This window comes from Oncorhynchus kisutch, linkage group LG2 (assembly GCF_002021735.2).
Source record: "Oncorhynchus kisutch isolate 150728-3 linkage group LG2, Okis_V2, whole genome shotgun sequence".
In the NCBI taxonomy this organism is placed as follows: Eukaryota; Metazoa; Chordata; class Actinopteri; order Salmoniformes; family Salmonidae; genus Oncorhynchus; species Oncorhynchus kisutch.
The window spans coordinates 15,242,652-15,314,740 of NC_034175.2; the positions used below are offsets into that span (position 1 = coordinate 15,242,652).

At 43.3% G+C, this 72,089-nt stretch overlaps 2 protein-coding genes across 3 annotated transcripts in view; one reads left to right on the plus strand and one right to left on the minus strand.

Moving 5' to 3' along the window:
• The first annotated feature begins 7,272 nt into the window (after positions 1–7,272).
• LOC109901910 (metalloreductase STEAP4-like) lies at positions 7,273–26,845 on the plus strand. Of its 2 annotated transcripts, XM_020497921.2 has the most exons (10): positions 7,273–8,210; positions 8,355–8,462; positions 8,780–8,850; positions 8,936–9,023; positions 20,168–20,446; positions 20,545–20,639; positions 23,471–23,581; positions 23,693–23,735; positions 24,611–24,775; positions 26,106–26,845. In XM_020497921.2, exons 1-10 carry the CDS (start codon positions 7,989–7,991, stop codon positions 26,367–26,369), a joined length of 1,446 nt encoding a protein of 481 aa, XP_020353510.1. In that variant the 5' UTR covers positions 7,273–7,988; the 3' UTR covers positions 26,370–26,845. The 2 variants fall into 2 exon arrangements, with proteins under 2 accessions (XP_020353510.1, XP_031644315.1); XM_031788455.1 differs by having other exon boundaries at positions 23,471–23,735.
• A 34,439-nt stretch (positions 26,846–61,284) lies between these two features.
• Positions 61,285–72,089, minus strand: part of LOC109901698 (uncharacterized) — an 11,825-nt gene continuing 1,020 nt past the window's right edge. Inside the window, exons 3-5 of the mRNA XM_031794256.1 lie at positions 64,243–64,327; positions 61,761–61,931; positions 61,285–61,518 (exon numbers count right to left, since the gene is read on the minus strand). Of these exons, the coding sequence (XP_031650116.1) occupies positions 61,285–61,518; positions 61,761–61,931; positions 64,243–64,327 (490 nt within the window). The remainder of the gene's footprint in view (positions 61,519–61,760; positions 61,932–64,242; positions 64,328–72,089) is intronic.

A 72,089-nucleotide genomic window follows, 5' to 3' on the forward strand; every position in this document is an offset into this window, starting at 1 on the left:
CTATCAGAGAAGTAGTTGGTGAACCAGGCGAGGCAATCATTTGAGAAACCAAGGCGATCGAGTCTGCCGATGAGGATGTGGTGCTTGACAGAGTTGAAAGCCTTGGCCAGGTCAATGAACATGGCTGCACAGTATTGTTTCTTATCGATGGTGGTTAAGATATCGTTTAGGACCTTGAGCGTGGCTGAGGTGCACCCATGACCAGCTCTGAAACCAGATTGCATAGCGGAGAAGGTGTGGTGGGATTCGAAATGGTCGGTAATCTGTTTGTTGACTTGGCTTTCGAAGACCTTAGAAAGGCAGGGTAGGATAGATATAGGTCTGTAACAGTTTGGGTCAAGAGTGCCCCCCCCCCTTTGAAGAGGGGGATGACCGCAACTGCTTTCCAATCTTTGGGAATCTCAGATGACACGAGAGGTTGAACAGGCTAGTAATAGGGGTTGCAACAATTCAACAATTCAATAAGAGGTCCAGATTGTCTAGCCCGGCTGATTTGTAGGGGTCCAGATTTTGCAGCTCTTTCAGAACATCCGCTGACTGGATTTGGGAAAAGGAGAAAAGGGGAAGGCTTGGGCAAGTTCCTGTGGGGGGTACAGTGCTTTTGATCGGGGTAGGGGTAGCCAGGTGGAAAGCATGGCCAGCCGTAGAAAAATGCTTATTGAAATTCTCAATTATAGTGGATTTATCAGTGGTGACAGTGTTTCCTATCTTCAGTGCAGTGGGCAGCTGGGAGGAGGTGTTCTTATTCTCCATGGACTTTACAGTGTCCCAGAAGTTTGAGTTTGTGTTGCAGGAAGCACATTTCTGCTTGAAAAACCTAGCCTTGGCTCTTCTAACTGCCTGTGTATATTGGTTTCTAACTTCCCTGAAAAGTTGCATATCACAGGGGCTGTTCGATGCTAATGTAGAACGCCATAGGATCTTTTTGTGTTGGTTATGGGCAGTCAGGTCTGGAGAGAACCAAGGGCTATATCTGTTCCTGGTTCTAAATTTCTTTAATGGGGCATGCTTATTTAAGATGGTGAGGAAGGCATTTAAAAAAAAAAATCAGGCATCCTCTACTGACAGGATGAGGTCAATATCCTTCCACGACACCCGGGCCAGGTCGATTAGAAATTCCTGCTCGCTGAAGTGTTTCAGGGAGCTGACCCATTACAGATGCAGGCAATGCGACAGTGATCGCTGAGATCTTGGTTGAAAACAGCAGAGGTGTATTTAGAGGGCTAGTTGGTTAGGATGATATCTATGAGGGTGCCCGTGTTTACGGCTTTGGGGTGGTACCTGGTAGGCTCATTGATAAGCTGTGTGAGATTGAGGGTATCAAGGTCACCTAGCAGCACGAGCTCTGAAGATAGATGGGGGCAATCAGTTCACATATGGCGTCCAGAGCACAGCTGGGGGCAGAGGGTGGTCTATAGCAGGCGGCAACGGTGAGAGACTTGTTTTTAGAGAGGTGGATTTTTAAAAGTAGAAGTTCAAATTTTTGGGTACAGACCTGGATAGTAGGACATAACTCTGCAGGCTATCTCTGCAGTAGATTGCAACACTGCCCCCTTTGGCCATTCTATCTTGTCTGAAAATGTTGTAGTTAGGGATGGCGATTTCAGAGTTTTTGGTGGTCCTCCTAAGCCAGGATTCAGTCACGCCTAGGACATCCGTGTTGGCAGAGTGCTAAAGCAGTGAATAAAACAAACTTAGGGAGGAGGCTTCTATTGTTAACATGCATGAAACCAATGCTATTACGGTTACAGAAGTCATCAAAAGAGATCGCCTGGGGAATAGGAGTGGAGCTAGGCACTGCAGGGCCTGGATTCACCTCTACATTACCAGAGGAACAGAGGAGGACTGGGATAAGGGTACTGCTAAAAGCTATACGAATTGGTAATCTAGGATGTCCGGCACAGAGAGTAAAAGGAGGTTTCTGGGGGCGATTAAAATTGCTTCAAGGTACAATGTACAGACAAAGGTATGGTAGGATGAGAATACAGTGGAGGTAAACCTAGGCATTGAGGGATGATGAGAGAGACATTGTCTCTAGAAACATCATTGAAATCAGGTGATGTCATGGCATGTGTGAGTGGTGGAACTTAAAGGTTGGATAAGGTATAATGAGCAGGACTAGAGACTCTACAGTGAAATAAGCCAATAAACACTAACCAGAACAGCAATGGATAAGGCATATTGACATTAAGGAGAGGCATGCTTAGCCGAGTGATCATAAGGGTCCAGTGAGGTTGGCTGGTGTCACGGCGATTCAGACAGCTAGCCGGATCATGGGTAGCAAGCTGGCAGAGGATGGAGGTCTGTTTTTAGTCACCTCATGCGTTTTCCATCGGTAGATTAGTGGGGTTCCGTGTGGTAGAGGGGACCAATACAATTGGCAAAATAGTTATAGTGACCCAAGAAAATTGTCCGATAGACCTATTCAGATACCAGCCGATAAGACAGCTAACAATTAGCGGGCCGCAGATGGGCGTTCAGGTAACGTGACGACGGAGGGGCCAGTTGGATAACTCCCTCGGGCACATAACGTCAGTAGTCCAGTCGTGAAGGCCCGGTGGGGCTCCGCGTCGGCAGTAAAACGGGTCCGGATAGGTGATTGTGGGCCAGGAATGGCTGATGGAACTCTTCAGCTGGCTAGTTCCTGAATAATTGATGTTTGCTACGGGACCAACGTAAGCCAATAGTCACTCGGATAGCAGCTAGCTAGCTGCAAGATCCAGGTGTAAATGTCCAGAGCTTGGGGTAGAAATCCGGGGATATGGAGATAAAATAGGTCCGGTATGCTCTTGTCTGAGTCGCGTTGTACAAAACTGGCGATAGCTTTTCAAGCTAAAGGATAGCTGATGACCACCAACAGTGGTTAGCTGAATACTAACGTTAGCCGTTAAAAATAACATTTAATTGATATGCAGTTGTATTTCTTTTTGTATTACATTGTTGCATTTTAATGCATATATTTTCAACCATATGTCAACCAGACCAGTCAACCAGTTTTCCCTCTTACGTAAAGAGAATGGTGAAAGCTCTTTCTCTCTCATATCCTCTCTCTTCTTTGACTGATTGTACAGTTATCCCAAGATGAAACACAGGTTTCAGAGACGTGTAAAAGTTTTTCAATTTATGTTTTGTATCTGTCTGATACATCTCCGGGGGCAGGTCAGACTCATAAAAACACATCTATCAGTGTGATCCTCTCTGGAGCAGAGTTTTCCTCCAGAAAACAGACTCTCTGAAACCCAGCAACAGGCTTCCCTTTCATCACTAGATAGACAAAGTGGCCCACATTGTCTAATGTTATGGGGAACACTTCCTTTTGTGGTGGATATAGCTGGATGTTTGTGTAGATGCCAAATATCTAAATACATAGATGAACTTTTAGGTGCATGCAGAATGTAGAGACAAAGCGCAAAGACACACTCCCAGAAACCGCTTGTACCAACACTAAAAACACAGGAACAATGTGGAAACAGTGTTGATTCAACCAGAGTCTGACAAGTGGGATATTTTGGACTACTTGTATTTATTGCATCAATAAAATAAATGGGTATATATTTTCCTTCACTTACTTACTTAACCTCTCTAGGGTATGTGGGACGGTAGCGTCTCACCTCGTTAACAGCCAGTGAAACTGCAGGGCGCCAAATTCAAAACAACAGAAATCACATAATTAAAATTCCTCAAACATACATGTATTTTACACCATTTTAAAGATAACCTGGATTTACAACAAGTGTTTCATGCGAATATTCTAAAATACACACAAAAACAAAATGTGCATTTTCCCACCAGAGATGTTTCCATCAAATTGACTTGTGGGTAAAATGTTGTGCGTGATGTAGTCAACATAAAAATACATTCTGTGGATAAATTCCCATGTACCAAATAAAAAATAGAAGCTAAATCTGTTTGCATTCCATTTTCAACTCTGCCAATAGAACAGCTGGCAGATACAGTGCGGGTATAGAAGAGTATTTGTATTTCTCAAACAGCAGCCAAGCACATCAATCGTGATATTACCAGAAAAAGACCCTTAATATTTCTTGGAAAGGTGCATCAAGCTCATAACTGTGCACTTTCACCACTCTGTGAAGTTTGTCATAACTTATTTCATCTGTAGATTATTAAACTGCATGCTTTCCTGAGTCGTAATGGGAGGACCGCACACTATATCATCGTGTGACTCTATGTTTACTTCAATATGATGTTTATTATATCAATATTTGGCATTTCTCACATAATATATTTTAGACTCTCAAAAAGATCCCACCTTGTCTAGCATGTTTTGTCAAATTCAGAAGGTTTACCGACAAATGTGCTGTTTCTATCAGGCCTGTCATTACCTTTTTTTATCTGACAGTTTACTCACATAAAGGTTGGATGGAAACCTGGTTCATGAGGAAACTAAAAATGCACAGGTGAATAATGCAGGATGTTTAAAATGCACAATACTGTTTTAAATGTACCTTTTCATTTGTTTATGCTCAAATTTTCCACGTTTGAAATGTTCTGTTGATTTGTTTGTTTCCCTTTCTGTTGCTTTAAGCCTCATCTCCTTTTCTTTCATTGTATGTACTTGGTATAATGCTATTTTTATGAATGTGTGTTGTGAGTGTTTGTAAAGTACTACATTATCAATGTTATATCAACTTGTGACTGCTATTGTTCACCTGGATCAAATACATGTTTATAATGTTATGTTCTTCAATACATATCTACAGTATTAATGAAAACCCTGATGTAAAATTCCCGGTTTAGGAATCATTTCTTGACGAACTCAAAAAAAGAGATCCAAGATCTATTGAAGTTCAAGTTGTCTATTATGCTGATGTTTCCTCGTGTGATTTGAGTCAATATTTCTATAAGTAAGGGAACTGGTGAATAATAATACCTGTTTAGGTCAATAATGCCTGTCATGTTTGCATGATATACCTGTTTCCTTTTTGTGTCATAACTGCTGATGATAGAAATGAAACAAGTAGAAGATAAGTATTCAGCTCTCTCCCTCACACACACCAACAAGGCACTTTGACAACCCACAAGGTAAGTTAATGTATTTTACAAATTGATGTTAAACCGGTTGCAATGCTAATAACATCACCTTGTGTCACGCCATGACATTAGAGAGACGATCTATTTCTCTATTTGGTGAGGTCAAGGTGTGGTGTGGGGTGTTAGGCCGAGTGTGGTTCCCAATCAGAGGCAGCTGTCTATCGTTGTCTCTGATTGGGAATCATACTTAGGTAGCCTTTTTCCCCACCTATGTTGTGGGATCTTGTTTTTGTACAGCTCTTGTAGCCTACGGAACTGTACGGTCGTTTTGGTTTCACTTTGTTATTTTGTTGCTGGTTCTCATTCAAATAAATATGATGACCATAAATTACGCTGCGCCTTGGTCTCTTTCAAATAACGCACGTTACACCTTGAATCTAAATAAAATGGTCCACTTTTTAGCATACAGGGCAAATGTTTTCATCACAGCTATGATAAATGGTACATTACTGTTCTGCTCAGTAGCATAAAGGGCAGATGTTTTTCATATGCATTAAGAAAGTTAATCAAGACTATTTTTTTTTATTCTTACGAGATGGAGAAATCCCTAATAGTAATTGTGGTGATTACAACATGCTGTGCTGTACCTCAATGTAAGATAGTCACTGTGATAACTGCAATGAAATGTGACAGTAAATAGTAGATAGTAAAACTTATTCTGTTTAGATATGTTTAACGGTTTGTCTTTGCTCACTACTATTTAAACTTTTGGTAGTGTGCACAATGTGCACCTGTTAATTTTTCCAAGTCGAATGAAATGTAAGATGAAAAATGCACATAGTCTTTTCTGCTTGAAAATAAAGCATCCAACATTGAAAAGAACAAGAAAGCATTCCATTACAGAACACAACATGTTGTTTCCTATTTCAAGATCAGGATTTGTTCAGCGGGCGTTTCAACCAGCATTAGTCATTTGTTGGCCTACTGACAGACGTCCGCATTTGGGACTACGTGCTGTCTCCATGTGAGATCCAGAGGTACAGAAATCAGATGTAATTGACCACCAGCGACATGCTCAACAGGCCTTGCCTTCCAGACTAAAGGCAGAACAGACAATCAGACTGTAACCATTAACCCTCAAACAAATTACAACCAAGTATCTTTTATGCTATCTGGTAACTTTCCATAATTGTGTAAATTGAAAAGGCCATGACACTAGATGTCGTTCAGCTGATAGTATACCATAAGAAACTGACAATGTCAATAAACGGTGAGCTTACTGAGTATGTTGCGTGATTTAGCTGTCAGTGGTTCTATCATGCTAGGATAAATATAACCTTGTTACGAATGTCAGAGCTGCTCGAAGGCGTGAAATTAAACATTAATGCAAAGGCAGGATGTAAGCCCGTGTGTTTCACAATGTTGCTGGTGTCGTTACAACTTAATACCGTCCTGAAGATATGCACTGATATCTAATTTTGTAGATCAGTGTTCACCCATGCACTACACACACACACACACACAAATTAGAACCATTGACAGCCACATCTTATTTAGCTTACCTTGATTGGACTAAATTGTTTTTGGTGTCTTTTAGTTGTCACTGTTTTAGACTAATCAGAGGTGATTTGATGATGTTGAAGTTGAAATGGTGCTGGAATAGTGGAGGCAGCTCCTGTTTTCTTTGCAACTTGCGGTAGAATCACTCTCCGTGGTTGTAAATCAATGATTGTTTATTAGTCCGAAAACATTAAATTACTTGACCATGCTGTAGGTCATGTTACTGTTTGTTACATTTAATATGTTTTGTGGACTTCATTAGACAGAGGTTGCTTTCTGGTGTTGTGATGAAAAAAATGTGTGGTTGTATATTATTCTGCCACTGTGTCTTCATATTGTCTCTGACTTGTATATCACAGTCCCAAGGCAAATTAACTAACAGTTTAAATAACAAACAATGGAATTATTACAACACAGGTTGTAATTTGGCTATTTTTTTACTGGCTTAGCTTCCCCAGTGATTTTATCCACACGCTGGTTTAATGTGACTAAGAAAACGTTTAAAAAATATTTTTGCATCTGAGCTCCTAGAGCGTGCGGCTCTCCTTTATTTGGTTAAGTGTTCCACTCCGCTAGCCAGCACCTCGCCTAAATAGGTATGCATTTCTTTCGCCTCTAGATTACTGTAAACTAAGCCCAGTCTAAATCTTGGGTTCACTAATTCTACTGTGCTCTGACCCCACCTCAAGCATTTTGATTGTTCTTGCTTTCATGAAACCAGTGTTTCAAGACACTGTTCATGGTGATGACACAGTTCTTCTGGAATGTCACATTCTGTGCTTTTTGAAGATACAAGCTTATTGTTGCACACAATGGAATGTTGTCACATCTTTGAACAAAAGCCATTAGAGGTAAGGTAGTATTACAACAAACCAAAGTGCATCTGCTGTTGTGTTATTGTCATGAACTGTGGACCTGTGCTTGTGTGAACCCAGAAAGACCACAGTGATCTGGCATCTCTCCAGGTCTGGTATTCCACTATTATCTAACCTCCCTGCTTCCCAGAAACCACTGGCCTCTCCTAAGAGACAATGAAGAGTGAGTGCCATGGGTTTCCTTCCCACACACACACACACACACACACACACACACACACACACACACACACACACAGACACACACACATGCAAAAACACACCGCTCTTCTTCCAAAATAGTTTCCGGCTTGGCAGAGAGACTACTCCCTTCCCTCCTCCCTCCAGGAGCATGCCCAGACACAAATAAAGACTCAGTCTGTAGTGTCAGTCAGACTTTCATCTGGAAAACTCAGAGGAGCTGCTCCAACTCTGAAGATTATTGTTTGGGACATGTAATGCCGAAAACATTGAATGTCCTAGCATTTATTGCATTTATTGAGCATTTATTCTTTGGTCTTTCTGACACTTTCTGTTGACTATCTACGACTCGAGGAGATCTTTGCCTGTCTCTGTTCAGGCATGACGGGTCAGGAGAGGAGTGAGGAGAAGAGTGAATGTGTATCCCTGTCTCCGATGAGGGAGGCTGTGCCTGCCCCACCTGAGTGTGAGAGGGTGTGTGTGTTTGGGACGGGGGACCTGGGGCGCTCTCTGGGCCTGCGTCTGCTGCAGGCAGGGTACGGGGTGGTGTTTGGCAGCCGACGGCCCCACAGCAGCAGCAGCCTCATACCCCACGGATCACAGGTACAAAATAAAATAGATCTGGTGACATGTTTTTACTGTGTTGTAAATGTATTTCAATATATTTGTTTATGTTTGAAGGAGTATATGTGAATATACTGTATTTGTGTTTATGTGTGTATCAACATGTTGATGATGTATATGCAGGTCCTGGGTCATGCTGCAGCTGCTCAGTCAGGCCATCTGATCTTCATTGCAGTCCAGAGAGAACACTACGACTTCCTGGTACCACTGGCCAATCAGCTGAAGGGAAAGGTAGCATATATGTTTTATTACTTTTGCAATATGTATGAATGTCTGTTTTGTCAGCATGTAACTGTAAAGTTGCCGAATATAATGTATATCCAAGCGTATTTAGCCAGTATATGCTATGTCCCAGTGTATTTCAAATCAAATTTGTATTGGTCACATACACATGGTTAGCAGATGATATTGCGCGTCGAGCGAAATGCTTGTTTATTTAGCCAATGTAGTGTATGTACCAGTGCATTTAGCCAATATAATGTTAATTCCAGTGTTTTTGACAAATATAAAGTATGAATCAGTGTATTTGATTCCATATTGAATTGCAGGTGTTGGTGGACCTCAGTAACAACCTGAGGAAGAATCAGTACCCAGAGGCCAACGCAGAATACCTGCAAAGGTGAGCGCTATACAGTAAATGTTGTTATTATGTGTATGATTTGTGTGTTGATGTAATGTAAATGTGGTTATATGTACATGAACAGCCTGGTCCCTGGAGCTGAGGTGGTTAAAGGCTTCAATACCCTGTCTGCCTGGAGTCTGCAGAAAGGACCTTCAGATGCCAACAGACAGGTACACGCATCAAGGTTCAAGCCATGCCCATGAAACCAATTGGCTACTAGATTCAAGTCTATATACACTACATGTGTAGTGTGTACACTACATGTGTACAAAAGTATGTGGACACATGCTCGTCGAACATCTCATTCCAAAATTATGGGCATTAATATGGAGTTGGTCCCCCCTTTGCTGCTATTACAGCCCCCACTCTTCTGCGAAGGCTTTCCACTAACATTGTTGTGGGGACTGGCTTCCATTCAGCCACAAGAGCAGTAGTGAGGCTCTCTGTCAGTGTTCCAATTCTCTCAAAAGGTGTTCAACGGGGTTGAGGTCAGAGTTCTGTGCGGGCCAGTCAAGGTCTTCCAAACCGATATGACAAACCATTTCTGTATGTAGCTCGCTTTGTGCACAGGGGTATTGTCATGCTGAAACAGGAAAGGGCCCCAAAGTTGGAAGCACAGAATCGTCTAGAATGTCATTGTATGCTGTAGCGTTAAGATTTCCCTTCACTGGAACTAAGGGGCCTAGCCTGAACTGTGAAAAACAGCCCCAGACCATTATTCCTCTTTACAGTTGGCACTATGCAATGGGGCAGGTAGCATTCTATTGGCATCTGCCAAACTCAGATTAGTCCGTCGGACTGCCAGATGGTGAAGTGGGATTCATCACTCCAGAGAACGTGGAGCCCATTGGCGGTGAGCTTTACACCACTCCAGCCAATGCCTGGTATTGAGCTTGGTGATCTTAGGCTTGTGTGCAGCTGCTCGGCCATGGAAACCCATTTCATAAAGCTTCCTACGAACAGTTCTTGTGTTGATGTTGCTTCCAGAAGCAGTTTGGTGCTTCCAGAGGCAGTTTGGAACATTGTGAGTGTTGCAACCGAGGACAGATGATTTGTACTACGCTACGCACTTCAGGACTCAGCCACCCCGTTCTGTGAGCTTGTGTGGCCTACCTTATCACGGCTGAGCCGTTGTTAATCCTGGACATTTCCACTTCGCAATAACAGCACTTACAGGTGATGGAAAGATGGCATCCTGTGACGGTCCCATGTTGAAAGTCACTGAGCTCTTCAGTAAGGCCATTCTACTGTCAATGTTTGTCTATGGAGATTGCATGGCTGTGTGCAGATTTTATACGACTGTCAGCAACAGGTGTCGCTGGAATTTCAGAATTTCACTAATTTGAAGGGGTGTCCACATACTTTTGTATAAATAGTTCATCTACAGTGCCCTTCAGAAAGTATTCACATCCCTTTACATTTTGTTGAGTTACAGCCTGAATTTAATTTGATTACATTTAGACTTTCTTTAACTGGCCTACACATTTCCCCATAATGTCAAACTTCTACACTGTATCGGCAGCCTCTGGTAAGACAAGGGGTTGCGGTCTGCGTATATTTGTAAACAACAGCTGGTGCACGATATCTAATGAAGTCTCAAGGTTTTGCTCGCCTGAGGTAGAGTATCTCATGATAAGCTGTAGACCACACTATCTACCTAGAGAGTTTTCATCTGTAATTTTCGTAGCTGTCTATTTACCACCACAGACCAATACTGGCACTAAGACCACACTCAATGAGCTGTATACCACCATAAGCAAACAGGAACATGCTCTTCCAGAGGTGGCGCTCCTAGTGGCCGGGGACTTTAATGCAAGGAAACTTACATCCGTTTTACCTAATTTCTATCAGCATGTTAAATGTGGGGGAAAAACTGAGACCACCTTTACTCCACACTCAGAGAAGCATACAAAGCTCTCCCTCGCCCTCCATTCGGCAAATTTGACCATAATTCTATCATCCTGATTCCTGCTTACTAGAAAATATTTAACCAGGACGCACCAGTGACTCGATCAATAAAAAACGGTCAGATGAAGTAGATGCTAAGCTACAGGACTGTTTTGCAAGCACAGACTGGAATATGTTCTGGGATTCTTCTGATGGCATTGAGGAGTACATCACATCAGTCACTGGCTTGATTAACAAGTGCATCGATGACGTCATCCCCATAGTGACTGTACATACATACCCCAACTAGAAGCCATGGATTACAGGCAACATCCGCACTGAGCAAACGGGTAGAGATGCCGCTTTCAAGGAGCGGGACTCTAACCCGGAAGCTTATAAGAAATCCCGCTAGGCCCTCCAGCGAACCATCAAACAGGAAAAGCATCAATACAGGACTACGATCGAATCGCACCACACCAGCTCCGACACTTGTCGGATGTGGCAGGGCTTGCAAACTATTAGAGTCTACAAACGGAATCACATTCGAGAGCTGTCCAGTGACACAAGCCTCCTGTACGGGCTAATTACTTCTATGTTCGCTTCAAGTCAAGTAACACTGAAACATGCATGAGAGCATCAGCTGTTCCGGATTACTGTGTGATCACGCTCTCCGCAGCCGATGTGAGTAAGACCTTTAAACAGGTCAACATTGACAAGGCCGCGGGGCCAGACGGATTATCAGATTGTGTACTCCGAGCTTGCGCTGACCAACTGGCTAGTGTCTTCACTGACATTTTCAACCCCTCCCTGTCTCAGTCTGTAATATCAACATGTTTCAAGCAGACCACCATAGTCCCTGTGCTCAAGAACACTAAGGTAACCTACCTAAATGACTACCGACTCGTAGCACTCACGTCTGTAGCCATGAAGTGCTTTGGTCATGGCTCACATAAACACCATTATCCCAGAAACCCTAGATCTACTCCAATTTCCATACTGCCCCAACAGATCCACAGATGATGCAATCTCTATTGTACTCCACACTGCCCTTTCACACCTGAACAAAAAGAACACCTATGTGAGAATGCTTTTCATTGACTACAGCTCAGCATTCAACACCATAGTGCCCTCAAAGCTCATCACTAAGCTAAGGACCCTGGGACTAAACACCTCCCTCTGCAACTGGATCCTGGACTTCCTGACGGGCCACCCCCAGGTGGTAAGGGTAGGTAACAACACATCTGCCACGCTGATCCTCAACATGGGGAGCCCCTTAGGGGTGCGTGCTCAGTCCCATCCTGTCCCATCCTCCCTGTTCACTGATGACTGCGCGGCCAGGCACGACTCCAACACCATCATTAAGTTTTCCGATGACATAACAGCCTGATCACCGACCATGACGAGACAGCCTATAGGGAGGAGGTCAGAGACCTGGCCGTGTGGTGCAAGGACAACAACTTCTCCCTCAATGTGATCAAGACAAAGGAGGTGATTGTGGACTACAGGAAAAGGAGGACCGAGCACGCCCCGATTCTCATCGACAGGACTGTAATGGAGCAGGTTGAGAGCTTCAAGTTCCTTGGCGTCCAGATCACCACCAAACTAACATGGTCCAACCACACCAAGACAGTCTGGAAGAGGGCACGACAAAACCTATTCCCCCCTCAGGACACTGAAAAGATTTGGCATGGTTCCTCAGATCCTCAAAAGGTTCTACAGCTGCACCATCGAGAGCACCCTGACATGTTGCACCACTGCCTGGTATGGCAACTGCTTGGCCTCCAACCGCAAGGCACTGCAGAGGGTAGTACGTAAGGTCCATTACATCACCAGGGCCAAGCTTCCTGTCATCCAGGACCTCTATACCAGGCGGTGTCAGAGGAAGGCCCTAAAAATTGTCAAAGACTACAACCACCCTAGTCATAGACTGTTTTTTTTTTTTTTTACCTTAGAGGCTTCTAAACAGCTTCTAATCCCAAGCCATAAGACACCTGAACATATAATCAAATGGCTAACCAGACTATTTGCATTGCGCTGCTGCTACTCCCTGTTATTATCTATGCATAGTTACTTTAATAACTCTACCTTCAAGTACATATTACCTCAATTACCTTCACTAACCGGTGCCCCCTTTACATTGACTCTGTTCCGGTACCCCCTATAAATCTGCATCGTTGGTTAAGTGCTTATATACGGCGTGACAAATAAAATGTTATTTGATTTCCAATATCTCGCAAAGGGCACCTATTGACAGATGGGTAAAAAAAAGCAGATATTGAATATCCCTTTGATCATGGCCAAGTTGTTCATTACACTTTGTATGGTGTGTCAATATACCCAGTCAATACAAAGATAGTCTGTCTGTACAGGGTTTATGAGAAAACTGAGGATGGATCAACAACATTGTAGTTGAGTGAAAAGGAGAAAGCCTATACAGAATAAAAAATATTCCAAAACATGCATCCTGTTTGCAACAAGACACTAAAGTAATACTGCAAAAAATGTGGAAAAGTTATTCACTTTTTGTCCTGAATACCAAGTGTTATATTTTTGGGGCAAATCCAATGCAACACATTGCTGAGTACCACTCCATCTATGTTCAAGCATAGTGGTGGCTTCATCGTGTTATGAGTATGCTTGTAATCGTTAAGGACTGGGACATGTTTCAGGATAAACAATTAATGGATTAGAGCTAAGCATCACAACCTACTTCACTCAAACATACCCTCGTAAAACTGACTATCATATCAATCCTTGAATTTTGTCATTTACAAAATAGCCGCCAACACTTTACTCAGCAAATTGGATGTAGTCTATCACAGTGTCATCCGTTTTGTCACCAAAGCCCCATATACTACCCATCACTGCGATCTGTATGCTCTCTCTGGCTGACCCTCGCTACATATTCGCATATTCGTCGCCAAACCCACTGGGTCCAGGTCATCTATAAGTCTGTGCTAGGTAAAGCCCACTGATCACCATAGCAACACCCACCTGTAGCATGCGCTCCAGCAGGTATATTTCACTAGTCATCCCCAAAGCCAACACATCCTTTTGGCCGCCTTTCCTTCCAGTTCTCTGCTGCCAATGACTGGAACGAATTACAAAAATCACTGAAGCTGGAGTCTTATATCTCCCTCTCTAACTTTAAGCATCAGCTGTCAGTGCAGCTTACCGATCACTGTACCTGTACACAGCCAATCTGTAAATAGCACACCCAACTACTTCATACCCATATTGTTATTTATCTTCTTGCTCTTTTGCACCCCAATAACTCTACTTGCACATCATCATCTGCACATCTATCACTCCAGTGTTAATGCTAAATCTTGCAACTGAAAGGTTGTTAGAGCGTTGGGCTTGTAACTGAAAGGTTGCTAGATTGAATCCCGAGCTGACAAGGTAAAAATCTGTCGTTCTGCCCCTGAACAAGGCAGTTAACCCACTGTTCCTCAGCCGTCATTAATAATAATAAGAATTTGTTCTTAACTGACGTGCCTAGTTAAATAAAGGTAAAAATAGATAAACATAGATTTTTCTGCTGTGTTATTGACTGTACGTTTGTTTATGTGTAACTCTGTGTTGTTTTTGTCACACTGCTTTGCTTTATCTTGGCCAGGTCGCAGTTGTAAATGAGAACTTGTCCTCAACTGGCCTACCTGGTTAAATAAAGGTGAAATAAAAATACAATAAATAAAAGCATGAGCAAAATCCTACAGGAAAACCTGGTTCAGTCTGCTTTCCGCCAGCCACGGGTAGCTGAATTCACCTTTCAGCAGGACAATAACCTAAAACTCAAGACCAAATCTACACTGGAGTTGCTTACCTAGAAGACAGGGAATGTTCCTGAGTGGCTGAGTTATAGTTTTGACTTAAATCTGCTTCAAAATATATGGCAAGGCCTGAAAATGGTTGTCTTACTTTCTCTCCTCCGTGCTGAATAAGTACAGCTTCATTCTGGAGCTAGAAACCTGTATTGTGCATTGTGGGGGACAATTAACCAATTCTTTGTGGATTTGATTAGTGCTTGGGGTTATTGTCTTGCTGGAAATACACTTTCATCCGAGGAGTTCCGGCATCTTGATAGAGGCAAAGTTTTTTGTACAAAATCCAGGTACTAGGTAAAGTTAATGATGCCATTGACCTTAACAAGGACCAGTGTAAGCAAAATGTCGTCTCGATTCTGTCTTATGTAGCAACATTTGAAATTGTGTTTTTTTACATTTTACAAAGTAGAGGCTCAGAGCTAGAAAATAGTGTATCATACACTACAGTTGAGAAACGATGGGAAAGTAATTCTGCTTTGAAACCTCAGTTTTAAGAAAGAACACCCATTCAGAAACATTCACACCCTCTTAAGCCTTACCCCCACCCATCTCTTTTAGGGTTCACGCGAGGCCAAATATGTCAAGGCTAAAGGTTAGTTTAAACTAAGTCTATCGACAGTTGTTGCATTGACATCAGGAACATTCGTTAGGAAAAAGTATAAACACAAAAACGAAAGGCTGCATTAGCAGCTTGGTGGTCCAAAATAGCATAACTAATGTATTTAAATAACTTCTTAGGGCCTCTTTTTTTCTCAATTTCCACCTGAATGACATGCCCAAAGTAAACTGCCTGTTGCTCAGGCCCTGAAGCCAGGATATGCATATAATTGGTACCATTGGAAAGAAAACACTTTGAAGTTCGTAGAAATGTTATAGCAATGTAGGAGAATATAACACAAAAGATATGGTAGGAGAAAATCCTAGCCTAGCCCTTAACACCAATAAACCCACCCATTTAAAAATGTATTTAGTATACGTCAATCTAGCAAACCAGGCAACTAAAAGCAACTTTCCAAACAATGTTTTGACTTGTTTCTAGCTTGTTAGCTAGCTAACTAACTAATGTTAAGTTAGCTGGCTAGCCAGTTCAAATAATGACCATATCATGAAGCTGACAACACCTTAGCTTATTTGTCTTCATTATTACAGGAAAAGAAACTCACAACAAGATCGTTATTTACAAGTTGATGGCGAGCCAATTACAGAAAATAGCTTACGGTTGTGAGTGTAACGAAATAAAAGCAGGTCATTCTACCGTAGCATTTTAGTACTTGGACAATGTTTCGTTGGCCTAACATTATACCCTAATTTGACTTTGGTGCAGGTCATGTTCTTCACGTTACCATCTCTGTTAAAAACATACAATATCAATTCAAATCAAAGCTACTTGCATAGTGGAGTCTTCTGTTTAGACATGTAGTGAGCCAGCCAGCTAACGTTAGCTAAATAATTAACCATAATCCCAACTCATAATGTCACTACCCTTCATGAATCTGCAGGTAGCTAATCAACCAGGTTCAATATTATCTAGCTAGCTAATGTTAGGCTATAACTAGCAATGCAAATGGCTCAGAGATACAAATAATATTACTACACAGATCATACACGTAACGTTAGTAAGCTAGCCAGCCATGCAGCTAAAGTTAGCTAGCTAGCTAAATAAATGCTTTCATTTGAAATGAAAACAACTTTCTGACAAAATAGAAACATATAATATCTGAAAATGTAGCTAGCTAGACTATCTTACCTGGATAGATGGATAGACACTTCCCCCTCTCTGTCACGGATACCATGGTTGTCCTTACTTTTAAGATGCATTTTATGTGTTCTCTTTTCGACTCCCTCTGCATATTTGCAATCAAATGCCAGAATTTCCTCCATCTCCTTAGCTATCATAATCTAATTCCACTGGCATTCCACTGATTTCAAAACTCGGTCCTCCAGAAAGTGGTGAACAACACTTTTGCAGTTCTACATGTACTACGTGATATCTTTTAAAAAAGCCACATTCGAAAGGATTACCTACACAAACTGACCAGATCATGTTATAGACAGAAGCGTGCTACATGGCAACCAATCCGAATAATGGACGGGCATGTCCAGCCCATCCATTATCTCAGCCAATCATGGCTGGCGGGAAGGTTCCTGACTTTTCCATAAAGAAATCAACTAGGCAATTTTATTTGTATTTACTGATGGCATACACGTTTGTTATTAAGGCACATGAAAGTTCACATGTTCCAGAAGGCATTTCTGACTAAAAAAGCATTTGGAATTTTTTCATAAAAATTATATTCAAACGTCTCTCCTGTGAAGTAGTGACGTGCAACATCAAATCAAATCAAATTTTATTTGTCACATACACATGGTTAGCAGATGTTAATGCGAGTGTAGCGAAATGCTTGTGCTTCTAGTTCCGACAATGCAGTAATAACCAACAAGTAATCTAACTAACAATTCCAAAACTACTGTCTTATACACACAAGTGTAAGGGGATAAAGAATATGTACATAAAGATATATGATTGAGTGATGGTACAGAGCGGCATAGGCAAGATACAGTAGATGGTATCGAGTACAGTATATACATATGAGATGAGTATGTAAACAAAGTGGCATAGTTAAAGTGGCTAGTGATGCATGTAGTACATAAAGATGCGGTAGATGATATAGAGTACAGTGTATACGTATACATATGAGATGAATAATGTAGGGTATGTAAACATTATATTAGGTAGCATTGTTTAAAGTGGCTAGTGATATATTTTACATCATTTCCCATCAATTCCCATTATTAAAGTGGCTGGAGTTGAGTTAGTGTGTTGGCAGCAGCCACTCAATGTTAGTGGTGGCTGTTTAACAGTCTGATGGCCTTGAGATAGAAGCTGTTTTTCAGTCTCTCGGTCCCAGCTTTGATGCACCTGTACTGACCTCGCCTTCTGGATGATAGCGGGGTGAACAGGCAGTAGCTCGGGTGGTTGTTGTCCTTGATGATTTTTATGGCCTTCCTGTAACATCGGGTGGTGTAGGTGTCCTGGAGGTCATGTAGTTTGCCCCCGGTGATGCGTTGTGCAGACCTCACTACCCTCTGGAGAGCCTTACGGTTGTGGGCGGAGCAGTTGCCGTACCAGGCAGTGATACAGCCCGCCAGGATGCTCTCGATTGTGCATCTGTAGAAGTTTGTGAGTGCTTTTGGTGACAAGCCGAATTTCTTCAGCCTCCTGAGGTTGAAGAGGTGCTGATGCGCCTTCTTCACGATGCTGTCTGTGTGGGTGGACCAATTCAGTTGGTCTGTGATGTGTATGCCGAGGAACTTAAAACTTGCTACCCTCTCCACTACTGTTCCATCGATGTGGATAGGGGGGTGTTCCCTCTGCTGTTTCCTGAAGTCCACAATCATCTCCTTAGTTTTGTTGACATTGAGTGTGAGGTTATTTTCCTGACACCACACTCCGAGGGCCCTCACCTCCTCCCTGTAGGCCGTCTCGTCGTTGTTGGTAATCAAGCCTACCACTGTTGTGTCGTCCGCAAACTTGATGATTGAGTTGGAGGCGTGCGTGGCCACGCAGTCGTGGGTGAACAGGGAGTACAGGAGAGGGCTCAGAACGCACCCTTGTGGGGCCCCAGTGTTGAGGATCAGCGGGGTGGAGATGTTGTTGCCTACCCTCACCACCTGTGGATTGTCCGTCAGGAAGTCCAGTACCCAGTTGCACAGGGCGGGGTCGAGACCCAGGGTCTCGAGCTTGATGACGAGCTTGGAGGGTACTATGGTGTTAAATGCCGAGCTGTAGTCGATGAACAGCATTCTCACATAGGTATTCCTCTTGTCCAGATGGGTTAGGGCAGTGTGCAGTGTGGTTGAGATTGCATCGTCTGTGGAGCTATTTGGGCGGTAAGCAAACTGGAGTGGGTCTCGGGTGTCAGGTAGGGTGGAGGTGATATGGTCCTTGACTAGTCTCTCAAAGCACTTCATGATGATGGAAGTGAGTGCTACGGGGCGGTAGTCGTTTAGCTCAGTTACCTTAGCTTTCTTGGGAACAGGAACAATGGTGGCCCTCTTGAAGCATGTGGGAACAGCAGACTGGGATAGGGATTGATTGAATATGTCCGTAAACACACCAGCCAGCTGGTCTGCACATGCTCTGAGGGCGCGGCTGGGGATGCCGTCTGGGCCTGCAGCCTTGCGAGGGTTAACACGTGTCCTGAAATTAGTCAAATATTTAACAGTGGGTTTGAAGTACATTTCTGCATATGCTTGTGTTTTTCAATGCCAAATCCACAACTGGTGTGCTTAGCCTTGATTTGGTCTTATGTAGCAACATTTGAAATTGTGTTTTTTACATTGGATAAAAGCAGAGACACAGAGCTACACAATGGTATATTATATACTGCATTTGAGGAACAATGGGAAAGTACTTCTGCTTTGAAAGTTGATTAACTTGTAACCTCACTTTTGATGAATTGTTTTGGTACATACTGGAGAGCTCTAGTTGAGGTTTGCCTAGTTAAATAAAGGTAAAACAAATACTGGAGGACTCTTCTTTGTCTACGCCCATTCAGCACCTTTCACACCCTCTTAAGCTTTAGCTCCACCAATCTCTTTAAGGGTTGATCTGAGCATTCTGTCCAAACAACAGCAGTCAAGCACCCAAGCTAACTGGCTAACAGTTGTCACATTTCTATTAAAATGGACACTTGCATAGTGGAGTCTTTTGTTAAGACATCTAGCTAGCTAGCTAACCAACCAGGTTCAATGTTAGCTAGCTAACATTAGGCTATAACAAGCAAAGCAAATTGCTCTGAGATATTAATAATAAGATCATACATGTAATTTTAGCTAGCGATCCAGCCAGCTAACATTAGCTAGCTAGCTAACAGTATACTTTATGAAAAGACTTTATGTCAAAATTAGACACGTGTAATATCTGAAAATGTAGCTAGACTATCTTACCTATGGTCTAAAATCGGAGTAGATTGCCAGAGCAAATTTACCAGCTACTTCTATCAGCCGTTGTCGCAGTGACATTCTATTGAAATGGATACTTTCATAGTGGAGAATTTTGTCAAGGTTAGACTAGCTTACCCGTGTATACATTATGGTTGGATGCTTCTCCTTGTCATGGATGCTTAAAGATGTAATCCGGAGACAAGTGTTTTCTCCATCTCCTTAGCTATCATACTTCCACAGATTTCAAACTCATACTTCAGTTTTAGAAGCCACGTTAGACAGGATTACCTACACATACTAACCAGCTCAAGTAGACAGAAGCGTGCTATATGGTAGTCCAATCCGAACTCATCTCTCAGCATATCCAGCCCACTTGTTATCTGAGCCAATCATGGCTCAATGTCGTTAACCTCACAAAGTGAGGTATTGAAAACAGGGGTGTCGATACCTTTTTTAAAGAGTATTACTTGTTAAACAAAATATCTTTCACTAAGCACAAGTATTAGTATAAAATAATATAATTTCCCAAATTTTTGGAACATACATTATAGCTCAGTATTTGAATGATTTATTTTATGTAGGTATTTTTGTGCATATTTATAAAGGGTGCCAATAATATCAGACTCCACTGTATGTGCATAAATATATGTCAGGTGTATATCTGCGGGGAAAGTGTACAGGCCAAGCAGGCGGTGATGGCGGTAGCCACCAAGTTGGGTTTCAGTGCCCTGGACCGGGGCTTTCTCTCAGTGGCCAGGGAGCTGGAGGACTTCCCCCTGCAGCTGTTCCCCCAGTGGAGGCTCCCCCTGTACATCGCCACTGGCCTCAGTGCTGCCTTCTTCTTCTACCTGCTGATCAGAGACATCATCTATGCATACTTCACCCAGGGCAAAGACATCTCCTTCAGAATCATGGTCTCACTGGCTAACAAGGTACTGGCCACAGGCCCTCAATGTGTTTGTGTTTGTGTTTCTGTGTGTGTTATCAGCTGTTCAAGGTGTGTGTGTGTGTGTGTGTGTGTTCTCGCCAGGTGTGTCCCATCGTGTCTCTGATCATGCTGTCTCTCTGTTACCTGCCTGGTGTCCTGGCTTCCTTCCTGCAGCTCTACAGAGGCACCAAGTACAGGTCAGACCTCTGTGTGTATGTGAGTGTGTTTGCATACATGTATACAATACAATGTATGTATATGTGTGCATCTACACTACATGACCAAAAGTATGTGGAAACCAGCTTGACAAACAGTTCATTCCAAAATCATGGGCATTAATATGGAGTTGGTCCACCCTATGCTACTATAACAGCCTCAAATCTTCTGAGAAAGCTATCTATTCGATGTTGGAACATTGCTGCAGGGACTTGCTTCCATTCAGCCACAAGAGCATTAGTGAGGTCGGGCACTGATGTTGAGCGATTAGGCCTGGCTAGCAGTTGGTGTTCCAATTTATCCCAAGGGTGTTCCATGGGGTTAAGATCAGTGCTCTGTGCAGGCCAGTCAAGTTCTTCCACACCAATCTCGACAAACCATTTCTGAATGGACCTCGCTTTGTGCACGGGGCATTGTCATGCTGAAACAGGAAAGGGCCTTCCTCAAACTGTTGCCACAACATTGGAAGCACAGAATCATCTAGAATGTAATTGTATGCTGTAGCGTTAAGATGTCCCTTCACTGGAACTAAGGGGCCTAGTCCCAACCATGAAAACAGCCCCAGAAAATTATTCTTTCTCCATCAAACTTCACAGTTGGCACTATTCAGTCGGGCAGGTAGCGTTCTCATGGCATCCACCAAACCCAGATTCGTCGGTCGGACTGCCAGAGAACGCGTTTCCACCGTTCCAGAGTCCAATGGTGGAGAGCTTTACACCACTCCTGCCGACACTTGGCATTGCGCATGGTGATCTTAGGCTTTTGTGTGGCTGTTCGCTATGGAAACCCACCTCATGAAGCTCCAGACGAACAGTTATTGTGCTGACGTTGCTTTCAGAGGCAGTTTGGAACTCTGTAGTGAGTGTTGCAACCGAGGACAGACGATCTTTACGTGTCACACGCTTCAGCACTCGGCGGTCCTGATCTGTGAGCTTGTGTGGTCTACCACATCGAGGCTAAGCTGCTGTTGCTCCTAGACATTTCCACTTCACAATAACAGCGCTTAACTTTGACCGGGGCAGCTCTAGCAGGGCAGACATTTTAGGAACTGACTTGTTGGAAAAGTGGCATCCTATGACAGTGCCACCTTGAAAGTCACTGAGATCTTCAGTAAGGCCATTCTAATACCAATGTTTGTCTATGGAGATTGCATAGCTGTGTGCTCGATTTGATACACCTGTCAGCAAGGGTGTGTCTGAAATAGCCAAATCCACTCATTTGAAGGGATGTCCACATACAATACCAGTCAAAAGTTTTAGAACACCTACTCATTCAAGGGTTTTTTTATTTATTTTTTACTATTTTCTACATTGTAAAATAATAGTGAAGACATCAAAACTATGAAATAACACATCAGGAATCATGTAGTAATCCAGAAATTGTAACCCTAACCATCTCAATTTGGTAGAGGCCAGGTCATCTGATGCAGCACTCCATCACTCTCCTTCTTGGTGAAATAGCCCTTACACAGCCTGGAGGTGTGTTGGGTCACTGCCCTGTTGAAAAACAAATGATAGTCCCACTAAGCCCAAACCAGATGGGATGGCGTATCTCTGCAGAATGCTGTGGTAGCCATGCTGGTTAAGTTTTTCTAAATAAATCGCAGACAGTGTCACCAGAAAAACACCCCTAAACCATAACACCTCCTTCTCCATTCTTTACGGTGGGAAATATACATGCAGAGATCATCCGTTCAACCACACTGCGTCTCACAAAGATACAGCGATTGGAAACAAAAATCTCCAATTTGGACTCCAGACCAAAGGACACATTTCCACTGGTCTAATGTCCATTGCTTGTGTTTCTTGGCCCAATCAAGTCTCTTCTTATTATTGGTGTCCTTTAGTAGTGGTTTCTTTGCAGCAATTCAACCACGAAGGACTGATTCACGCAGTCTCCTCTGAACAGTTGATGTTGAGATGTGTCTGTTACTTGAACTGTTACTTGAACTGTTACTTGCAATTTCTGAGGCTGTTAACTCTAATGAATTTATCCTCTGTAGCAGATGTAACTCTGGGTCTTCCATTCCTGTGCGGTCCTTATGAGAGCCAGTTTCATCATAACACTTGATGGTTTTTGCGACTGCACTTGAAGAAGTTCTTCAAATTTTCTGTATTGACTGACCTTCATGTCTTAAAGTAATGATGGACTGTTGTTTCTCTTTGCTTATTTGAGCTTTTCTTGCCATAATATTGGTCTTGGTCTTTTACCAAATCAAATCAAATAAAATAAAATTGTATTAGTCACATGCGCAGGATACAACAGGTGTAGACCTTACAGTGAAATACTTACTTACTAGAACCTAACCAACAATGCAGTTAAAAAAAAAGAATAAGAAATAAAAGTAACAAGTCATTAAAGAGCAGCAGTAAAATAACAATAGCGAGACTATATACAGGGGGGCACCAGTACAGAGTCAATGTGTGGGGGCACCGGTTAGTTAATATGTACATGTGGGTAGAGTTATTAAAGTGACTATGCATAGATGATAACAACAGAGAGGAGCAGCGGTGTAAAAGAGGTGGGTGGGAGGGGGGGGACTCCGGTAGCACTTGCCATACGGTATCTGAAAGAACAGTCTATGACTAGGGTGGCTGGAGTTTTTGACAATTTTTAGGGCCTTGCTCTGACACTGCCTGGTATAGAGGTCCTGGATGGCAGGGAGCCGAAAGGTTCACAGCGATGTAGCAGTTGCAATACCAGGCAGTGAGTAGGTGTTCTAAAACTTTTGACCAGTAGTGTACTTTTGTATATATATATATATATATCGTATTTTTGTTGATTATAAGTGTTTATTTATGTTTAACATCAGGCGCTTCCCTGATTGGCTGGACCGCTGGATGCTGTGCAGGAAACAGCTGGGTCTTCTGGCACTGGGGTTCGCCTTTCTGCATGTGCTCTATACACTTATCATACCCATACGGTCGGTGGAACATTCACTCAAATGCACACGCATGCACGTGCACACACACACACACAGTGGAATGTGTCTTCCTTTGGATTTTAGTAAAGAAAGTATTGATTTTGTTCCCAGGTACTATGTGAGGTTCAAGGCCACTGAACGCACTGTCTCTGTGGTAAGAACACCTACACATTTTCAAACAGTGAACAATGGATAGACAAAATAGTGTACAGATTTAAGATCTTAATTTGATCACTCTGTTGTCGCTGAGATTTTTATGCGCCGCAGGGTTTACATAAATTCACACTAATACATTATATTAAAAAGATTCTCTGGAACTTTTTGTATACTTTTTGGCCAGTAGCTCTGAAAGTAGCACTCACGGGCCAAAAGTGGCAAAAACGAATAATTCGTGACACCACGTCATTGCTTTCTCTGTATCTGCTGTGGCCACTGAGTCGTTGGGCCAGCCCTGCAACCTCATTGGTTAAAGCTGGGCTGGCCTCTTGCTGTCACTCAAATGCGAGGGGCTGAAGCTCTTTGGGTAGAACTCAAATTGCTAGGGAGCTGGCCCACATGGGGGAAATGTAGGGAAAATGGCGATGCACAGCTTCAAGAAAACAGTCACTTTTCAAGTATTTTGTGGCTAATTAAGGTAAGAAAGAAATGTATGAACCACATATTGAGCCATTCAGCCCAACGCAGGAGGTTTAAAAAATCAAGTATTATCTTAGTCGCCAACGTACTCAAGCATGTCTTAACAGTATAGCACTTTTCATGTAGCCTAATATTGGTCAGCTAATAGCCTAACCACCAATCAAGTAACATTACATTGGTGGAAAATTGTGAACGGACAAAACGTTCAAATGCTGTTGCTGAAGGATTATTTCTTTGCTTTGACAACACTGGTCATATTAAGATCCTACATCTGTATATTGGACACACACCTACAGTATATAGCAGTATTCAGGCACTGGTTTTGATTATAAACACTGGTTTACACCTCTCTCTTGCTTGCTCTTTCTCTCTCTCTCGCTCTATCTCGCTCAGATCAGAGAGAACAGGACCACTGAGTTTGATACAACGACGGCCTGGAGTGGCGACTCCTACTTATCCCTGGGAATTCTGGGATTTAGCCTGTACGTCCTATTGGGAATCACATCTCTTCCCTCCGTCAGTAACGTTCTCAGCTGGAGGGAGTTCAGCTTCATACAGGTGGGATTACCAGAACGGAGCACACTGAATACTTAGACCAGACATTTTTACTAGCGTTGGTGAATAAATCGATAAATTTACATATCGCAATAATATTTTGTACAATATTATATTGATACTTTGACTCCAAGTATCGATTTGCCTAGCGCTAGTCAGCTGTGCCCCTGGTATTTTTCATCCTATAGCTTGTTCTACATCTTCTTTTTAAATAGTGAGCCAACATGTTTTCAGCACTTTTATTTCCATGACTGATAAAAAAAAACATTTTTCTCACCCTCTCTCGTCTTTCTGCAGCAGACATACCGTATCGCACCTAAGTATCGTGATAATGTCGCATTGAGGTCCCTGGCAATTCCCAACCCTAATTTGTACACTTATCTCCTTCAGTGTTTCCCCTATTGACGTATTCATGTGGGGTGCAGAGCCAACATCCAGGCCAGAATGCAATAAAACTCCAGGAAAGTAATCTGATTTTCAGCAGACAAGCCAGAGGTTATGTGCTGGGGATATGAAGCTGTATTACCATCGCTACAGGGAACACACACACTCATTCATAAATGCAACTGGGTCAGGAGAAACTCCGGCTCATTCTCTAATTCATTCATTTCCCTCAAATTGATGCAGTGATTTAAATGTTAAATTATTCATCAGATGTAATTTAGGAGGAATATATTACAACAGGCCAGAAGAATTCACCTAGAGATCGTGTGTGTGTGTGTGTGCGCGCGCAGGGGCGGAATGCACCCCAAAAAATCTGAGGGGCACAAGGTACGTGACGATAGCTGGGTGATGGCTAGGCCCCCCATCTGGAAGTTGTAGCATTTTGCGTTTGTCAAACACCTGAAGCAGCTTTTTCCTGTAATCTAGAGCCATAATCATTATGCTTAATTCCATGTATCCTGGTTCTTTTTTTAAAGAAACTAAATATTATTCTCTGCATCTCTGCTAAAATCTGGGTAAAAGCTTGAAAGGAATGTGAGTCTTATTCAGTACATTTAGTAACTGCTTGCTTTTTTGCCAGCAGGCATGCCAGCTAAGATGGTTATACAAGCTAGCTACTCTAACTTGAATTGATAGCCAAGAATGGCTTCTTGGCAGCTAGGGTGGGATAAGATAAAAACAATTATAAATTAACTAGTTAGATGGGAAATTCACTTAGATAACATTCAAGAAAATAGACACAAATTTACACAAAAAAGTTACATTTCTCATGGGATGGCAAAAGGGCAGGTGCTCAAGCTCCCTTAGACCTCTATCTGTGCACGTGCCTGGCATGTGTGTGTATGTGTGTGTGGTTCATGTGTTTATGTGTTCTTTTCTCCCCCACCAGTCCAAGCTGGGTCACCTGACTCTGCTGTTATGTACGGCTCACACCTACCTGTATGGCTGGAACAAGTTTCTGAGTTCCTCCACCTACAAGTGGTGCACCCCACCGGGCTACATGCTGTGTCTGGTGCTTCCCTCTGTTGTGCTGCTGCTCAAGCTACTCCTCATCACCCCCTGTGTGGACCGAACCATCACCCGCATACGACAGGGATGGGAGAGGAGGGCAGATCAGAGGAACCCTAAAAACAGCCAACCACTGATACCTTAGACACACACACACACACACACACAGACACACACACACAAAATAACACCCTCAGTGTGATGACAGCTTTGTCTTCAAGGCATGAACTCTTGTTTCTTTGCTATTGTACCCTCTGAGGTTGTCTACCATTCAACCATCGTTTGCAATGTTTCTGGGATTAAAAAAAAAACAGCAATAACATTTCATTGATGTGCAGTCATTTATTTTTGTATTACACTGTAAACATTGTTGCATTTTAATGCATATATTTTTAACCATACGTAAACCAGACACTAGCTTTCACTGGTAAAAGCTCTCTCTCTCTCTCGCTCTCTCGCTCTCTGTGTGTATCCTCTCTCTTCTTTGACTGATTGTACAGTTATCCCCAGATGAAACACAGGTTTCAGAGACATATAAAAGTGTTTCAATTTATATTTTGTGTCTGTCTGATACATCTCCAGTTGCAGGTCAGACACATAAAAACACATTTATCAGTGTGATCCTCTCTGGGGCTGAGTGTTTTATTTCCTCCAGAAAACAGACTCTCTGAAACACAGCAACAGGCTTCCCTTTCATCACTAGATAGACAAAGTGGCCCACAGTGTCTTCTGTTATAGGGAGCACTTCCTTTGTGGTGAATATAACTGGCTGTTTGTGTAGATGCCAAAGATCTACATACATAGACGAAGAGGCAAAGCACAAAGACACACTCCCATAAACAGCTTGAACCAACACTAAAAACACAGGAGCAATGTGAAAACAATGTTGATTCAACTGTGCCCAGTGAGATCTTTTAGACATGATTGAAGTGACAAGGTTAATTATTTGTATTGCATCAATAAAATAAATGGGTATATATTTTTCCTCACTTACTTACTTAATAAAGTACTACACACACAAAATATTAAGTGAAGTTCCATTAGCCTATTAGACTTTTGGAGAAATTTGTGATTTCTTCATGAAAGAACAGTTAGTGGCAAAAGTGACACACAATCAGTGGCAACCCATCATTCAGCCCCACCTGTTTATCTAAATAAATGTAATGTTTTTGTTGACTGTTTTGCATGTTATTTTAATAATAATAATGTAAAAAATATATATAATTGAGTTAATAAAGCTGCATACAAAAATCTTAGCTAGCAAGTTAGACAAGCAAGTTAGACAAGCAGTCATCGTCATGATTCCAGTCGATAATCTACTGGCTAATCCTTTTCAATCCTTGTCGTATGAAGAGAAATTCTAGATAAAATGTATCGGTGCTCATCGGCCATTGAACATACAGTTGAAATCGGAAGTTTGCATACACTTAGGTTGGAGTCATTAAAGCTAGTTTTTCAACCATTCCACAAATTTGTTGATAATAAACTATAGTTTTGGCAAGTCAGGTTAGGACATCTAATTTGTGCATGGCACAAGTAATTTTTCAAAAATGGTTTACAGACAGATTATTTCACTTATAATTCACTGTATCACAATTCCAGTGGGTCAGACGTTTACATACATTAAGTTAAATGTGCCTTTAAACAGCTTGGAAAATTCCAGAAAATGATGTCATCATTTGAGTCAATTGGAGGTGTATCTGTGGATGTATTTCAAGGCCTACCTTCAAACTCAGTGCCTCTTTGCTTGACATCATGGGAAAATCAAAATAAATCAGCCAAGACCTCAGAAAAACAATTGTAGACCTCCACAAGTCTGGTTCATACTTGGGAGCAATTTCCAAACACCTGAAGGTACCACGTTCATCTGTTCAAACAATAGTACACAAGTATAAACACCCTGGGACCACGCAGCAGTCATACCGCTCAAGAAGGAGATGCGTTCAGTCTCCTAAAGATAAATGTACTATGGTGCGAAAAGTGCAAATCAATCCCAGAACAACAGCAAAGGACGTTGTGAAGATGCTGGAGGAAACAGGAACAAACTTATCTATATCCACAGTAAAACGAGTCCTATATCAACATAACCAGAAAGGCCGATCAGCAAGGAGGAAGCCTGTCTCCTAGAGATGAATGTACTTTGGTGCAAAAAGTGAAAATCAATCCCAGAAGAACAGCAACGGACCTTGTGAAGATGCTGGAGGAAACAGGAACAAACGTATCTATATCAAGAGTAAAACGAGTCCTATATCAACATAACCTGAAAGGCCGATCAGCAAGGAGGAAGCCACTGCTCCAAAACCGCCATAAAAAAGTCTGACTATTGTTTGCAACTGCACATGGGGACAAAGATTGTACTTTTTGGAGAAATGTCCTCTGGTCTGATGAAACAAAAATAGAACTGTTTGGCTGTAATGGCCATCGTTATGTTTGGAGGAAAAAGGGGGAGTTTGCAAGCCGAAGAACACCATCCCAACCGTGAAGCACAGGGGTGGCAGCATCATGTTGTGGGGGTGCTTTGCTGCAGGAGAGAATGGTGCACTTCACAAAATAGATTCATCACGAGGAATGGAAAATTATGTGGATATATTGAAGCAACATCTCAAGACATCAGTCAGGAAGTTAAAGCTTGGTCGCAAATGGGTCTTCCAAATGGACAATTGTTAAGATATTTTATCAAGGTTTAAGATAAATTATTAAATAATTCTACCCAGAAACTTAACCATTAGGGATTAGAGTTTGTGTAGCATGAACAAAGAGTAATTAAAAATAATAAACACAGCTCCACCTACAGTGGGGAGAACAAGTATTTGATACACTTACAATTTTGCGGGTTTTCCTACTTTCAAAGCATGTAGAGGTCTGTAATTTTTATCATAGGTACACTTCAACTGTGAGAGACGGAGTCTAAAACAAAAATCCAGAAAATCACATTGTATGATTTTAAAGTAATTAATTTGTATTTTATTGCATGACATAAGTATTTGATACATCAGAAAAGCAAAACTTAATATTTGGTACAAAAACCTTTGTTTGCAATTACATAGATCATACGTTTCCTGTCGTTCTTGACCAGGTTTGCACACACTGCAGCAGGGATTTTGGCCCACTCCTCCATACAGACCTTCTCCAGATCCTTCAGGTTTCGGGGCTGTCGCTGGGCAATACAGACTGTCAGCTCCCTCCAAAGATTTTCTATTGGGTTCAGGTCTGGAGACTGGCTAGGCCACTCCAGGACCTTGAGATGCTTCTTACGGAGCCACTCTTTAGTTGCCCTGGCTGTGTGTTTTGGGGTCGTTGTCAGGCTGGAAGACCCAGACACTACCCATCTTCAATGCTCTTACTGAGGGAAGGAGGTTGTATCTCGCGATACATGGCCCCATCCATCCTCCCCTCAATACGGTGCAGTCATCCTGTCCCCTTTGCAGAAAAGCATCCCCAAAGAATGATGTTTCCACCTACATGCTTCACAGTTGGGATGGTGTTCTTGGGGTTGTACTCATCCTTCTTCTTCCTCCAAACACGGCGAGTGTAGTTTAGACCAAAAAGCTCTATTTTTGTCTCATCAGACCACATGACCTTCTCCCATTCCTCCTCTGGATCATCCAGATGGTCATTGGCAAACTTCAGACGGGCCTGGACATGCGCTGGCTTCAGCAGGGGGACCTTGCGTGCGCTGCAGGATTTTAATCCATTGCGGCGTAGTGTGTTACTAATGGTTTTCTTTGAGACTGTGGTCCCAGCTCTCTTCAGGTCATTGACCAGGTCCTGCCGTGTAGTTCTGGGCTGATCCCTCACCTTCCTCATGATCATTGATGCCCCACGAGGTGAGAACTTGCATGGAGCCCCAGACCGAGGGTGATTGACCGTCATCTTGACCTTCTTCCATTTTCAAATAATTGCGCCAACAGTTGTTGCCTTCTCACCAAGCTGCTTGCCTATTGTCCTGTAGCCCATCCCAGCCTTGTGCAGGTCTACAATTTTATCACTGATGTCCTTACACAGCTCTCTGGTCTTAGCCATTGTGGAGAGGTTGTAGTCTGTTTGATTGAGTGTGTGGACAGGTGTCTTTTATACAAGTAAAGAGTTCAAACAGGTGCAGTTAATACAGGGAATGAGTGGAGAACAGGAGGGCTTCTTAAAGAAAAACGAACAGGTCTGTGAGAGCTGGAATTCTCACTGGTTGGATTTTTGTTTTAGATTCCGTCTCTCACAGTTGAAGTGTACCTACGATAAAAATTACAGACCTCTACATGCTTTGTAAGTAGGAAAACCTGCAAAATCGGCAGTGTATCAAATACTTGTTCTCCCCACTGTAGGCTGGAGGGGGGAAGAGAGGAATGCATGTGTGTGCCTAACGAAAACAAAGAGGATCCTTAAGCAGTCCTCCATGACTGTTTCCAGGTATGGTCGTTTCAATTCGTGTTCAGTGGACATATTCCCCACAAAGTGGAGTGGTCGTTCGCAATGACGTGATGTGTCAATTCTGTTCAAGGTGGAAGCAGATCGACTTTTCGAAGCGTTTGTTGATGGTTGAAACACAAAGCCTGTGTTTGATGGTTGATTTTGGAGAGCGTTCACAATTTCGGCTGTTTTTTCGCTAATGGCATAATTAGGGTTGGTATCGCTGCTGAGGTCAGAGATCAATCCTTTTATGGATGGAGGTTCACTAATTAGCGGAGGAGTTGTGTCCACCTCCTTTGATAGCTTGCACATTATTAGAAAAATGTTGATGAAAAATGTTGGGAACATTCACAACTATGGTACACTCCTCCCTAAGGCCGAAGCCACATGGGATTCCCGCTGGTGCGGGACTTCTGTCAGTACTGGATAACTGAATTGGTTTTGCAAAAACCAAATTTGACTGATTGATCAATTTAATGATAAATCAAACCTGTATAGGCTATTTGGGAATTAAACTTTAATTAACCTGAGAAGTTGCTTCATCTAGGTTAGTTTGTAAAAAGTTTACAATGTCTTATTTAGAAAACTCATCAATTTGGATATTATTTAAAATATCTATTTAAGAATGTAAATCTGGCAATTTCACTTATTAGTTCAATTGAATAAGACATTGATATACGTCTGGAACGAACCACGAACTCCACCGTGGTCTACTCGCGTGGAAACACGAGAGAGACAGAGAGAATTATCGCTGGTCAAGCTAATATCTCCTGAATTTCAATCGTCTGGCTCTTTGTCCTCGCTCGAGAAATTAATAATGACCAAGCCTACACGCGTCTGAAACACGAGAGGCAGAAATAGCCCTGCGTTTGGCCAAAGGCTCTATTTCTCAGATTTCTATAATTAGCTTTATCAGCCCAAATACAGAAATGTATTCACTTACGTTACCCACTGACTACGTCAGAACACAACACGGGGAATCTTTCCAGAACACACACACACCCAATAATGCTGCTTGTCAACCACTCCAAAAATGTGTATAATAAACTTAGTATATTATGTAATCTGCTTTTCAATTTTATACAGGCTGAATCAAAATGAAAGCGTCATCCTATTTTAGATTCCTCGCACGTCGGCACCAATATGTTTATGTTCAGACCGTTTTAGGATCATCGAACAATGTTACATTCTTGGTTATCTTCACGAACCCTGGCTAACAAGTTGAATCAGCAATACAAAATTGGGTTTAATTATTTATTTACTAAATACCTAACCAATCACACAGAATTACATATACACAGAATGAATCATACCTTGATTACAAATTTCATCATAAAGGAAAACGTCCCTAGCGGACGGAACAGATATGACAGCTGGTTACGCAAAAGAAAAGGGGGCTGGGTTTGAGTGAAAGAGCGGGATTGTCACGACTCCCACCGAAGGTGGCTCCTCTTCCTGTTCGGGTGGCGCTCAGCGGTCGTCGTCACCGGTCTACTAGCTGCCACCGATCCCCTTTTCCTTTTCTGTTAGTTTTGTCTTATTGGTTACACCTGTTTCTTGTTTAGGTTTTGCTTAGGGCTATTTAAGCCGGTTATGCCCGCCTGCTTTTGTGCGGGCTAGTTCCTCTGTTCATTTTGGTGGTTGTGCTATTTTCTTGTTTTCTCCGGACTGTTTGGGTCCTGTTTTTGGGCCGGTCATTTGTATGCGCCTGGTGTTTTGGCGTGACCGTTTTCTGTGCCAGAATAAACACGATTGTCCTTTACCCTCTGCTCTCTGCGCCTGACTCCGCACCCACTACTCCTAGAAGTGCGTAACAGGGATGACTTGAGGAACAAAGGGAGAAGCCATGCTATCGTAAATACAGTATCTTATGCATTCTAAATTACCGCCCATTTGGAAAAGGAAAATGCTATAAATATTTACTCTGAGCTGCACTTCGGTAGGTTGGTGGTAGATGGAAGGCCGTGTTGCCCAACAGAGTCCTTTGTCCTTTGAAGAATGTCTCTGGTGGTAATTTGGATACGTTGTAGTGTCGTCGTTGGGTGGTAGACAGAATACTCTGTCTGTTCATTCCTAGCCCACATTTGCAGCTGCTGTTGCTAACTCAACGGCGAGGAGGTATCACTTCTTTAATGAATGTGAGTTCAAAGTTCATACCATTCACAACCAAAGCTCACACTGAGGTTGGCTTAGTTCTGTAGTTGACACGTTAGTCTTTTTTAACTTCTTGACGCCCCATCCCGTTAGCGGGATCATTTTCATCAACATCCACTGAATTACAGAGCGCCAAATTCAAATTAAATTACAAAAAATATTTAATTTTCATGAAATCACAAGTGCAATATAGCAAAACACAGCTTAGCTTGTTGTTAATCCACCTGGCGTATCAGATTTCAATAAAAAATTTCGGCGAAAGCTCTCAGTAGACAAAATATTACAAACAGCTAGCAGCCAAGTAGATTGGTCACGAAAGCAATAAATTCAATCGCTTACCTTTGATGATCTTCGGATGTTTGCACTCACGAGACTCCCAGTTACACAATAAATGTTCCTTTTGTTCCATAAAGATTGTATTTTTATATCCAAAATACCTCCATTTGTTTGGCGCGTTATGTTCAGAAATCCACAGGCTCGAGCGGTCACAACATCGCAGATGACAATTCCAAATAGTATCCGTAAAGTGCGTAGAAAGATGTCAAATGTTTTTTATAATCAATCCTCAGGTTGTTTTTACAATATATAATCGATAATATGTCAACAGGAGTATAGCTTCTTCCATAGGAGAGAGAGAGAAAATGGCTGTTGCGCATGAAAAACTCTGCTGGCACACAGCCATCCACTGATGCGATGGGTTCTTTCTCGCTCATTTTTCAAAACTATTTCTAAAAGACTGTTCACAGCTTGAGGAAGCCATAGGAAAAGGAATCTTGTTGATACCCCTTTAAATGGAGGCAAGGCATCCAATGGAACAGAGATCTTTCAGGAAAAACAGCTTTTCCTCAGGTTTTCACCTGCAATATCGGTTCTGTTATACTCACAGACAATATTTTGACTGTTTTGGAAACTTTACAGTGTTTTCGATCCTATTCTGACAATTATATGCATATTCTAGTTTCTGGGTCTGAGAAATAGGCAGTTTCAAATGGGTACTTTTATTTTGCCAAAAACTAATACTGCCCCCTACACTCAAGAAGTTAACGTATGGACCATCGTCCTCACGTCCTCGGGAACAGGAGATTACATTTTCGTCAAGGCTTTATATAGTGGAGGGAGAAGGGTGTGTTTTCTTAGTTTTATAACCCATGTCTCTTCACAGGGGCGGGCCACTGATTGAGCAGAGCCCTATCCTTATGAAAACCCAAATCTCTCATTTGGAAGCTAAAATTTTATATTCAAACATATAAATTGCCCAACAATTTCATGTGAATCTGATAACTCTAATGTGTAGACTTTCCACTGTAGGGATTATGTCATCCTATCATTGATGAGAATGTCTCAGATGACAACCGAACTGACATTATATTCATTAAGTACCAACCCATATGTTCAACTGGTTGGATTACCAAAATATGGTTAATTTCCCCCACTTTCTGATGTTCCCAGAATCTCTATGTTAACCAAGGGATTTTCAAATGTCACATCAGTAGGGTAGAGAGAGGAAAAGGGGGGGGGGAGGTATTTATGTATTTATGTATTTATTTATATTTATGACTGTCATAAACCTACCCCCAGGCCAACGTCATGACATTGGTATAATGCTATTTTTATGAATGTGTTTTGTGAGTGTTTGCAAAGTACTTAGGGCTGCAAGTTTATCAATGTTATATCAAAACTTGTGACTGCTATTGTTCACCTGGATCAAATAAATATTTATATTGTTATGTTCTTCAATACATATCTACAGTATTAATGAAAACCCTGATGTAAAATTCCCGGTTTAGGAATCATTTCTTGACGAACTCAAAAAAATGAAGATCTATTAAAGTTCAAGTTGTCTATTATGCTGATGTTTCCTCTTGTGTGACTGAGTCAATATTTCTATAAGTAAGGGAACTGGTGAATAATAATACCTGTTTAGGTCAATAATGCCTCTCAAGTTTGCATGATATACCTGTTTCCTTTTTGTGTCATAACTGCTGATGATAGAAATGAAACAAGTAGAAGAGGAAACAAGTAGAAAATAAGTATTCAGCTCTCTCACACACACCAACAAGGCACTCTGACAACCCATAAGGTAAGATCATGTATTTTACAAATTCATGTTAACCATTGCCCTGTGTAATGTGCCGTCTTTTGGGTGGGACGTCAAACGGGTGTCCTGACTCTGTGGTCACTAAAGAACCCATGGCACTTATGGTAAAAGTAGGGGTGTTAACCCCAGTGTTCTGGCTAAATACCCAATCTGTCCCTCATACCATCAAGGCCACCTAATCATCCCCAGCTTCCAATTGGCTCATTCATCCACTTCACCCCTGTACCTATTCCCCAGGTCGTTGCTGTACATGAGAACGTGTTCTCAGTCAACTTAAAAAAGCTTATTTAAAAACATTATAAACAGCACCATGAATCTAACTTAAATGGTCTGCTTATTAGCATACAGGGCAAATGTTTTTCACACAGCTATGATAAATGGTATATTACTGTTCTGCTCAGTAACATACAGGGCAGATGTTTATAATATGCATTAGAAAAAGTTAATTGATTAAGACAAAATAACCGTTTTTTTATTCTTACGAGATGGAGAAATTCCTACTAGTAATTGTGGTGATTACAACATGCTGTGCTGTACCTCAATGTAAGATAGTCACTGTGATAACTGCAATGAAATGTGACAGTAAATAGTAGATAGTAAAACTTATTCTGTTTAGATATGTTTAACGGTTTGTCTTTGCTCACTACTATTTAAACTTTTGGTAGTGTGCACAATGTGCACCTGTTAATTTTTCCAAGTCGAATGAAATGTAAGATGAAAAATGCACATAGTCTTTTCTGCTTGAAAATAAAGCATCCAACATTGAAAAGAACAAGTAAGCATTCCATTACAGAACACAACATGTTGTTTCCTATTTCAAGACCAGGATTTGTTCAGCGGGCGTTTCAACCAGCATTAGTCATTTGTTGGCCTACTGACAGACGTCCACATTTGGGACTACGTGCTGTCTCCATGTGAGATCCAGAGGTACAGAAATCAGATGTAATTGACCACCAGCGACATGCTCAACAGGCCTTGCCTTCCAGACTAAAGGCAGAACAGACAATCAGACTAACCATTAACCCTCAAACAAATTACAACCAAGTATATTTTATGCTATCTGGTAACTTTCCATAATTGTGTAAATTGAAAAGGCCATGACACTAGATGTCGTTCAGCTGACAGTATACCATAAGAAACTGACAATGTCAATAAACGGTGAGCTTACTGAGTATGTTGCGTGATTTAGCTGTCAGTGGTTCTATCATGCTAGGATAAATATAACCTTGTTACGAATGTCAGAGCTGCTCGAAGGCGTGAAATTAAACATTAATGCAAAGGCAGGATGTAAGCCCGTGTGTTTCACAATGTTGCTGGTGTCGTTACAACTTAATACCGTCCTGAAGATATGCACTGATATCTAATTTTGTAGATCAGCGTTCACCCATGCACCACACACACGCACACACACGCACACATACACACACACACACATACACACACACACACATACACACACACACACACGCACACGGACACGCACACACAACCTGCTGCAACCTACAGCAAAAAGTAACAATCTAATATTAACATTAACCTAATAATATAAGAATAACACACACACACACGCACACACGACACACACGCGATATGGTAATATGAGAGTGAAAACTGTTGCCCAAAGCAGAATGTTTCACAGGAGGCATCCTATTATCCAGCATCTAACATGTGCATGTGTGTGTATGTGGATAGGATTGGTTTTCAACATCTTAGACCATACTAAGATAATGTTTGTTGCCATAGCTATAACCAGAGTTATAACTTATCCTCTGTAGACCTCTGGAAGGTTTAACAGTAGAAAAACAACAACCACAGGTCATATATCCCAATACTCACATTTTATTCCCAGATGTTGATACAGAAACACCACTGAGGATTCTCAGTGGCTACGCCACTGAATCACCATCATAGGCTCAATGGGAAATCAATGTGAAAGTAGAGGAAGGATTCTAATACTACACACGAAGTTTAGAGAACATTCATCCCTCGTAATTTTCTTATCAAACCCTAAACTGTGTTTTCTGCCTATTTAATTTATTCAACTGCAGTTATTCATGTTCTGTGGCAGTACTTGCCTTGGTGTGAATTCATTCCACAGTCATTTTGTGTTTAAAATAATTCCTTGTGGCAGGAAATTCTACATCAGCAGAGGAATGCTGATGTTTTACAGTAGTCTGTCTGGCTGGAGTGAAGATGGTGGGTGTAGGGACTGCGCACCCATACCCTCCCCTTCATCTACTCCCTGCGCAGGCTTTTTGCTCCACCCCCTCCCCCATCCGCACAGAAGGCCAGCCCTCATGGCCCAACGACCTCAGGAGCACCATCAAGAGCATAATGTCGGGCTGCATCACAGCCTGGCACAGCAACTCCACCGCCACGGACCGCAAGGCTCTCCAGTGGGAGATACGTGCAGTCGTACGCACCATTGAACACACACTGCCTGCCCTACAGGACACCTACAACACCAGGTGTTGCAGGAATTCCAAGATAATCATCAGGGACCTCAGCCACCCAAGCCATGCCCTGTTCTCCCAGCTTCAAACACTCAGATGTGGGCAGTACAGGAGCATCATGGCAAAAACTGAAAGACTGGCCAATAGTTTCTACCCTCAGACTATCAGGCTGCTGAATAGCCACCACTAGTCAGCTACATGCTCCCCCCTCCCCCTGCTACTCCCCTTATGGACCCCCCCCCCCCCCCCCCCCCCCCACACCCTCAAATCTCACTTACCTTACCTGCTGCTTCCCATGTGAACATTCCACTCCTGTTGCAACCATGGAGTGGTTTTTGCTGTGAAAAACCTCATTGCTCCAGCGCATCACTGAATCCCCTGTTGGTGCTGGACGCAGATAATGAAACAAAAAAAGCTCTCAACACTTCCATTCAAAACACACCACACCGGGGTAAGTTCGGAACACCAGATCTGGGAATGTGTACTAAGTCAATTAAAGTTTATTGGTCACATACACAGTTTAGAAGATGTTAGCGGGTGCAGCGAAATGGGCCTCCCGGGTGCCGCAGGGGTTAAGGGCGCTGTACTGCAGTGCCAGCTGTGCCATCAGAGACTCTGGGTTCGCGCCCAGGCTCTGTCGTAACCGGCCTGGACCGGGAGGTCCGTGGGGCAACGCACAATTGGCCTAGCGTCGTCCAGGTTAGGGAGGGGTTGGCCGGTAGGGATATCCTTGTCTCATCGCGCACCAGCGACTCCTGTGGCGGGCCAGGCGCGGTGCGCTCTAACCTAAGTTGCCGGGTGCACAGTGTTTCCTCCGACACATTGGTGCGGCTGGCTTAAGAAGCAGTGCGGCTTGGTTGGGTTGTGTATCGGAGGACGCATGACTTTCAACCTTCGTCTCTCCCGAGCCCGTATGGGAGTTGTAGCGATGAGACAAGATAGTAACTAAACAATTGGATACCACGAAATTGGGGAGAAAACGGGGTAAAATTATTCCATAAAATATTTTTTTTTAAAAAATAAGTACACAAATAATAATCAAAGACAAAAGCTGAACAGCAACGGGCTGAGGCTACTCCCCCTATGCTCCGAACACCACCAACACCATGTTCGAGTTGAAGGACTAATACAAGACCTCTTGGCAACATCCATACACTGGCATATCCTAGATTACATCATCGTCCGTTAGTGCACCAGAAGGAGTTGCTAGTGACCCGAGGCATATGTGGGGCGGAATGCTGGACTGATCACCGTATTATCAAATTCAAGCTCTGCAATAAGATCTGTCCACGCCATCCAAGGAAAGCCCCAAATAAGAGACTCAACTGTAATGCCCTCAAAAACCATGCAATCATAACATCTTTCGGCGTCTTTTCTCTAACAAACTCCCCCGAACCACTCCCCCAACACCATATAGACTGAGCTGCGCACAGCCATCCTCGAAGCAGCTTCTGAGAGATGGCGGAGAACTTTGAAAACTTCCCCAACCATTCCAACCCCACAGACCTGCTCAACCTCGACAAACTTCCAGACATCCCGCACATTCAGGGACTACACATCCCACCAAAGTTCCCTGAGGTCCACCAGGTGGTCAAAGGTCTGAAAAACAACAAGTTCTGGACCCGATGACATCCCAGCTGCGATCATGAAGCACGGGAGATACCTCTTCCTTTGCCACTTGCATCGTCTCATCAAGTCTATCTGGCTATCCAAAACCATACCACAGGACTGGAAGGATGCAAATGTTGTAGTTATCTGCAAGACTAAGGGTGATAAAGCGGCTTACGGCAATAGGATTCTACACCATCAACTGTGAGATACTCAGGCAGCAGCTCACCAAGCTTTGGGTGCCACCCAAGTTTCTGAGCATCCTAAAACTGTCACACCCTGTTTCACCTGTCTGTTTCACCTGTCCTTGTACTTGTCTCCACCCCCCTCTGGGTGTCGCCCATCTTCCCCATTATCCCCTGTGTATTTATACCTGTGTTTTCTGTCAGTCTTTTGCTGTTGCAGTTCTCTTGTTTGTTCAAGCCTACCAGCGTTTTATCTCAGCTCCTGTTTTTCCCTAGTCTCTCTTTTTTTCGTCCTCTTTGTTTTTGAACTTTGCTTGTCCTGACTCTGTACCTGCCCACCTTGTCCTGACTCTGTACCTGCCTGTCTCTGACCCTGAGCCTGCTTGCCGTCCTGTACGTTTGCTCCACCTCTGGATTACCAACCTCTGCCTGACCTGAGCCTGCCTGCCGTCCTGTATCTTGGCCTCTGTTCTGGATTATCGACCCCTGCCTGCCTTGACCTGACGTTTGCCTGCCCCTGTGTTACAATAAACATTGCTACTTCACACAGTCTGCACTTGGGTCTTACCTTGATGCCTGATAAAAACAGTTCCATGAAGGAATGCATGCCAGAGTGGTGCTCAGTGGGCTTCAATCAGAACCCTTCAACGTGGGGGTATGGGTCAAGCAAGGATGTGTTCTGGCTCCAGTCATATTCAACATGCTCCTTGTTTCCGTCAAACACCTGTCACACAACTCCCTCAGCTAAATCGACAGAATCCAGCTACAGTACCATCTGGCTTGAAACTTTTCAACCTACAGGACTCCTGCTTAGTGTCATGTAACTATTGTTAATGTTCATTCAGGATGCCAAATTGCATGTCACAGGTACAAGGCCATCATTGATGGTCATCAGAAGACTGGGCAGGGGAGAAGAAAGTGGGAGTTCTACTCCATCATGGAGATGGTCCTCTCTGGTGAACCCCGCAGTCATTTTTCATCTTTTCCCACACACAACACTCACATCCCACACCAACCCCAACATCACTACACACACAACATACAGCACACAATACTAATTACACTGTCACTCAACCCAGCACCTCTGCAAACACCCAACACACAGCAGACTACAGTAACACTGATGCACTCTCATCCTCTCCCTCTGCTACAGCACCTCATAACTCTCATGCCAACACCACTCCCTGTTCTCAACCCAAAAAGAAGACCAAAGGAGATGCTCGAGGCAAAACGATATCATCACACTTCATAAACAGACAGTTCAAGCACAGAGTGAGAGGAACAATATTCTTAAACAGTTTACCGCTGCACTCCAGAATTTCAAAGAACAGTAGCCTAAATCTATGTATTTATTTATTGTTTAATTGTACACTAATAATGAATTATTATCAACAATTTTCCTTGTTCGTATGTTTAACTGAAATCGTTAATAACTAATTGTTTTGGAACATGTTTTATTCAAATGGAAACTTAATTAACACAAATAACACAAACACATAAATACGTGTGTGGTTGGGTATTCATGTGTGTGTGTGATTGTAGAACAGCTGCCCTTTGGGGGTCTGGGGCAAGGGCAGGGACAAGGGCAATGGGGGCCTCCACTGGTATTTCCTCCGTTATCCCTTCATGGATCAGGACCAAGTTCTGGAGAACACCTACACTGGCAATCCCATGGTACTTTGTTAAGAAGGCACATGTCCAAGTATAGCAGTCTCCTCCACTTGGATATCCCAAACGCCCTCTAAATGTGTCCACGTGTTGAACTGTGGACCTGGTTGAAATGCTTTTGTTCATCTTCAAGGTGGCCGTTGTTTCTGAATGGGACAATTAAGTCCACGCTCAGGGTGTATGCAGAATCCCAGAGCAGATGGAATTGGGTTGGTCTCCAGGTGGGCCTTTAGGTCGCTGGTCCTTTACACTCTGACATCGTGCACAGAACCAGCATTCCCTGTGTAGATGTCAGTAAAAAATTTGCTGGCTGTCGCACACTACCTAGAGTTCCTGTGGCCATCAGCCACAGGAAGGCCAACACCCTATTTTCAATGGGTCCACCTCTATGAGACACCAGAGGAGCCAGGTCTTCACACAGTATCTGGAACAAAGCAAAATAAGAATCTGTTAGCTCTGTCCTTCAGCTGAGAACACTTAACAATCTTGAGTAATCTGCTATTCATTGGTGTTGTTGATTTACTGCACAATTGCTATGCAAAATCTGCCAGTAGATGGCAGCAGTAGCCTATTGATAGTCAGTTTACAAAGGTTTACAGTGCAGAGTATCTTAAATAGTAGGCTGTAATTTATGAGGTTAGTGTTACTAAATTAATTAATGATTGGTAAATTGGTAAATCACTACTTTTTAAATCTGGACACTGAAACATCATGTATTTGCATATGTTTTGATATATATAGAAATATAAATATATAATATATAATGATAATGATTTTAATTCAGTTGCATAAGAGGCAATTCTACTGACCAAACCAACCACAAATGGAGACTGCAAAGCTGTGGTTGGCTAGCTAGATCATTTTTATTTTTTATTTTGTTTCACCTTTATTTAACCATGTAGGCCAGTTGAGAACAAGTTCTCATTTACAACTGTGACCTTGCAATGAGGCTGGGCTTGTTTGTATTATGATTGATTTTATTTTATTCAGGAAATCAGACAGCGTTCAGAATTGTTTATAGAGGAGTATATATCATAAATAGTACATCTATTATAATACATGCAAAATATAATATGCAAATGTGGTGCAAATGACCTGGAAGGTCTTCTGACCCATCTGAAAGTGATCCCGAAAGGAGTGGTCACTGTATGTTGGGATTACCTCCTCCACATAATTCAGTATTCTACCTGACTCATCTTCAATCCCATATATAGCAACTGCTAGTAGGGGAAACGGTGCTTCAATAGGATCGGGAACAAAATCTTTAAAAAATCTTCCACAATTGCTCCAGCTGCAGCAAGAACAGCTGCTCTTCTTGCTACATCCATTTCGTTTTGCCAAGAACTAACAGAAATGGAACATTGAAAACGTTCAACAAACTCTGTTCAAAACAATCTCATAGTTCGCCACGAGCATTCACAAACCAAACACTTCTGGTCTCCTCCTTCTACCTCTCTGTCGGCCTGCAAGTCAATACCCAGAAAATAGAAATACTTGTTTGACTCATCTACAGTACCCCAGTGTGCCCTTCAAAGTGGTACCCCATTTCATCTATCTTGGTGCTGCCCTCTCCCCTACATGCTCCCTTGGCAACAAAATCCACACTCTATTTAGAATCCAGCACATCCTAGGGCTAACCTGGGAGGACAGATTACCCAACATCGAGATCCTCGACAACACCAAGTCTTCCTGCATTGAGGCAAGCATGGTTAAACGAATCCTTCACTGGCTCGTCCCGCTGAGTTCTCTACCGCCAACTCGATGCAGCCAAATGCTCCGCTGGAGGTCAGGAAAAAAAACTTTGACTAAATCCCTCCAGCCTGGAAACCTTAGCACTGGTCAGGTGCACCTAGCAGTATACCTGTGCAAGAGGGATTCAGCACCTGGAAGACGCTATCTTACAAATGAGATACAAGAGACTCACCCCAATACGCAGCTGGGATAATGCAATCCGACTCCCAACACAGCTGCACCAGTGTGATGCTCTCGCATCGGCCTCCACAACCAGATGAAGTGACACAAGCACCAAAATATATAACCCACCCCTACCCCAGCGTCCCCAAGGGGAGCACCGGCATCATCATCTTCGATGGACAACCAAGATGGTGTGTGTGTGTGTGTGTGTGTGTGTGTGTGTGTGTGTGTGTGTGTGTGTGTGTGTGTGTGTGTCTGTGTGTGTGTGTGTGTGTGTGTGTGTGTGTGTGTGTGTGTGTGTGTGTGTGTGTGTGTGTGTGTAGGCATGTGTTTGTTTATGTGCGTGTGTGTCATACTAATTTAAAAATCAACGAATAGTGGGAAACTACGCAATCACGCATGACATATTCTCAGTATGCAAAAATATGTTTTATAATGTGTGGATTTTTGAAAATCAAGTGTGGTTTAAATGCCAGGATGTTATACTCATTTCGGCTCTTCATCTAGTTGAATTCGATGCACACTTTTCCACATTGCATTGGAAGAAGTGGGCTGCAAATGATAGGCCCTAGTTCTCTTCAAGAAGCCAAACAACTAAGCTAGGCTACATAATTGGGAAGATGACCAATAGCAAAGCTTCTGCGGTGGTGTTTAAATGTAGGTGTCACGCCCTGACCTTAGTTTTCTATTTTTTATGTATTATTTTGGTCAGGGCAGGGTGTGACGAGGGTGGGTATGCTTGTTTGTCCTGTCTAGGTTTTTTTTGTATACCTAGAGGTGTTTGTTAGTCTAGGTTTATTATAGGTCTATGGTGGCCGGAATTGCTTCCCAATCAGATAGCTGTTTATCGTTGTCTCTGATTGGGGATCCTATTTAGGTTGCCATTTTCCATTTTGGTTTGGTGGGTTATTGTCTATGTGTAGTTGCATGTCAGCACTCGTGTTTATAGCGTCACGTTCGTTTTGTTATTTTGTTAGTGTTCTTCATTTAATAAAGAAGAATGTATTCATCTCACGCTGCGCCTTGGTCTCCTCACTACGACGAACGTGACAGAATAACCCACCAAATAAGGACCAAGCAGCGTGTGAATGAGGAGCGGACATCCTGGACCTGGGAGGAGGTAATGGTAGGGGACAAGACCCTGCCATGGAAGCAGGTGGAGATAGCACAGGAGGAAAGGCGACGATACGAAGAGTCAAGGCAACCATAGAAACCCCAAGATAATTTTTGGGGGGGGCACATGGAGCAGTCGGCGGAGCCGAGGAGTAAACCAGAGCCAGTCTGGGAGAAGGAGAATTCGGAGGAGAGAGAAATGGGGGAGTTGTTGAGTTGGTGGACGATGCACGGATTTGGAATAAAATAATATGTTGTCAGTTTGGTGCCACCTGAGTCAGCTCTCCGTACTCGTCCTGAAACGTGTGTTAAAGTTCCGGAACAATTGATGCCGGCTATACACACCAGGTCTCCAGAGTACCTTCAAAACCCAGTGCGTCCTGTGCCAACTCCTCGCGCTCTCCCTCAAGTGCACTTTCTCAGTCAGGTGTGCCCTGTTCCTGCTCCTCGCACTCGCCCTGAGGTGCGTGTCCCCAGCCCGGTACCACCAGTGCCGGCACCACGCACCAGGCCTACAGTGCGCCTTGGCAGTCCAGTACGCCCTGTTCCTCCTCCCCGCACTCTCCTTGAGGTGCGTGTCACCAGCTGGTACCACCAGTGCCAGCACCACGCACCAGGCTTCCAGTGATTCTCCAGGGTCCAGTACGCCCTGTTTCTGCTCCTCGCACTAACCCTGAAGTGCGTGTCCCCAGCCCTGTACCACCAGTGCTGGCACCACTTACCAGGCCTATTGTGCACCTTGGCAGTCCAGAGTGTCCGGCGACAGTACCCAGTCCAGAGAGTCCGGCGACAGTACCTAGTCCAGGGCGTCCGGCGACAGTACCCAGTCCAGAGCGTCCGGCGACAGTACCCAGTCCAGAGCGTCCGGCGACAGTACCCATTCCAGAGCGTCCGGCGACAGTACCCAGTCCAGAGTGTCCGGCGACAGTTCACAGACCGGAACCTCCGGTGACGGGCCATAGTCCGGAACCTCCAACGACGGGCCACAGTCCGGGGTCTCCAGCGACGGTCCCCAGTCCGGGGTCTCCAGCGACGGTCCCCAGTCCAGAACATCCGGCGATGATCCACACAGCGAGGGTCCCCAGCCTGGGGCCTACGGCAAGGATCCGCAGTCCAGAGCCTCCGACGATGATCCACGGGTCTGTGCTACAAGAGCGGACTCAGTGTAAAGAAGGGGGGGCGGCGTCCAGAACCAGAGCCGCCACCGAGGTTAGATGCCCACCCAGACCCTCCCATGTAGGTTTAGGTTTGTGGCCGGGAGTCCGCACCTTTGGGGGTGGGGGGGTACTGTCACGCCCTGACCTTAGTTATCTTTGTTTTCTTTATTATTTTGGTTAGGTCAGGGTGTGACGAAGGTGGCATGTGTGTTTTCGTCTTGTCTAGGGTATTTTGTATCTATGGGGTTTTGGTATTGTCGAGGTAAATGTAGGTCTATGGTGGCCTGAATTGGTTCCCAATCAGAGACAGCTGTTTATCGTTATCTGTGATTGGGGATCCTATTTAGGTTGCCATTTGCCATTTTGGTTTTGTGGGTTATTGTCGAGGTAGTTGCCTGTCAGCACTCGTGTGATATAGTGTCACATTCGATTTGTTTCTTTGTTAGTTTGTTTAGTGTTTTTACTTCATTAAAAGAAGAATGTATGCTTATCCCGCTGCGCCTTAGTCTCATCAATATGACGAACGTGACAGTAGGTTAAGTCATTTTTTTCTCTTTAAAATGATCACGAGTAGCCTTTTGCGACAGACTACAGCTTTGAAAACAGAAGTGGGGTTTTTTCTCATTGAAAAGTGTGTCTTGTTCTCCTGGCTTTCATCAGAGATTTTAAACTAAACACCAAACCCTCTTTTGATTTGTGAATGTGTCTGCACCAGGGACTCGGGATGTGGCTGCGTTACTGATGTCATGTTAATCAGGCCTTTTGATTTCAACATATGGATTGTTTTACTTTTGTAGGCCAGGGTTTCCCAAACTCCTGGATTAAGCCCCAGCAGTCATTCTGATCTCCTTCCCAGTGTTTTAGTTTATTATGTTGCTGTCCAGCGGTTCTAAATTTGCCATGCAACCAACTGTCCAAGATTGTCTATGCACTAGCCTTCTGATTTTAACATTTGAAAAGTTTTGGTGTGTGTACTAGGATATTATTTAATTTATACATGCACTTTGGTTTCACTAATGAATATGTTGAAATTGGACATAATTATCTGTTTCTCTCTTCAGTCTTTTTAAATAGGATAAATGGGCTACATATAAACAGTATGGACTACAGTATATGGCTAAACCAGCCTGAGTAGACTTCAACTCCATTCCTATTCTAGTCAGAGTTTAGATAAATTAATCCAATTGGAAATGAGCTACTATCAGGGATGGATGTCTGTTGAATTTGGAAAAATCCACCCGCACTCGACTCCGCCCCACCTACTCATCCAGTCAGGAGCCGCTACTGCTTTGTTGCGGCTGTGGCATAATGTATGCTTTTTACTAAACAGTACTTGTTAAATAGTATACGAAGATGAGTACATAAACTCAGCAAAAAAAGAAACGTTTTCTCACTGTCAACTGCGTTTATTTTCATCAAACTTAACATGTGTAAATATTTGTATGAACATAAGGTTCAACAAATTATACATAAACTGAACAAGTTCCATATACATGTGACTAACAGAAATTGAATAATGTGTCCCTGTCAAAATCAAAAGTGAAAATAAACGCAGTTGACAGTGAGAGAACGTTTCTTTTTTTGCTGAGTTTATGTACTCATCTTCGTATACTATTTAACAAGTACTGTGTGGCCACCAGCTGCAGTGCATCTCCTCCTCATGGACTGCACCAGATTTGCCAGTTCTTGCTGTGAGATGTTACCCCACTCTTCCACCAAGGCACCTGGAAGTTCCCGGACATTTCTGAGGGGGAATGGCCCTAGCCCTCACCCTCTGATCCAACAGGTCCCAGACATGCTCAATGGGGTTGAGATCTGGGCTCTTCACTGGCCATGGCAGAACACTGATATTCCTGTCTTGCAGGAAATCACGCACAGAATGAGCAGTATGGCTGGTGGCATTGTCATGCTGGAGGGTCATGTCAGGATGAGCCTGCAGGAAGGGTACCACATGAGGGTACCACCTGTAACGCACAGTGTTGAGATTGCCTGCAATGACAACAACCTCAATCCGATGATGCTGTGACACACTGCCCCAGACCATGACGGACCCTTCACCTCCAAATCGATCCCGCTCCAGAGTACAGGCCTCGGTGTAACGCTCATTCCTTCAACAATAAATGCGAATCTGAATATCACCCCTGGTGAGACAAAACCGCGACTCGTCAGTGGAGAGCACTTCTTGCCAGTCCTGTCTGGTCCAGCGACGATGGGTTTGTGCCCATAGGTGACGTTGTTGCCGGTGATGTCTGGTGAGGACCTGCCTTACAACAGGCCTATAAGCCTTCAGTCCAGCCTCTCTCAGCCTATTGCGGACAGGTGCTTTGCTGCAGGAGGGACTGGTGCATTTCCCAAAATAGATGGCATCATGAGGGGAAAATTGTGGATAGATTGAAGCAACATCTCAAGACATCAGTCAGGAAGTTGAGGCTTGGTCGCAAATGGGTCTTCCAAATGGACAATGACCTCAAGCATTCTTCAAAAGTTGTGGCAAAATGGCTTAAGGACAACAAAGTCAAGGTATTGGAGTGTCCATCACAAAGCCCTGGCCTCAACCCCATAGAAAATGTGTGGGCAGAACTGAAAATGTGTGTGCGAGCAAGGAGGCCTACAAACCTGATTCAGTTACACCAGCTCTGTCAGGAGGAATGGGCCAAAATTCTCCCAACTTATTGAGGGAAGCTTGTAGAAGTCTACACAAAATGCTTGACCCAAGTTTAAATTGTTTAGGGCGCTGTTACCAAATACTAATTGAGTGCATGTAAACTTCTGACCCAATGGGAATGTGATGAAAGATATGAAATCTGAAATATTAATAGTAGAGAGAATGATTTCTGACATCTCGCATTCTTATATGAAGTGGTGATCCTAACTGACCTAATTTTTACAAAGATTAAATGTCAGGAATTGTGAAAAATTGAATTTAAATGTATTTGGCTAAGGTGTATGTAAACTTTAACTGTATGTCTTGCTCCCATGCAGATTTTGTATTTGCATAGGAAGGTGGATTAATTGCAGGCATCTAAAAATGGGTATTGGGAATATTGTCAACCCTCAGAGTATCGAATGAGACAAATGTCTTATCAACAAATAGGTCACAATGAAGACCAGACCGTTCCTATGCCAAACAACAAACCTAGGCTACTTAATTGGGAAGATGACGAATAGCAAAGCTTCTGCGGTGGTGTTCAAATGTATGCTAAGTTTTTCTCCTTAAAATGATCACAAGTAGCATTTTACGTCGTAGGCTATATCTTTGAAATATACGTTTGAATTTTTTTAACCTAAAGTGGATTTCTGTTTTCTCATTGGAAAGTGTTTCTTAATCTCTTGGTTTTCATCAGAGATTTTAAACTAAACACCAAACCCTCTTTTGATTTGTGAATGTGTCTGCACCAGGGACTTGGGATGTGGCTGCGTTACTGATGTCATGTTAATCAGGCCTTTTGATTTGTGAATGTGTCTGCACCAGGGACTCGGGATGTGGCTGCGCTACTGATGTCATGTTAATCAGGCCTTTTGATTTCAACATATGGATTGTTTTGCTTTTGTAGGCCAGGGTTTCCCAAACTCGGTCCTTTTGTAGGCCAGGGTTTCCCAAACTCGGTCCTTGTGTTGTAACAAGGTAGGGGTGGTATACAGAAGATAGCCCTATTTGGTAAATGACCAAGTCCATATTATGGCAAGAACAGCTCAAATAAGCAAAGAGTTCTTTAGAGTTACCACCCTCAGAATTTGCAGTCCAAATAAATGCATAACAAAGTTCAACTAACAGACACATCTCAACACCAACTGTTCAGAGCAGACTGCATGAATCAGGCCTTCATGGTAGAATTGCTGCAAATAAACCACTACTTAAGGACATCAATAAGAAGAAGAAACTTGCTTGGGCCAAGAAACACGAGCAATGGACATTAGACCAGTGGAAATCTGTCCTTTGGTCTGATTAGTATTTCTGAGACACCAAGTAGGTGAACAGATGATCTCTGCATGTGTGGTTCCCACCTTGAAGCATGGAGGAGAAGGAGTGGGGGTGCTCTGGCGGTGACACTGTCTGTGATTATTTATTTATTTTAATTCAAGGCACACTTAACCATCATGGCTACCACAGCATTCTGCAGCAATATGCCATCCCATCTGGTTTGTGCTTAGTGGGACTATCATTTGTTTTTCAACAGGACAATGACCCCAAACACACCTCCAGGCTGTGTAAGGGCTATTTGACCAAGAAGGAGAGTGATGGAGTGCTGCATCAGATGACCTGTCCTCCACGATCACCCGACCTCAACCCAATTGAGATGGGTTGGGATGAGTTGGACCGGAGAGTGAAGGAACAGCAGCCAACAAGTTTTCAGCATATGTGGGAACTCCTTCAAGACTGTTGGAAAAGCATTCCAGGTGAAGCTGGTTGAGAGAATGCCATGAGTGTGCAAACCTGTCAAGGCAATGGTACCCTACATTGAAGACACTTTTGTCTTCACTATTATTCTTCAGTGTAGAAAATAGTCAATTAAAGAAAACCCTTGAATGAGTAGGTGTGTCCAAACTTTTGACTGGTACTGTATGTTGAAATTGGACATAATTATCTGTTTCTTTCTTCAGTCTTTTTAAATAGGATAAATGGGCTACATATATACAGTATGGACTACAGTATATGCCTAAACCAGCCTGAGTTGGCCTATAACTCCAGTCCTATTCTATTTAGATAAATTAATCCAATTGGAAATTAGGAATGGATGTCTGTTGAATTTTGATCCACCCTCACTCAACCCCACCCCCCCTGCGACTGCATTGCGGCTGTGGCATACTGCATGCTTTTTACTAAACGGTACTTTCTAAATAGTATGCCACGATGAGTACATAGTATGTAGTACGCTAGCTTGGGTATTCAGACACAGCAACCCTCAGGTAACAGAAAAGCTCTGTCCATGTTTGTCAAAACTATCTTTATCTCACCCGAAGATAGCTGTCAATTTCTTCTACAGTCAGTGAAACAGGATGAGAGAGATGGCAACCTATTCCCTATATAGTGCACTACCTTCCCTGAACAAAATACCCTAGTTTCACTTCTAGTAATTATTATCCTTACACCTCTGAAGACTAGACACTTCCATGGCAGTTGGAATTATCTACAGCCTTTTATCTCTGAACACTACCCCCCACATACACCCAATGAGACCTGGTCTAAAGTAGTGCACTAAAAAGGAAATAGGGTCCGATTTGGGATGGACACACACAGTATGCCTTCAGGAAAAAATGAATGTTTGAAACCATTCACTTCATCCAGGGAGAACCTATGTCTGTTATCCATCTACAGAGAAACAATATATCCCCAAGTGCAGGATGAAGTGTATCCTTGGCACTGAAGTCAGTTTAGCATTTATTGCCCTAGTGTTTCAAAAGTTAGGATTTGGGAAGGGTAAACACATCCTAGATATGCACCGGTTCTACGGCAAGTAGAAGATTAATAGCATACAGGGCAGGCTATGCAACAGAAAAAGTGAATAGATGGTGCTAATAATGAACTTCGAGGATATAACCCGTTTTGTATGGACATTGCCATTGGGGGCTTCCACCACCAATATTAGCTTTATACTTTTTTCAAATACAAAAGAAGAAAATGACTACTTTAAAAACGAGATGGCCTCAATGGCACTGTCCTTGTTGACAGATGCCATACTGAAACATACAAAGATGGGTCCCCTAACTGACTCTATGGACCAGACTTAAACGTAACTCTCAACTAGCTGCCTTGAACACCGCTCCTCCATTACCTCAACATGAGCTGCTTCTCATTGCCAATCAGCCTCCACACCAGTCCTCATTCTCCTTAATCCCCATGACTTATACCCGCCCAAACTAACATTCCTCCTCTCTGTTCTGCGGTGCATGACACTGTAATATAAACAGTTAATTTAATTACAATCATCCTTAACCAATATGGAGAACTTATTACTAGTGCTTGTGGTAATATAGTCACTGATAACGGTAATGAAATGTGACAGTAAATAATAAACTTATTTTGTAATGTTGGGGCTTTTGTTTGCTCATTTTACAAGCTCTCGCTAGAGTGCACACTTTGTAGCAGTTTTTCTAAGTTGGGTGAAATGTAACTATTTAAGACTACATAGACCAAAGGTGAAATGAAAGATTTTTTGATCAGGAAAAATTTGTTCACTACAATCTGTCTGCAGACCCCTCAGGTAAAAATGTTGACCATTCCACAAGAGACCGACACAGCTCATGTGTGACTAATGACTTAGAGAGAAATCTCGCACACTGAAAACAAACTGAAGTTTTTTTCATTGACTAATGTTCAACTTATTAAAACAAATGTAACTTTTTGCAAGTTGTATGATGCATGAACCATAACCATTTCTCACCAGGTTTCTCCCTGTCCCTCTACATGTGTCTCCAGATTTTTCACAAATCTCAGAAGGAACCACATCCTGTTCTCCCTTGCCACACTTATAGATGACGCTTTTGTCATCTTCAAGAGGACGGTGGCAGGTGAGATCGAACTATGTTCCAAGAATGGCACTGCAATCTTTGATGGCCAGGACTACACCCTCAACACCTGGCACTCTCTGCACCTCTGCGACAGACCTTGGACAGCTGTGGCTAGGTGGCAAACCCAGCACCAGGAAATTCCTCCAATCTGAAGCCATCAAAGGAAAAAACACCATCCTTGGACAGATAGAATTAGTACAAAACCATAGCTGTTTTAAATGAAACCCTATTCCCCATACAATGCTACTTTTGTCCACATACTGTAATGCTCTTGTGAAATAAAGCATTAAACACTGAAAATAACACTATTTTAACCTTTAACTATGTAAGTCAGTTAAGAACCCACAAACAAGAAGGCATTCTATTACTGAACACATTTTCCTGTTTCAGGAGCAGGTTAAGTTTGGCTGGCTTTTCGGCCGGCAGCAGTCGTTCATTGGCCTGCTGACGGATGTCCACATGTGGGACAACATGCGGTCTTCCTGTGAGATCCAAAGGTACACTAACCATACAATCTTCACCCTGGAAACGTTCTCAACTGGGGGGCCCTGGACTTCCAGACCACAGACCGAGTACTGCTGGAGAACAAGCAGTCCGACTAACCGTTCAAACATGTAATCAATCAAATAAATTGTCAAATGACGTTATGCTATTGGGTAATGTTCTGTAATTGACAATTGCAATGCCATACCAGTCTTTCAGTTGTGTGGACAATATACCATACACTGTCATGCACCCTACAGCAAACAAAAATTAACACCAGCAATCTGAGAATAACACATCCTCCTGCAATATGTCAATGAGTAATATACAAACTCTTGCCCAAGCAGAAAATTTAACCAGAGGCATCCTATTATCCATCATCTACAGCAATATTTATCTGCAATTTTAGGCAGGTAGGATTGGTATTCAACATCTAAGACCATATTAAGATAATGGCTGTGTTTGAGCAGCTACATTTTGTCCCCATAATGCAAAATACTTTGAAAGGTGGTGACAAAGATGAAGAGTTCATGCAGGGTGTTTACCATTAGGGTGGAAAAATAGTCAGTTCCTGTCTTAATGGAATGGCTCTCCCACAAACCCTAATGTGATAGCAGCTGGGTCTGGTCTATTTAGTTAAATGACTTCAATTAAACCAGCAAGTGGGGTGTTTTGCTTCCTCTTCAGTCTCTGGCGGTGACCAACGATGGATGTCACTGCCTTTCAAAGTGTTACATTATCGGAATAAAAACCAACTAACTTGCACCTATATTTCGACTTTCATGAACTTCAGAAAATCCTTGTGATGAAAGGTCATGTAGTTTTTTATATTCTCCTTCAAGTCACTGCAGTTACTTCCCAGCAATATGCAGTCATCACCTGTATTGTGGGTAGCACTATTTGTCAACCAATCAATTAGGGGGGTTTTGGTTGAGCAATGCAAATGTGACAAACGGGAACTATCTTTGCTGCAACTCTAAAGCTACAGGGATACAAATGAGTGATATTTGAGACTTCTTTAACCAATTTCATTGTACACGTTTCAATAGAAAATTGTATTTCCTTTATATTGAAACATATAAACGCAAAACATGTAAAGTGTTGGTCCCATGTTTCGTGCTGAAATAAAGGATCCCAGAAATGTTCCGTAAGCACAGAAATCGCATTTCTCTCAAATACTGGGCACATTTGTTTACATCCCTGCTAGTAAGCATTTCTCCTTTGCCAAAATAATCTATCCACCTGACAGGTGTGGCATATCAATGAGCTGGGGACAAAAGGTCACTCTTAAATGTGCAGTTTTGACTCAACACTCAGCTGTTGCCAGATATTGAAAGTGAATATCTCTACCATAAATACATACATTTGAGAAAATTTGGCAGTACGTCCAACCGGCCTCGCAACAGCAGACCACGTGTAACCACGCCAGCTCAGGACCTCCACATCCAGATTCTTTACCTGCTGGATTGTCTGAGGCCATCCACCCAGACATCCTTGATATGTTTCTACTTGATTGGAGTCCACCTGTGGTAAATTCAGTTGCTTAGACATGATTTGGAAAGGCACACACCTGTCTATATAAGGTCCCACATTTGACAGTGCATGTCAGACCAAAAACCAAGCCATGAGGTTGAAGGAATTGTCCGTAGAGCTCCAAGACAGCATTGTGTCGAGGCACAGATCTGGGGAAGGGTACCAAACAATTTCTGCAACATCGAAGGTCCCCAAGAACAGTGGCCTCTGTGAGGGGAAAATTATGTATTCACCATATTTCTTGGCTATGTAACAATTATTTACTTAACGAACAGTAAGATCTTTCTGTCCTGTAAATGCTGTGTTTTATGGTCTCCACACTAGCACCATGCAGCTAGTCTGGGTGTTGAGGACATGGGTTTTTACTAGAGATAGCTTGAAGCTGACAATTGATTTGTGTTGGTGATAAAAACCTAAAAGCTAGCATTATATAGACAATCTTGGTATCAGCTAAAATAAAACAGTGCATCGTCTGTAACGGCTAGACTCTCAGCCTAACAGTCAGTCAAGACCAGTGGGATGACGGTCTCATTATTGCAATAATTAATCAATATTAAATAAAGATGATTGTTTGAAGAAATTACCAAGACCAAGTCTCTCTCAGTACTGAATTTCCACGACACCTCCATCATTCTTAAATGGAAGAAGTTTGGAACCACCAAGACGATTCCCAGAGCTAGCCGCCCGGCCAAACAGCAATTGGGGGAGAAGGGGCATTTCAGGTAGGTGACCAAGAACCCGATGATCACTCTGACAGAGCTCCAGAATTCCTCTGTGGAGATGGGAAAACCTTCCAGAAGGACAATCATCTCTGCATCACTCCTCTGTAAAAGGCACATGACAGCCCACTAAAAGACTATCAGACCATGAGAAACAAGATTGAACTCTTTGGCCTGAATGCCAAGTGCCACGTCTGGAGGAAACCTGGCACCATCCCTACAGTGGAGCATGGTGGCAGCATCATGCTATGGCAATGTTTTTCATCAGCAAGGACTGGGAGACTAGTAGGATCGAGGGAAAGATGAACGGAGCAAAGTACTGAAAGATCCTTGATGAAATCCTGCTCCAGAGCGCTCAGGACCACATACTGGGCAAAGGTTCACCTTCTAACAGGACAATGACCCTAAGAACACAGCCAAGACAACGCAGGAGTGGCTTCGGGACACGTCTAAATGTCCTTGAGTGGCCCAGACAGAGCCCCGACTTGAACTCTATCAAACAGCTCTGGAGAGACCTAAAAATAGCTGTGCAGGGACGCTCCCCATCCAACCTGACAGAGCTTGAGAGGATCTGCAGAGAAGAATGGGAGAAACTCCCTAAATCAAATCTACTTTGTCACATGTGCCAAGTACAACCAATGTAGACCTTAGGGTGAAATGCTTACTTACTTAACCAACAATGCAGTTTTAAGAAAATTAACTGTTAAGTAAAAAATAGATAAGTAAAAAGTAACAAATAATTAAAGAGCAGCAGTAAAATGACAATAGCGAGGCTATATACAGGGGGTACTGACCAGAAAGTTGTTATAGTTTGTTTTCTTCCTGTATTGAACACAGATCATCCCGTCTTCAATTTTATCTATTATTTACGTAAAAAAATACCTAAAGTTGTATTACAAAAGTAGTTTGAAATGTTTTGGCAAAGTTTACAAGTAACTTTTGAGATATTTTGTAGTCATGTTGCGCAAGTTGGAACCGGTGTTTTTCTGGATCAAATGCGCCAAATAAATGAACATTTTGGATATATATCAATGGAATTAATCGAACAAAAGGACCATTTGTGATGTTTATGGGACATATTGGAGTGCCAACAAAAGAAGCTTGTCAAAGGTAAGGCATTAATTATATTTTTTGTTTCTGCATTTTGTGTCGCGCCTGCATGGTTGAAATATGCTTCTCTCTCTTTGCTTACTGGGGTGCTATCCTCAGTTAATAGCCTCGTTTACTTTCGCCGAAAAGCCTTTTTGAAATCTGACATGTTGGCTGGATTCACAACAAGTGTAGCTTTAATTTATTATCTTGCATGTGGGATTTCATGAAAGTTAGATTTTTATAGTCATTTACTTGAACTTGACGCTCTGCATTTTCACTGGCTTTTGGCCAGGTGGGACGCTAGCTTCACACATATCCCAGAGAGGTTCAGAAGCATTTTGGATCTAGACTTGGTGCTCCGGTACCGCTTGCCATGCGGTAGCGGACAGAACAGTCTATGACTCGGGTGGCTGGAGTCGTTGACAATTAGGGCCTTCCTCTGACACCGCCTGGTATAGAGGTCCCGGATGGTAGGAAGCTTGGCACCAGTGATGTACTGGGCCGTACGCACTATCCTCTGTAGTGCCTTGCAGTCAGAGGCCAAGCAGTTGCCATACCAGGCAGTGATGCAACCAGATGCTCTCAATGGTGCAGCTGTATAACTTTTTGAGGAGGTGAGGACCCATGCCAAGTCTTTTCAGTCTCCTGAGGGGGAATAGGCTTTGTCGTGCCCTCTTCACGACTGTCTTTGTGTGTTTGGACCATGATAGTTTGTTGTTGATGTGGACACCAAGGAGCTTGAAGCTCTCAACCTACTCCACTACAGCCCTGTCGATGATAATGGGGTGTGCTCGGTCCTCCTTCTCTCTTCAGTCTCTGGCGGTGACCAACGATGGATGTCACTGCCTTTCAAAGTGTTACATTATCGGAATAAAAACCAACTAACTTGCACCTATATTTCGACTTTCATGAACTTCAGAAAATCCTTGTGATGAAAGGTCATGTAGTTTTTTATATTCTCCTTCAAGTCACTGCAGTTACTTCCCAGCAATATGCAGTCATCACCTGTATTGTGGGTAGCACTATTTGTCAACCAATCAATTAGGGGGGTTTTGGTTGAGCAATGCAAATGTGACAAACGGGAACTATCTTTGCTGCAACTCTAAAGCTACAGGGATACAAATGAGTGATATTTGAGACTTCTTTAACCAATTTCATTGTACACGTTTCAATAGAAAATTGTATTTCCTTTATATTTCCTTTATATTGGATTGTCTGAGGCCATCCACCCAGACATCCTTGATATGTTTCTACTTGATCGGAGTCCACCTGTGGTAAATTCAGTTGCTTAGACATGATTTGGAAAGGCACACACCTGTCTATATAAGGTCCCACATTTGACAGTGCATGTCAGACCAAAAACCAAGCCATGAGGTTGAAGGAATTGTCCGTAGAGCTCCAAGACAGCATTGTGTCGAGGCACAGATCTGGGGAAGGGTACCAAACAATTTCTGCAACATCGAAGGTCCCCAAGAACAGTGGCCTCTGTGAGGGGAAAATTATGTATTCACCATATTTCTTGGCTATGTAACAATTATTTACTTAACGAACAGTAAGATCTTTCTGTCCTGTAAATGCTGTGTTTTATGGTCTCCACACTAGCACCATGCAGCTAGTCTGGGTGTTGAGGACATGGGTTTTTACTAGAGATAGCTTGAAGCTGACAATTGATTTGTGTTGGTGATAAAAACCTAAAAGCTAGCATTATATAGACAATCTTGGTATCAGCTAAAATAAAACAGTGCATCGTCTGTAACGGCTAGACTCTCAGCCTAACAGTCAGTCAAGACCAGTGGGATGACGGTCTCATTATTGCAATAATTAATCAATATTAAATAAAGATGATTGTTTGAAGAAATTACCAAGACCAAGTCTCTCTCAGTACTGAATTTCCACGACACCTCCATCATTCTTAAATGGAAGAAGTTTGGAACCACCAAGACGATTCCCAGAGCTAGCCGCCCGGCCAAACAGCAATTGGGGGAGAAGGGGCATTTCAGGTAGGTGACCAAGAACCCGATGATCACTCTGACAGAGCTCCAGAATTCCTCTGTGGAGATGGGAAAACCTTCCAGAAGGACAATCATCTCTGCATCACTCCTCTGTAAAAGGCACATGACAGCCCACTAAAAGACTATCAGACCATGAGAAACAAGATTGAACTCTTTGGCCTGAATGCCAAGTGCCACGTCTGGAGGAAACCTGGCACCATCCCTACAGTGGAGCATGGTGGCAGCATCATGCTATGGCAATGTTTTTCATCAGCAAGGACTGGGAGACTAGTAGGATCAAGGGAAAGATGAACGGAGCAAAGTACTGAAAGATCCTTGATGAAATCCTGCTCCAGAGCGCTCAGGACCACATACTGGGCAAAGGTTCACCTTCTAACAGGACAATGACCCTAAGAACACAGCCAAGACAACGTAGGAGTGGCTTCGGGACACGTCTAAATGTCCTTGAGTGGCCCAGACAGAGCCCCGACTTGAACTCTATCAAACAGCTCTGGAGAGACCTAAAAATAGCTGTGCAGGGACGCTCCCCATCCAACCTGACAGAGCTTGAGAGGATCTGCAGAGAAGAATGGGAGAAACTCCCTAAATCAAATCTACTTTGTCACATGTGCCAAGTACAACCAATGTAGACCTTAGGGTGAAATGCTTACTTACTTAACCAACAATGCAGTTTTAAGAAAATTTACTGTTAAGTAAAAAATAGATAAGTAAAAAGTAATAAATAATTAAAGAGCAGCAGTAAAATGACAATAGCGAGGCTATATACAGGGGGTACTGACCAGAAAGTTGTTATAGTTTGTTTTCTTCCTGTATTGAACACAGATCATCCCGTCTTCAATTTTATCTATTATTTACGTAAAAAAATACCTAAAGTTGTATTACAAAAGTAGTTTGAAATGTTTTGGCAAAGTTTACAAGTAACTTTTGAGATATTTTGTAGTCATGTTGCGCAAGTTGGAACCGGTGTTTTTCTGGATCAAATGCGCCAAATAAATGAACATTTTGGATATATATCAATGGAATTAATCGAACAAAAGGACCATTTGTGATGTTTATGGGACATATTGGAGTGCCAACAAAAGAAGCTTGTCAAAGGTAAGGCATTAATTATATTTTTTGTTTCTGCATTTTGTGTCGCGCCTGCATGGTTGAAATATGCTTCTCTCTCTTTGCTTACTGGGGTGCTATCCTCAGTTAATAGCCTCGTTTACTTTCGCCGAAAAGCCTTTTTGAAATCTGACATGTTGGCTGGATTCACAACAAGTGTAGCTTTAATTTATTATCTTGCATGTGGGATTTCATGAAAGTTAGATTTTTATAGTCATTTACTTGAACTTGACGCTCTGCATTTTCACTGGCTTTTGGCCAGGTGGGACGCTAGCTTCACACATATCCCAGAGAGGTTCAGAAGCATTTTGGATCTAGACTTGGTGCTCCGGTACCGCTTGCCATGCGGTAGCGGACAGAACAGTCTATGACTCGGGTGGCTGGAGTCGTTGACAATTAGGGCCTTCCTCTGACACCGCCTGGTATAGAGGTCCCGGATGGTAGGAAGCTTGGCACCAGTGATGTACTGGGCCGTACGCACTATTCTCTGTAGTGCCTTGCAGTCAGAGGCCAAGCAGTTGCCATACCAGGCAGTGATGCAACCAGATGCTCTCAATGGTGCAGCTGTATAACTTTTTGAGGAGGTGAGGACCCATGCCAAGTCTTTTCAGTCTCCTGAGGGGGAATAGGCTTTGTCGTGCCCTCTTCACGACTGTCTTTGTGTGTTTGGACCATGATAGTTTGTTGTTGATGTGGACACCAAGGAGCTTGAAGCTCTCAACCTACTCCACTACAGCCCTGTCGATGATAATGGGGTGTGCTCGGTCCTCCTTCTCCTGTAGTCCACAATCTCCTTTGTCTTGATCACATTGAGGGAGAGGTTGTTGTCCTTGCACCACATGGCCAGGTCTCTGACCAAGTCCGTATAGGCTGTCTCATCGTTGTCGGTTATCAGGCCTACCACTGTTGTGTCATCGGTAATCTTATTGATGGTGTTGGAGTCGTGCCTGGCCATGCAGTCATGAGTGACCAGGGAGTACAGGAGGGGACTGAGCACACACCCCTGAGGGGCCCATGTGTGGAGTATTAACGTGGTGGGTGTGTTGTTACCTACCCTTACCACCTGAGGGCGGCCCGTCAGGAAGTCCAGGATCCAGTTGCAGAGGGAGGTGTTTAGTCCCAGGGTCCTTAGCTTAGTGATGAGCTTTGAGGGCACTATGGTGCTGAACACTTAGCTGTAGTCAATGAATAGCATTCTCACATAGGTGTTCCTTTTGTTCAGGTGTGAAAGGGCAGTGTGGAGTGCAATAAAGATTGCATCATCTGTGGATCTGTTGGGGCAGTATGCCAATTGGAGTAGGTCTAGGGTTTCTGGGATAATGGTGTTTATGTGAGCCATGACCAGCCTTTCAAAGAACTTTATGGCTACAGACGTGACTGCTACAGGTTGATCATTTTTTAGGTTACCTTAGTGCTCTTGGACACAGGAATATGGTGGTCTGCTTGAAACATGCTGTTATTACAGACTCAGTCAGGGACAGGTTGAAAATGTCAGTGAAGACACTTGCCAGTTGGTCAGCACATGCTCGGAGTACTCGTCCTGGTAATCTGTCTGTACCAGACGACTGTGGAACAGCTAATGCTCTCATGCATTTTTCAGTGTTACTTGCCTCGAAGCGAGCATAGAAGTAATTTAGCTCGTCTGGTAGGCTCGTGTCACTGGGCATCTCGTGGCTTTGCATCCCTTTGTAGTCTGTAATAGTTTACAAGCCCTGACACATCCAACTGGCATCAGAGCCAGTGTAGTACGATTCAATCTTAGTCCTATATTGATGCTTTGCCTTTTTGATGGTTCGTCGGGGAGCATAGCGGGATTTCTTATACGTTTCTTATACGGTTAGAGTCCCGCTCCTTGAAAGAGGCAGCTCTACCCTTTAGCTCAGTGAGGATGTTGCCTGTAATCCATGGCTTCTGGTGTGGGTATGTACGTACAGTCACTATGAGGACGACGTCATCGATGCACTTATTGATGAAACCAGTGACTGATGTGGTGTACTCTTCAATGCCATCGGAAGAATCCCGGAACATATTCCTGTTTATGCAAACAAAACAGTCCTGTAGCTTAGCATCTGCTTCATTTGAACACTTTTTTATTGACCAGGTCACTGGTGCTTCCTTCTTTAGTGTTTGCTTGTAAGCAGGAATCGGGAGGATAGAATTATGGTCAGATTTGCTAAAGGAGGAGAGCTTTGTACACATCTCTGTGTGTGGAATAAGATGGTCTAGAGTTTTTTTCCCTCTGGTTGCACATTTAACATGTTGGCATAAATGAGGTAAAACCTATTTAAGTTTCCCTGCATTAAGAACAGGTGTGCAAAGCTTGTAGCATCATACCCGAGAAGAACTGAGGCTGTAATCACTGCCAAAGATGCGTCAACAAAGTACTGAGTAAAGGGTCCGAATACTTATGTACATTTGATATTTCAGGTTTTTAATTTTAATACATTTGCAAAACATTTTAAAAACCTGTTTTTGCTTTGTCATCATGTGGTATTGTGTGTAGATTGATGAGGGGAAAAACAAATCCATTTTACAATTAAGGCTGTAACGCAGCAAAATGTTGAAAAAGTAAAGGCGTCTGAATATTTTCGAATGACCTGTATCCCGAGACTCGGAGAAGTGTATCCTAGACATATGATATGTCAGTTTTTCATTTTCTACCCTAATAGTTAAAGTTAGCATTTTTTATGGGTATATCTGTACCTGTGGACAAGATACAATGACCCTGTGGAGTTATTTGTATTGCATCTTAATCATATAACTCAAATCAAGAAATACTTAATTACTAAGGTATGTAAAAACAACCATTAATCACAGTAATTATTTTCAGAGGTGGCTGATTTTCGTCTCCTACCTCCCTGCCCTGCCCCTCTCCCAGCCCTGGCGTATCCGGGTGACGGTGTGGTCCACACAGGGGGTGATGAGCAGCAGCTTGAGCAGCAGCACCACAGAGGGAAGCACCAGACACAGCATGTAGCCTGGTGGGGTGTACCACTTGTAGGTGGAGGAACGCAGGAACTTGTTCCAGCCATACAGGAAGCCATGGGCTGTACACAACAGCAGTGTCAGGTGGCCCAGCTTGGACTGGTGGGGAGAGCACACAACACAAGTGTCTCAAGTGATCACAATTTGTGACGTATTGATTTAACCATATTTACAGCTCTGATGATAACTGAATCAATCTTATTATTTACAGCTCCATGATGCCGCAGGAAATTCTCAGAGAAACACATTTTCAGAAGTGAAAGAGTGATAACAGAGAGGGTTAGATTTTGACACATGTACAGTCACGCATGCACAAGAACACACGCATGCATTCCCTGTACCTGTACGAAGCTGAACTCCCTCCAGCTGAGAGCTGCTCCTACAGAGGGCAAGGAGTTGATCCCCAGCAGGACGTAGAGACAGAAGCCCAGGATCCCCAGGACATAGAAGGAGTCTGTGCCCCAGGCCTCTGTGTTGTTAAAGTCAAATGGAGTGGTCTTATTGGCTTTTCTCTGAGAGAGAAAGACAAAGAGAGACAGCAAGAGGCTGGTAAAAACTAAAGATACATTATTATCTTTATCCCAGTCACAAGAATATACAGTTGAAGTCGGAAGTTTACATACACCTTAGCCAAATACATTTAAACTCAGTTTATTTCATCCTAGTAAAAATGTCCTGTTTTAGGTAAGTTCGGATCACCACTTTATTTTAAGAATGTGAAATGTCAGAATAATAGTAGAGAGAATGATTAATTTCAGCCTTTATTTCTTTCATCACATTCCCAGTGGGTCAGAAGTTTAAAAAACACTCAATTAGTATTTGGTAGCATTAACTTTAAATTGTTTAACTTGGGTCAAACGTTTCGGGTAGCTTTCCACAAGCTTCCCACAATAAGTTGGGTGAATTTTGGCCAATTCCTCCTGACAGAGCTGGTGTAACTGAGTCAGGTTTGTAGACCTCCTTGCTCGCACATGCTTTTTCAGTTCTGCCCACAAATTTTCTATAGGGTTGAGGTCAGGGCTTTATGATGGCCACTCCAATACCTTGACTTTGTTGTCCTTAAGCCATTTTGCCACAACTTCGGAAGTATTCTTGGGGCCATTGTCCATTTGGAAGACCCATTTGCAACCAAGCCTTAACTTCCTGACTGATGTCTTGAGATGTTGCTTCAATGTATCCACAATTTTCCTTCCCTCATGATGCCATCTATTTATCTATTTTGTGAAGTGCACCAGTCCCTCCTGCAGCAAAGCACCCCCACAACATGATGCTGCCACCCCCGTGCTTCACGGATCGGATGGTGTTCTTCGGCTTGCAAGCATCCCCCTTTTTCCTCTAAACATAATGATGGTCATTGTGACCAAACAGTTCTATTTTTGTTTCATCAGACCAGAGGACATTTCTCCAAAAAGTTAGATCTTTGTCCTCATGTGCAGTTGCAAACCGTAGTCTGGCTTTTTTATGGCGGTTTGGAGCAATGGCTTCTTCCTTGCTGAGCGGCCTTTCAGGTTATGTCGATATAGGACTCATTTTTACTGTGGATATAGATACTTTTGTACCTATTTCCTCCAGCATCTTCACAAGGTTCTTTGCTGTTGTTCTGGGATTGATTTGCACTTTTCGCACCAAAGTACGTTAATCTCTAGGAGACAGAACGCGTCTCCTTCCTGAGTGGTATGACGGCTGCGTGGTCCCATGGTGTTTATACGTGCATTCTATTGTTTGTACAATAAAACCTTTAGTCGTTTGGAAATTGCTCCCAAGGAGGAATCAGACTTGTGGAGGGCTACAATTTTTTTCTGAGGTCTTGGCTGATTTCTTTTGATTTCCCATGATGTGAAGCAAAGAGGCACTGAGTTTGAAGGTAGGCCTTGAAATACATCCACAAAGGCACAGTCAACTTAGTGGTTGTAAACTTCTAACCCCCTGGAATTGTGATACAGTGAATTATAAGTGAAATAATCTGTATGAAAGAGCTGCTGGAAAAATTACTTGTGTCATGCACAAAGTAGATGTCCTAACCGACTTTCCAAAACTATAGTTTGTTAAAAAGAAATTTGTGGAGTGGTTGAAAAATTAGTTTTAATGACTCCAACCTACGTGTATGTAAAACTTCAACTGTATAGTGTATTGGGGAGAGAATCAAGAGTAGTTTCACTAGATATTGTGTGTAAGTGGACCGGGCAGTGAGCCGTGTCTCTGTACATTACTAGTAAAGTAATAGTATGGGGACGTGGACCAAGGATCTGTGTCTGAATGTAATTGTGACACAAGCAGAGCACCCCTGTGGATTTAATCAAACTGCAAGGCAGGGAATGCACATACGCATGCATGCACACTCTCACACACACACACACCTCTTTCTCACGCACGCACACACACACACACACACACTCACACACACACTCACTCAGTTTATCTTTCTCTGTCACACATTAACACACAAACAAACACTACTGCAGTACTCTATTGTGTAGAAAAATAGGTAGTTATGAGGGAAGAGCAGTGTGTGTGTTCAAAGAGCATGTGAGGCAGATTCAGGTCTGCTCTCCAGAGGGTTGAGGTGTTTGTTTTTCTCTCTGAAGCTGAGGCATGAAGTGCCTCATCTCCACAACATAGCTAAGTGTGTGTTTGTGTGTGTGTGTGTGTGTTTGTATACTATAACAATGCTGTCCTTGTTTCACCAGGCAATGGAAATTCACAAAAAAATGTAAGTAAAACAAACTAAATGTCTCCACACTGGCACCACAACCCACAGAATACTCCCTTATATTTTCTCAATTATTTGTTTTCTTTATTTGTCAGGTGTTTATGTGCGTGTACCTGTTTCCCGGCCAGTGGTCCATTCTGCAGAGCCCAGGCAGACAGGGTGTTGAATCCTTTAACCACCTCAGCTCCAGGAACCAGACTGCTCAGGAACATAACATTATAACCACATTTACAGTACATCAATATACTGTAAATGTAAATACTGTAAATCTACATACTGAGTCCCATAGGGCGGCGCACAATTGGTCCAGTGTCATCCGGGATAGGGGAGGGTTTGGCCGGGGGGGGGGGGGGGGGGGGCAAAGTCCCCAATCACTACCCTGGGGCATTGGGATATTTATTTTTTTGACCAGAGGAAAAAGTGCCTTCATCACCACTTCCAGCAGAATCTAGTCTCCCATCCAGGACCAACCCTGCTTAACTGAGCAGAGGAAAGCCAGCAGTGGGATGCAGGGTGGTATGCTTCTGATAGTAAGTGACCATAAGAGAGAAAGAGGGTGAGAGAGTGAGACAGAGGGAGAAAGAGAGGCTATCACAGTTTATAGTAGAACATCTCTCTCTCTCTTTCTCTCTCTCGCTCTCTCTCTCTCTGTGTCTCTCTCTCTCTCTCTGTGTGTCTCTGTCTCTCAGTCTTATGGCTTGGGGGTAGAAGCTGTTCAGGTTCCTTTTGGTCCCCGACTTGGCGCTCCAGTACCGCTGGTTTGCGTTCTTTGACAATTTCCCAGGCCTTTCTCTGACACCACCTGGTATAGAGGTCTGCACCACCTTCTGTAGCACCTTGCGATCATTGTCATACCAAGCAGTGATGCAGCCATTCAAAATGCTCTCAATGGAGTAGCTGTAGAACTTTTTGAGGATCTGAGAGGCCATGCAATATCTTTTCAACCTCCTGGGGGGGGGGGGGGGCTGTCACGCCTTCTTCAGGACTGTGCCCCATCGATTTGGAAGGGGGCGTGCTCGCCCTTCCATTTCCTGTAGTCCACGATCAGCTCCTTTGTCTTGCTGAAATTTAGGGAGAGGTTGTTGTCCTGGCACCACACTGCCAGTTCTTTGGCCTCCTCCCTGTTGGCTGTCTCATCGTCAGGCCTACCACCGTCGTGTCGTCAGCAAACTTGATGATGGTGTTGGAGTCGTGAGTGGCCACACAGTCATGGTTGAACAGGGTGTACAGGAGGGGAGTAAGTGCACACCCCTGAGGGGCCCTGTGTTGAGGGTCAGCGTGGCGGATGTGTTTTACCTACCCTCACTACCTCAAATAAAATAAAATAAAATCAAATGTTATTTGTCACATACACATGGTTAGCAGATGTTAATGCGAGTGTAGCGAAATGCTTGTGCTTCTAGTTCCGACAATGCAGTAATAACCAACAAGTAATCTAGCTAACAATTCCAAAACTACTACCTTATAGACACAAGTGTAAGGGGATAAAGAATATGTACATGAAGATATATGAATGAGTGATGGTACAGAGCGGCATAGGCAAGATACAGTAGATGGTATTGAGTACAGTATATACGTATACATATGAGATGAATAATGTAGAGACGAGTATGTAAACAAAGTGGCATAGTTAAAGTGGCTAGTGATACATGTATTACATAAAGATGCAGTAGATGATATAGAGTACAGTATATACGTATACATATGAGATGAATAATGTAGGGTATGTAAACATTATATTAGGTAGCATTGTTTAAAGTGGCTAGTGATATATTTTACATAATTTCCCATCAATTCCCATTATTAAAGTGGCTGGAGTTGAGTCAGTGTGTTGGCAGCAGCCACTCAATGTTAGTGGTGGCTGTTTAACAGTCTGATGGCCTTGAGATAGAAGCTGTTTTTCAGTCTCTCGGTCCCAGCTTTGATGCACCTGTACTGACCTCGCCTTCTGGATGATAGCGGGGTGAACAGGCAGTGGCTCGGGTGGTTGTTGTCCTTGATGATCTTTATGGCCTTCCTGTGACATCGGGTGGTGTAGGTGTCCTGGAGGGCAGGTCGTTTGCCCCCGGTGATGCGTTGTGCAGACCTCACTACCCTCTGGAGAGCCTTACGGTTGTGGGCGGAGCAGTTGCCGTACCAGGCGGTGATACAGCCCGACAGGATGCTCTCGATTGTGCATCTGTAGAAGTTTGTGAGTGCTTTTGGTGACAAGCCGAATTTCTTCAGCCTCCTGAGGTTGAAGAGGCGCTGCTGCGCCTTCTTCACGATGCTGTCTGTGTGGGTGGACCAATTCAGTTTGTCTGTGATGTGTACGCCGAGGAACTTAAAAACGTACTACCCTCTCCACTACTTTTCCATCGATGTGGATAGGGGGGTGTTCCCTCTGCTGTTTCCTGAAGTCCACAATCAGCTCCTTAGTTTTGTTGACGTTGAGTGTGAGGTTATTTACCTGACACCACACTCGAGGGCCCTCACCTCCTCCCTGTAGGCCGTCTCGTCGTTGTTGGTAATCAAGCCTACCACTGTTGTGTCGTCCGCAAACTTGATGATTGAGTTGGAGGCGTGCGTGGCCACCCAGTCGTGGGTGAACAGGGAGTACAGGAGAGGGCTCAGAACGCACCCTTGTGGGGCCCCAGTGTTGAGGATCAGCGGGGTGGAGATGTTGTTGCCTACCCTCACCACCTGGGGGCGGCCCGTCAGGAAGTCCAGTACCCAGTTGCACAGGGCGGGGTCGAGACCCAGGGTCTCGAGCTTGATGACGAGCTTGGAGGGCACTATGGTGTTAAATGCCGAGCTGTAGTCGATGAACAGCATTCTCACATAGGTATTCCTCTTGTCCAGATGGGTTAGGGCAGTGTGCAGAGTGATTTTGATTGCATCGTCTTTGGACCTATTTGGGCGGTAAGCAAATTGGAGTGGGTCTAGGGTGTTAGGTAGGGTGGAGGTGATATGGTCCTTGACTAGTCTCTCAAAGCACTTCATGATGACGGAAGTGAGTGCTACGGGGCTGTAGTCCTTTAGCTCAGTTACCTTAGCTTTCTTGGGAACAGGAACAATGGTGGCCCTCTTGAAGCATGTGGGAACAACAGACTGGGATAGGGATTGATTGAATATGTCCGTAAACACACCAGCCAGCTGGACTGCGCATGCTCTGAGGGCGCGGCTGGGGATGCCGTCTGGGCCTGCAGTCTTGCGAGGGTTGACACGTTTAAATGTTTTCCTCACGTCGGCTGCAGTGAAGGAGAGACCGCATGTTTTGGTTGCGGGCCATGTCAGTGGCACTGTATTGTCCTCAAAGCGGGCAAAAAAGTTATTTAGTCTGCCTGGGAGCAAGACATCCTGGTCCGTGACGGGGCTGGTTTTCTTTTTGTAATCCGTGATTGACTGTAGACCCTGCCACAAACCTCTTGTGTCTGAGCCTTTGAATTGAGATTCTACTTTGTCTCTATACTGACGCTTAGCTTGTTTGATTGCCCTGCGGAGGGAATAGCTACTCTGTTTGTATTCGGTCATGTTTCCTGGGGGGGGGGGGGGCGACCCATTAGAAAGTCCAGGGCCCAAAGCATTTCATGGTTACAGATGTGAGTCCTACGAGACGATAGTCATTTATGCAGGTTACTTTTGAGGAACAGGAAGAGGTACAATGTTGGTCTGCTTGAAACATGTTGGGATTACAGACTGGGACAAGGAGATGTTGGACATGTCCGTGAAGACGCTTGGCAGGTTTAGTATTGGGTTCAGATTAAGGTTTAGGTTTTGGAGAAGAAGCTGGGGATTCTAAGGAAGAATAAAGATGTGAGATAAAAACAGAACGTCCCATAAGTATACTCCATAAATATTCCATCACTGGCTTCGCAGACAAACACAGGCGTTCATTATGAAACTATTAGAAGATGGCTTTATGAGGAATAAAAAACAGATTGGATGAAACTGCTGCTTTGGGGATTGTGTGTGTGTGTGTGTGTTAGCTCTTTCCCTGACATTTGTGAGTGTGAGAGTAACCCTGCTCTCTATGCAGTATCTAGGACAGGACAGATTGGCTGAGCTTTATCATCTCTGTCTTTAAATGTGAAGTTTACAGTTTGATGGACATTTGAAGTCCTGAATCTTATCAGCCCGACCCAAGCTGCAGGTATCAAAGCTGGGAGGAATTTCATGAAACTGCTGATTTTAGAGATTTCGCTGGTTTCCACTTGAATTCTGCAGCATTCCCTCTCTTTTACGTAGACTTTTACAAAGTAAACTGCAGCATTTTTCTAGAAGTCTCTACTCTATAGAACACCCACAACAATGGTACAGAGCTGCCTCTGCATTAAGAGCCAGGCTGTGTTAACATGCTTGTCTCTTTTCAGATGAGAGTGTTCTTTAAATCATTAAGTTGCCTTGAGTTTGACATGATGAGGCTGTTGGTAGACTAATGAGCAATGGCCTCGGCGCAGTGGTATATCAGGGTTTGTGATTTCAATTCTCGCAGGGGCCTTCAACAATTTTGACCAACCATGTGCCATTCACCCACATCATTGGAATGTGCTATTTCAGTAATAGCTCAGAATGAAATTTCCCTGGCTTGTCTGTCAGAACAGAATGCTCCAACTAAAGTGGTTGTGTGCGTTCAGGCAATGGTGGAACATACTTTCTATGGAATTCCTGTTTTATTGGAAATTATAGGACATTGTTATGGTAATTACATCCTATCTTTACTATAGTAAAATAACAACAACATGAATACTAACAAACATAAAATAATATTTATCATAACTTACTGACAAAACAGGCAGAATTATATCCTGTCATGTTCCTACTGACATGCTCATTAGAAAAGGAACATTATTTAGTACTGTATTGTGTATTATATGAATGAATTCTGTTTATTATTCTAATTTGTTATGTTGTGTTTTAATTGAACATGTTACCAGATGTCTGTTTGCCCCAGTCAGCAGTTAATACAACATGTACCATATCACAGTAATAAATGGATGAAGATGAATGTAATTTCTAATATTCCTTCATCCCGCAGAGGTTTTAGTGCAAAACACTACTACAAATGTACTTTATGTTACATACATGTCGTTGAACCCGGATCTCCTCTTGGGCAAGATGTCTGTCTGCGTGTGTGTGTGTGTGTGTTTGCACGTGTATCAGGGAAAGGTTAAGGGATCTAGTCTGATAGAAATCATTCATGTCTTTGTAGTGTGTGTGTGTGTGTGTGTGTGTGTGTGTGTGTGTGTGTGTGTGTGTGTGTGTGTGTGTGTGTGTGTGCGTGTGCGTGTGCGTGTGCGTACATGTCTTTGTAGCATAGCAATGTATGCCGTGGGCATGCAAACCTGAACAGGCAGGTGTCAGGCAGGAAACACTTACCTGAGAATCACACATCAGATGAAGTCCTGTGAACTGGATGGTGGATGAGAGAGCAGATGAAGTCCTGTGAACTGGATGTTGGATGAGAGAGCAGATGAAGTCCTGCAAACTGGATGGTGGATGAGAGAGCAGATGAAGTCCTGTGAACTGGATGGTGGATGAGAGAGCAGATGAAGTCCTGTGAACTGGATGGTGGATGAGAGAGCAGATGAAGTCCTGCGAACTGGATGGTGGATGAGAGAGCAGATGAAGTTCTGTGAACTGGATGGTGGATGAGAGAGCAGATGAAGTTCTGTGAACTGGATGGTGGATGAGAGAGCAGATGAAGTTCTGTGAACTGGATGGTGGATGAGAGAGCAGATGAAGTTCTGTGAACTGGATGGTGGATGAGAGAGCAGATGAAGTTCTGTGAACTGGATGGTGGATGAGAGAGCAGATGAAGTTCTGTGAACTGGATGGTGGATGAGAGAGCAGATGAAGTTCTGTGAACTGGATGGTGGATGAGAGAGCAGATGAAGTTCTGTGAACTGGATGGTGGATGAGAGAGCAGATGAAGTTCTGTGAACTGGATGGTGGATGAGAGAGCAGATGAAGTTCTGTGAACTGGATGGTGGATGAGAGAGCAGATGTTGGGCCACAATGCTGAATTGTGCAATTGTTTATGCCATAAAGACATAATAATAAGAATGTTTCATATTATTTGTTGCTGTATGGATCTCAAATCTTTTATTGTAGGCAGATCCCAGAATAAACTGCTTAGCAGCCATAAAGTATGCAAATTCTCCCAGAATGAGAGAGTGAGAGCGAGAGCGAGAGTGAGAGAGAGAGAGAGAGAGAGAGAGAGAGAGAGAGAGAGAGAGAGAGAGAGAGAGGGAGGGTTTTGTACACTGGCATTTTTGTCTCGGTGTGTATGTGTGTACGTCGGTTAATTTCTGTCTGACCGCTGTGAGACTAGTGGTCTTTGACCCGCCCTGTTACATGCTGTTACTAGGGTTACTCCAGGGCTGATCTGATTGGTTCTCACAGGAGAAAATGCTTAATTAGTCTGAATCCCCTTCCTGTTAACCTTGGGATTCAGCAGAAACCACACACACACAGACACACACAGCAACCAGGTGGAGCTGACAAACAGTGACCATCATGGAGTGAAAAACGTTGTTATTGTAAATCATTCATATTCCTCCCCTGTTGAGAGACAGACAGAGACAGACAAGTCTCACAGCAGGCAGTAGCATAGAGTTCTCATTCAGACACTTTCACCAGTTTCCTCCGGAAAAAGTGCTATTTTAATCTCTGACTAATTCCAGGAGAGGACAGCTCTGGTCTGGGAGAGCTGTAGGGTGTGTAAGGGTTAGTTTGAGCACAGCACTAACACACTGAGACTTTCCCCTGGCTGTGAGCGGATGTGAACATACAGGCTTCAACAGGATCAGAGAAACACTGAGCTCAGAATTACACCTCAGAAGAGGCTGTCATTGTTGTGTGTGTGTGTGTGTGTGTGTGTGTGTGTGTGTGTGTGTGTGTGTGTGTGTGTGTGTGTGTGTGTGTGTGTGTGTGTGTGTGTGTGTGTGTGTGTGTGCGTGCGTGCGTGCGTGAGAAAGAGGTGTGTGTGTGTGAGTGTGCCGGTGTGTGTGTGTGCACGTGTGCCGGTGTGTGTGTGTGTGTGTGTGTGCACGTGTGCCGGTGTGTGTGGGTGTCTGTGTGTGACAGTAATCCCTCTAGCTGTGTCCAGGTCACATAGCCAGCCAGGTAACCGTGGAGATTCAATTAAGTAGCCAATGGAACGTGTTTGTGTGAATGGAGGCGTGTTATTTGTCAGTGACTGGGTTGACATTTCCGTGTCACACCTCTGCACTCCAAAAAATGTAAGTGCCAGACAGAATACACAATTTTTGCAGTATAACTTGTCATAACAGATGACCCGACAGGGATATAACACGTTATGATAGTGGTAAAATGACATTCTGACTGGCCGATGACAGTAAAGGACTGGATGTGTCTTGATCAATATAAACATTATCCTTCCTAATGAGATGAATGAGTGCAGTGCACTGTTTTGTTGAGTTATAAAGTATATGCCGTATATATTGTAATTGTCAGTACAGTAAACTTGTATGACCTGGCGTTTGTTACTGACCGGAAGATGGGCCTGACTGCTACTGACAACACAAACTGTGTGTATGTGTCACGTTGCACTACCTAGTGCTAATGCCAGGGAGGAATGTGTGAAAGCTGTCAGAACATGAGGTTCCTGAAATAGACTAAAACACCTTCCTATGGGAAAGGGTTAGGGGGTTAGGGGGTTAGGGGGGAGAGAGAGAGGATGGAAAATGAGAGGAGGAGTGAGGGAGGAGAATGAGAGGGGAGAAAAGAAAGAGAGATGAAGCAAGGGTGGAGGATGGCGAACGAGATGGGGAAGAAACGATAGATGGAGAAAGAAAGGAGTTGAAAGAGATAGAGATGGAGATGGGAGGAGAGGGGAGTATAGAGCAAGATTTCACTTTGTGAGACAAAAATCCAAGATTCCAGGACAGTGAAAATGATGAGTTATAGATAGGAGATCACACACAGTAAACTCCCACCAATGATAAATCCTATGTGG

Coding starts and splice junctions, on each gene's coding strand:
- LOC109901910 (XM_031788455.1), top strand. CDS start 7,989: ATGACGGGTCAGGAGAGGAGTGAGGAGAAGAGTGAATGTGTATCCCTG. Junction 20,640..23,470: donor TACAGAGGCACCAAGTACAG/GTCAGACCTCTG, acceptor GTTTAACATCAG/GCGCTTCCCTGATTGGCTGG. Junction 23,736..24,610: donor CTGAACGCACTGTCTCTGTG/GTAAGAACACCT, acceptor TATCTCGCTCAG/ATCAGAGAGAACAGGACCAC.